At 44.2% G+C, this 71,657-nt stretch overlaps 2 protein-coding genes across 6 annotated transcripts; both read left to right on the forward strand.

Moving 5' to 3' along the window:
- The first annotated feature begins 12,974 nt into the window (after positions 1-12,974).
- LOC129564357 (glycine receptor subunit alpha-4) lies at positions 12,975-36,728 on the forward strand. 2 transcript variants are annotated; one of them, XM_088834209.1, is made up of 10 exons: positions 12,975-13,045; positions 14,210-14,338; positions 17,365-17,495; positions 17,771-17,838; positions 18,489-18,712; positions 18,839-18,921; positions 20,986-21,126; positions 24,105-24,319; positions 29,750-29,899; positions 36,438-36,728. In XM_088834209.1, the coding sequence occupies exons 1-10, from the start codon at positions 12,975-12,977 to the stop codon at positions 36,726-36,728; spliced, it is 1,503 nt and encodes a 500-aa protein (XP_088690335.1). The 2 variants fall into 2 exon arrangements, with proteins under 2 accessions (XP_088690335.1, XP_055294251.2); XM_055438276.2 differs by lacking the exon at positions 14,210-14,338.
- A 17,861-nt stretch (positions 36,729-54,589) lies between these two features.
- MORF4L2 (mortality factor 4 like 2) lies at positions 54,590-66,756 on the forward strand. 4 transcript variants are annotated; one of them, XM_055438278.2, is made up of 5 exons: positions 54,590-54,703; positions 57,446-57,531; positions 58,176-58,244; positions 63,728-63,827; positions 65,209-66,756. In XM_055438278.2, the coding sequence occupies exon 5, from the start codon at positions 65,233-65,235 to the stop codon at positions 66,094-66,096; it is 864 nt and encodes a 287-aa protein (XP_055294253.1). In that variant the 5' UTR covers positions 54,590-54,703; positions 57,446-57,531; positions 58,176-58,244; positions 63,728-63,827; positions 65,209-65,232; the 3' UTR covers positions 66,097-66,756. The 4 variants fall into 4 exon arrangements, with proteins under 4 accessions (XP_055294253.1, XP_055294256.1, XP_055294252.1 ...); XM_055438277.2 differs by lacking the exon at positions 54,590-54,703 and adding an exon at positions 55,887-56,037; XM_055438281.2 differs by lacking the exon at positions 58,176-58,244.
- The last annotated feature ends 4,901 nt before the right edge of the window (positions 66,757-71,657 follow it).

Genomic DNA, 71,657 nt, shown 5'->3' on the forward strand with positions numbered 1-71,657 from the left:
TTTCCAAAAGAAGGAATGACAAGCCAGCAGGTCCCACAGCATATTCAAAGTTTTGGAGATGGAAATACCAAAGTTGCACCGAAAGCTAAGCCCTGGACTTAGAATCTAGAGCAGAAAGAAGCTATCAGCTGCCAGATTCACAGAGTAATAGAAAAGAAGACATATAGCATCACCATGGCAACTAGCCTCCAAAAGCCCCCAGCACCTGCTCCTTTCTATACAAGATTTCCCCAAACAGGAATATTTCTTACTTACTTGTTTTTCTTTTCAATAAAGATGTTAATTTTATTTCCCCTCATTTGTGCTTAATGTTCCAGTAGCAAGTTAGCTTCTCCCTGGCTCTCCAGCCCCTCCCTGTCTCTCCCAAACCTTTTCTTCTCCTCTCTCACCAGCTTCTCTTCCCCTCCTGTCTATCTTCTCTGATTTATTCTGTCTGTCCTCACAGCTTCCTGTCCCCCCACCTCCAAGGAATATTTCTAACCTAAGCCCTCATCCAGAATATTTTATCAGCTGCAGTTCTAACTTCCTAGCAAGCACTAGTCTTTGCTCTGGGTGAGGGCTAGATGGTACTCCCTCCAAAGTCCACCTACTCTGTTCTGGTTCCCCCAGCTGAAGGGGCACAGTGCAGTAAAACCACTTCAGCCCACACAACAAATGAGGGAACAAAAGGTCTCCAGGGCCGAGAATAATAATAGCTTACCTACTGCTGCCTATGTGTCTGGCTCTTGGCTAGAGTCTTTTGTCACATTTAATCTTCATGGCAACCCTGATGGCACAGGTTTTGTTTATTACCTCACTTAGCAGATGAGGAAACAGAGGTTCAGACTGGTTAAGTCACTTGTAGAGGGTCACACAGCTAGTAAGTGATAGAGCTAGGATTTAAACCTGGTCAGTCAGGTGACGCTACTGGTAAAGAACTTGCTTGCCAGCGCAGGAGACATAAGAGACTAGGGTCAGATCCCTGGGTTGGGAAGATCCCCTGGAGGAGGACATAGCAACCCACTCCAGTATTCTTGCCTGGAGAATCCCCATGGACAGAGGAGCCTGGCAGGCTACAGTCCATAGAGTCTCACAGAGTCGGACACAACTGAAGAGGCTTAGCATGCACGCAGTCTAATGCCAAAAAGCTGCTCTTTTCACAATGACCTTCAGAAACTGTTTGGGGAAGAAAATTCTGTCCTGATTCACTGATTGGGAATGGGAATCCAGGTATTCCCTCTAATCAGCATTGTTTGGAGGGAGTGGTCAATAAAAAGGTCCTGGGTAACAGTACCTGCTCCCTTGGATCTGCTTGGATCCAAGGGAGCAGTGTGGCAGAAAGTGAAATGGAGCAGAACCCTATGGTCCTTGACACCCATACCCACCGTGACCTCTGCCAGCCTTTTGTCTGTGGAAAACTTCTGTCAAAGAATAAGCTTAATCACAGAGGTGAGAAGTGTGGAAACAAAGGAAAACAGTCAAAGGAGACTAAATAATAGTTATATAGTCATTAAGCAGAGTGAAGGATATAGTTCTTTCTCAAGGGCTATAGATAATATTCTGAGCCACATCCTGTGAGCTGTCTTACAGATACTGAAACCCCAGGTAGAGAAGTGAAATACATGATGACCAGACTGTAGCCAGGACACGAGCTGCCACAATTCTGAGAACAGGTCTCAAAGAAATGGGAACAAATGGACCCTGGAACTGAAAATGAACTGTACCCAAGACAGTCAAGGTGATGCTGGTCAGACTGTTGCTGCTAAGTCGCATCAGTCGTGTCCGACTCTGTGCAACCCCATGGACTACAGCCTACCAGGCTCCTCTGTCCATGGGATTTTCCAGGCAAGAGTACTGGGGTGGGGTGCCATTGCCTTCTCCGGCTGGTCAGACTACTGATGACCAATTTGAAGATGACTGTCAGAGCTGTGCTGTTTCTGCATGCAGCACCCTGGGGAGGGGTGTTGGCCTTTGGACAAATGTCCACCACCCTCCCCCCACCCAGTTGTGGAATGGCCAGCATCTGAAATAAAGCAAACTTTCCTTTCCACCAGCCTGTCCTGTTTATTGGCCTTTGAGCGACGAGCAGCCAGATCCCATACACTCTTTTGGTAACAAAAGGACAACAGGGAGTTGAGGAACACTTTTTTCATTCATCCAAACATTTAGCTAACATTTCCCATGAACCAGGCTCTACTCAGCCTATCTATAGGCCTCTGTATTGTTGTGGAAAGACTGTCTGGTGCTAGGAGCTCTGTGGATGAGGCCTGGCTCTCCACTTGTCATCTCTGAACCTGTTTCTGGGAATAATAATACTTGTGAGTTAACAAAAATTATGGCTCTGGAAGTGTCTGACATGAGAGCAGTCAACCTTGTAGAGGTAAAATCACTTCTACATGGGAAAGTTCCACTGAAACAAAGGGGGATGGTACTGAATTCTCCCACAGATGGGATGGGTCCAGGGATGCTGGATATGTGCTGTCACTTCTGTAGTGTTCAACTCTGTGTGACTTCATGTACTCTAACCCTCCAGGCTCCTCTGTCCATGGGATTCTCCAGGCAAGAATACTGGAGTGTGTTGCCATGCCATCATCCAGGGGATCTTCCAATCCAGGGATCGAACCCACATCTCTTATGTCTCCTGCATTGGCAGATGGGTTCTTTACCACCAGCACCACCTAGGAAGCCCAAAAGAAGATTCTGGGACCCCTACCAACTCTCTTAGGAGTGGGCACTCTCAAAGCAAGGATCCCCAAGGCTGCCCATGGTATCACCTATTTGCATCTTGGAGTGCACAGCTTCCCCTTTCCAGATCCTGTGGTCGAAGAAGAGACCCAAGCCTTTGTAGAACACAGCATTTCGATCTGACACCAGTCTTCTACAATGATGAGGTCTCTGTATAAAGATGCTGCTGAGGCAACATTATTTTTATCATTATCATTATTACAGTGGGACCTTGTGTGCCCAGGCTTGCAAGGGAAGCTGACCCTATAGAACAGGGATTAAAGAAATGCTTTGGGTAAGGGGGGGGGCAGGATGCCAAGAAATTCTAAGGAAATCCATTCATTTCGTTTCACTCTCTTTCTCTCGCCTCTTTTTTTCTCTCATTTCTTACCTCAGTTCTGTATTTGTTTTGTTTTGTTTTTTTGGAAGAGAATGAGTTACTGAGTAAACAGTGGAAGAAGCAGCTCGGGTGTGCATAATTTAGCTGACTTGTGGCTTAATTAAAGGGACTCCCTTGGCCCTGCTGCTGAGCTTTTACAGCAGAGTAGCAACTCAGGAAGACATCTTGCCTTGACCTGTGCTTGGTCAGGACGACCCGTGGCTACGAGGTACAGGGAAGAGGGTAGGTGTACACACGTGTGCCTTGTGGAGAGGGCCAGGGGAAAACATCAGAAAGCACAGAGCACAAAGCAGAGAAATGGTCTGGGCTTCCAGTAGAAGGCAAGAATGTGATGGGGAGCAGCAACTCTCGGGAGCCAGAGTTTCTGAGCTCGACTCCAAGCTCTAAACCAAATAGCTGGCTGGGCCAAGCTTCTGCACAAAGATGATAGAGGTAACTTTAGAGTCAACTAGGGGATTCCCAGGTGGCGCTAGTGGTAAAGAACCTGCCTGCCAATGCAGGAGACAAGAGAGGCATGAATTTAACCCCCGGGTCAGTAAGATCCCCTGGAGGAGGGCATGGCAACCCATTCCAATATTCTTGCCTGGAGAATGCCAAGGACAGAGGAGCCTGGTGGGCTACAGTCCATGGGGTCACAAAGAGTCTGACATGACTGAGCAACTGAATACACATACACACAATGTTAATTGGAGCCATGATTCATCTGGTGGATAAAAGTCTCCCCTTACTAGGGTGGAGGCAACTTCACCACTAATCACAGCAAAGTTTGATTTGGACAGAAGTATTGACTGTGGACTGTACTAAGGGTGTGGATGTTCTAAGGATCTAGTTTGCTCTCACTTCACTAGAGCAGACAGTTGGGGGAAAGCATGACTGACTTTGACTCTTGGCTTTGTGGCCAACTTGTTTGACCTTTGGGGGGAAAAAAAGGCCTATTCCACAGCCAAGCTCACCAGAATTTAGGCTGGAGAAAGTGCAATTTCTTCCTTCAAAAGGCTCCAGAGTGGCGTTTGATTCACAGGAAGGCAGGATGCTGTCCTTTCTCCACTCTGCACTCACCCCCTGAAAACAGGGGATCTGCATGGCAGAACCAAGAACCATGATGAATCAATGATTCTTTACTTCCTATTCCCCCTTTCTTAAAATGAAGAGGCCTACCCTAATCAGTGGACTTCAGTTGATCTCTGCAAGACACTCTGAACTCGCAGGTAAGTAGAGATCTGAGTAAGTACAGAGCAGTGGATAGGCCAGAGTCTGAATATAGAATTGGACATGAGACAGACTTCGAAACATTTCCTGGATGCTAACTGTAAAAAGAAGCCTAGTTTCATCTCTTGCTTTTGTCTATCTTATTGGTTGGCTTGAGTTTCACCAACTTGTAAACCTAATATCTTTATGTTTGAAAACTGGATGTGGGATGAGAGTAGACATGAACTGTGTTGTGGGTCTTTATTTTCCCACCTGTAGCATGGATCTAGGAAGAAGCAACCATAGCATATCAAACTGAAACAAAGAGTTAAAGACAGTGAAATGTCTCTAATAATAGTTATGAATCTCACCAACTTGTAACAAAAAAATCTTCTCTGCCTCTGACAAGTTGGAAGCACTTTGAATGCCAGAAATTGCTCTACAGAGTAACTAGAATCCCTTTACAGTCTCCATGGAGATCAGAGAATCCTCTCAGAGTAAGGGGATGAGGAGGGCCCTTTGGCATCATTAGAGTCTATGGTGGACTCAGTTTCGCCACAGGCACTGGCCTTCTTAGCACTGATTAACAGCTTCTCCAGGATTTGTTCTACGATGTGAGGAGTATCTTGTTAATTTCACTTTATCTGATAATATTCTGACTGCTTGCTTGAGCTTGGATGAAATCTAAGCCATCAAAAGGGAGCCACTTCAAATTCTCTCCCTCTGGTAGCTCAGAATGAGATGAGCTTCCTTGCCCGGGCTTCCAGTTTCCTCCTAGATGCTCCTCTGAAGAGTGAAAATATTTGTCCCTACTCAGTGGGCTTTCTAAACAGTCCTCGTGTACTCTATTCAACCATTTCAGAGACCTGGTTCTGTGGAAAATAAGTTGGTCTCCCAAATGTTTTTGCTTAAGGTGATGAAACTGAGCAGACTTCCCTGGCTCCGTGCCACTGCTTGCCTGAAAATGTCAAGACCTCAGCATCCTATTTGTCTCTCCTGAAACCAGACCATAATTGAGGCTGGTTGTACTGGGTTTGCAGTTGTGAAACAGCACCTGCCTTTGACTCAGCAGTGGGCACACCACTGTGGAAAGTGAGGGGATTATAGAACACGTGGGATGGTAGAAAGGCAATGTGAAGGTTACAGAAAGAAACTGACAATGGGCAGGAAAAAGAAGTCAGAGTTCTCAAAGCCACACTCTCTCAGTGTTGGAAGATGATGTTGCTGACTATGCAGGAGAGGGTGACAGCAAAAGCTGGTATGTGTGCCCTGCTGAGGTTTGTTGTCTGATTAGCAGCTCGGGTGACTCTTTGCAAGCGCCTGTCATTGATTAGGATCTGTCACTTTGGGCCATATGCTGCATAACTTTCACAAAAATTAATTAACCCATTCCATAAACAGAAAATTGGTTCAATTTGGCACCTTACCAAGGGATTCCAATTTTTCTGTGTAAGGGACTGTGGTGAAAATAGCTTCATTAGTGCAGTATATGAAGAAACCACAGTCACAAATCAAAGAACAAGATCCACTTGCACTTAGGAAGAAAAGGACTACTCACCACACCCCAACTTCATCACACTCCACGGTCACACTTTTGGATGATAATTGCTGGCAGCAAGGCATCATCTTCAGACTATCAAGAAGTGCTGTGTGTGTGCATACATAGCCGTGTGTATATTCAGATGATGAAGACTACAAGACTGTGCAATTAAACTAGTGTATCTTTTCTAATGTAAAATTCTAGTTTTTGTCATATAAAATTGGCTAATCTAACTATAACTTTGTGCTTAGTATCATTAATGCAAATTCTGCATATTTCTATGTACAGTCAGCAGTTAAATTCTTCCTTACTCCAGTGTGCAGTATCCTATTGCAGCAGACATTGAATTTATTCAAGGGAAAATAAAAAAAAAAAGACCGGAGGACAGACAGAAAGACAAACTGAAAGAAAGACAGAAAGAAAAAACAAAGACAGAAGAGAGAGAGAGGAAGAGAGCAGAGATAGAGAGACAGAGAATGAAGCCTGAGTAATTGAAGACAACTTAGAGAAGCATAACAGCAACAGTGCTAAGAGTGCCCTTAATCCCCCTAAATATCCTAGCGAGGAAGGTGCTTATTAGCAGTCACAGACAAATATGTTTGCACCACCAGAGTTACTCAAACTGACCCAGACATGTATATTCTGTTTAGGGTTAGATTATTGGAGGAAAAGCTTCTTGGGAGAGTGACTAGCAGGTGATGATCTGTTGTGATGTGACTAGCAGACAGATTCTGGAATACATGGAAATGAAACTCATTCCTGTCTGCTGAAAAGTCATCTCTCTTTTTTTTTCATTTTATTTATTTTTAATTGAAGGATAATTGCTTTACAATATTGTGTTGGTTTCTGCCACACATTAACAGGAGTCAGTCAGTCTCTCTTTGTAAAATTGAAGTATAGTTGATTGATATCATGTTAGTTTCAGGTATACAGTACAGTGATTCATATGTATTGTACATATGGAGGCTTCCCCGGTGACTCAGCGGTAAAAAATCCACCTGCAATGCAGAAACCACAAGAGACACGGGGTTGATCCCTGGGTCAGGAAGATTCCCTGGAGGAGGGCATGGCAACCCACTCTAGTACTCTTGCCTGGAGAATTCCATGGACAGAGAAGCCTGGCAGGCTACAGTCCATGGGATCACACAGGGTCGGACACGACTGAAGCAACTTGGCACACACGCACACACATATATATGCAGATGTATAGATACATTCCTTCTTAGATTCTTTCCCCTTATAGATTACTACAAAATATTGGGTATAGTTCCCTATGCTATACAGTATGTCCTTGTCGGTTTTCTATTTTCTTTGGTTATCTATTTTATACATAGTATTGTATACATGTTAATCCCAAACTCTTAATTTACCTAATTTACTCCTCCTTCTACCCCATTTCCCTTGTAGTAACCATAAATTTGTTTTCTATGTCTGTTTTTGTTTTGTAAATAAGTAAATAAACATCTCTTTTTTTTTTTTCTAGGTCATATAATAAATGCTCAGCTAAAATGCTTCAAGAGGTTCTCAAGCCCTAGGTAGGGCACTGCTGATGACCCATGCACAGAACCTTCTTCGGGAGGCAATTACATCATTACCCTACTAGAACATAAGCTACACAGGGGCATGGACCTCATCGCCTTTGTTCACTGTTGTATCTACAACACCTAGTATCTGGCATTTGATGCACGCTCAATAAATATTGAAGTGCATGCATGATTTGTGGGATACAATCCATACCATGCAGTAAATGTTTATTCATCTTTCCAAGTTCTGTGGCTTTTATGTTATATAAGGGCTTCACCCTTTACACATCATGGATGATCACAATCCCCAAATGAGTGAAATAAGATTTTCATGAACACAATCACCAGCAAATAACCAATTTACTTTTGAAAAGAGGTGTGACATGGTCCTATTATCCTTGAAAAAGAATGTTCAAGAGCCAAGAGACAAGGAGAGTCAATGCAAGCTCTGGGCAAACCTTAATGCAACTCTCCTGCATGCCTAGTGAATTGCTCTCAAGTGGCCAGTGGGATGAATAATAATGCTGAGAGTCCAGCAGGGGAAAATGGTGCCTATCGGGATGCTAGTCAATACACTGTCCCTGCCCGGAGCCCCATTTCTCTGTTGTTCCTTAGACGCTGAACAGAGAGCTAGTGACAGAGTTAAGACCATTGTTCACTATGCTATCCTGGTGCTGATTCCTCTTGTCTCTTAGGAATGAGAGGAGCTCAGTCACGCCCTCCACAGGTTCCCCCAAGTTCAGATACCCCAGGCTTTGTCTGCAAAGCCTGTGCCAGAAATATAAAAGAAGGAAAGCTAATCTTGTAAATACTGAACTTAAACCGTTCACTCTCCAAAGTCTTAGGAGAAGAGCACTGAACATGTCTAATACATCTGTTCTTTTGTTCTTTCTTCTTCCTTCCTCCAGCTGAATTGAGGCCTGTGAAACTCCTATCACCATTACTCACACACACTATGCCTATCTCCTTGAGTCTGAAGGGTGTGAAGGTTTCCTGCCTCGACTGGCAGTGCTCCCTCAGCACCCAAAGTTGAGCCCCCACTTTTGAGTAAAGGCCACTTTCTACTTCAGTAAGTGGGATAGGTGGTGGGATGGGCAAGTTGGATCCAGCAAGGGGTGTCAAATGACTCTCCAACTCTGTTACACCCTTTGATGTGGAAAATGACCCTGAAAAGAAAAACTCATACACAGCAATAAGATGCAATCTTGCTCCTTGGAGAACCAAACGAAATGCCCCGGTCCTTGTCAGCAGATTTTTAAAAAGACGTCTGACTTTTATTTCACATATGCCCCCAACTTCTTACCCTAATACTTCTTAAAAGTAGCTAATGCTTTGAGAGTTTCCTCAGACTGGGGGCACAGTCTAACTGTTGAAGTACCCCACAGGCCACTTTCTACTTCAGGAACTGGGATAGGTTGTGGTATGGGCAAGTTGGGTCCAGGAAGGGATGCCAAATGACTCAAACTCTGCCCCCAAAATTAAGCCCTAGAAGTCACTGAATTCATCAAATGATACCCATCCCCACACAGACACGCAGTTCCTCAGACTGAGATTTCAGAAGCCTGCTTGTCAAGAGGGCACAATTGTAAATTTCCTTGCATCAGGCTGAAACGTGACAGACTTTTTCCCAGAATTAAACATTTATTAAAAACATGTGCTTAATTCATTTTTAGCAGCTCAGTAGTTTTTCAAGATGAAACAAATATCTTTCATTCTGAAAAACATTTTTTTTATTGTAACTTCTACCCCATCTCCAGGCTGCAATCCAGCCAGTTCTCATGGCCAATGGGGCTGCCAATTGCAAAGCAGGAAAAGAGGGCAATACATTCTGGAACCTGCAGATTCATGTACACCATAGTTCAATAATAACAAGAGAGGAAGTTTAGTGGGCAAGGCTGGACACAACTTTGTGCCCCTCTCACATTAGAAAATGCTGAGGCCATCTTCAGAAATTGTGGCTTCCTATTAGTAGAGGGAACTCTTGGATGGGCGGGCTTTCCAGGTTGCACAGTGGTAAAGAATCCACCTGCTGATGCAAGAGACACAAGAGATGCGGGTTCAATCCCTGGGTTGGGAAGATCCCATAGATTCTTGCCCAGAGAATCCCATGGACAGAGGAGGCTGGCGGGCTATAGACCATGAGGTTGCAAAGAGTCAGACACAACTGAGCACACATACACACACTCTTGGATGGGCATCTCCCCTGCTTCTTGTCACCTCCTAGGAGTAGCTTATCCAGTTCTTTGCCACCCTGGCCTCCCTTCTTCTCCCAAAGAGTCAGCTTTCAGCACCCTCGGAAAGCCATGTCCCTTCAATATGCCAGCCAGACCCTTGGTCATGGCTGTAAGCTCTCATGAGAAAGAGTCTTTCCTCCCCAGAAGCTGACCTCACTGTGTTCTCAGCATTCAGGGATCCCACGGGACACACAGGGGCAGAGACCCAAGACAATGGACCAGTGGACCAGTCCCCAGGGGCCTGTGCCTTCCATTAGCCAAGAATCCCAGATGACTGAGAGTGAGGCCACAGGACTAAGGGGCAAGAGAAGGAAAACTGCTTTCTCATTTCCCTTTATTACTATTACCTCATGCCAGCCCTCTCTCTGTGTGTCAGGCTTATCACTCTCATTTGACAGAGAAAGAGACAGAGGCATCAGCTTGGGGAAGTGCTTCTGGGTGCCTGGGATGCCTCTTCACAAAGGTTCTCCAGTGGCCTGGGATGTGTCTTGCTCTGGACTGGGCCCTGGGGACTGGGTGAATCACGTGGCTCTGCCCTCAGGAAGCTCATGGGGTGTACAGTGGGGAAAGAGTCAAGTAAGCGGGTGGCTGTAACCGAGTGTGATGGATGCCATGAATGGAAAGGCGAGGGTCCTGTGGGAACACATTGGAGGGTCTCCTAACCCAGACCCAGGGGGCGACAGGAGCAGGCCACGAAGTCTTCCTTGAGAGGGTGACAGCAAAACTTGCTGCTGGTGCTGCTAAGTCGCTTCAGTCATGTCCGACTCTGTGCAATCCCCCAGATGGCAGTCCACCAGGCTCCCCCGTCCCTGGGATTCTCCAGGCAGGAACACTGGAATGGGCTGCCATTTCCTTCTCCAATGCATGAAAGTGAAAAGGGAAAGTGAAGTCGCTCAGTCATGCCTGACTCTTAGCGACCCCACGGACTGCAGCCTACCAGGCTCCTCCATCCATGGGATTTTCCAGGCAAGAGTACTGGAGTGGGGTGCCATTGCCTTCTCCAGACAGCAAAACTTGGTCCAGAAGAATAAGAGTGGAGGGAAGAGGGCTCTGGCAGACGAACAATTTGTTGAACAACCTGAATGCTGGAGAGACAGGGGATTCTTGGTGCAGCATGCCAGGAGGAGCAGAGGGACCAGGTCATGCCACTCCCTGAACTTCAGCTTGAGAGCCATAGGGAACAGTTGAGGCAGGGGAAATGACATGATCAAGCTTGTCAGAGGGAGTGAGTTAAACAAAGAATCAAGTGCTTCTGCTTCCCGTTCCCCCTTAGCATCCTAGCCTAGAGCTCAGCCCTGAGAGGAGCTTGCTGTAAGGCTTGGTTCCCGGCCAAGGACTGGGGGTTGTGATGCCTAGAGAAAACAAGGCGGGAGGGTAAGCAAGTGAAAGAGCCACTAAAGATGTTTTTAGGAAAATTAATACTTTGTATTTTGTATTTACTGGCCATATAGGCAAGATTGGAGGCTTATAATGTTTCCAGTCCCAATTCCAAAAGCGCAGCTCCCCCATCAACATTTCAGAGTGTAATCTTTAAAATCCTCTTCTTTCCTTTTCATTGGTAGTTTAAAAATTCCTTTTCTTTAATAATAACACAGGCACAAAGGAGATGCAGCACAAGTTCTACTCATTGTGGCCTTGTCTTTAATGATGGATCCCGTAGAAGAGCTCACAGTCTCCACACATCCCTCTCTGGTGGGGTTCAGGTATCGACCCTAAGAAAGTGCCACCCACTCCCCCCCACCCCCCGCCCAGCACACCCTCAAGAACTCAGAAGAGCTGTCGTGAGAGTTTCCACTGAAGAAAACATGAAAACATTGAGCTTCTCATGGCCACAGCTTAAAAGGAGAGAGTGAGAATATTGAGATAATGGGAAGCTGAGATAGGAAACAAACAGGGATGGACAGAAAGCAGAAAGCGAGGGTGAAAGAGGGGGAGACAGACCGGGAAGGTCAGACACGGAAAGGAAACAGGGAGGGAGATGGAGCAAGCATAGACGGAGGAAAGCTTCAGAAAGAGAGGGAGGAGCAAAGTAGAGAAAAGTGAGAGAGGAAGGGGTAGTGGGTGAGGCACTCAGAGAAGTCCTAGACCAGAGTGGTTCAGGTGGTGCGGAGCAAGTTTGGGGAAGGGTTGACAGGAAAAGAGCTGTTCAAGCAGCTGTACTCTGTAAGCAAATGAGAAGCAAGGAGGGGTAGGTGGTCCACCCTCCCCAGCTCTCTCCTCCATCCTAAGCTTTGGGGTTGCCAGGTCATTACTCTTGGTCCCCTTGACTCTTCCAAAGCTTACAAAGCTTGCTGTGTGCCCGGCTTGCCCTGCCCCAGCTTCTGCCCGATTCCTCCTCACAGCCTAGCCAGTCTGGGGAAAGGGGGGTTCCAGAGAGCTTCAGAGAGCCCCCAAGCTCAGCAGAGAAGAGATGACCTGAGGGAGGGAAGCAGGCAGGAAAGAGGATGTGCAACGGTAAGGATGAAGGAGATGGAGCAAGTAGGCAGACAGACAGACTGACTGACAGGCAGGCAGACGTAGGAAGAAGACTCCCAAGTTCCTGTGCATCATTCATCCCCTGCCTCCATCCAGGGAGTTGAGAAAAAGCTGCCCCTGCCCTCCCCCTCCTCCTTCTTGCCTCCTCTCAGCCCTGAACTGTCACCTGGAAAACACCCAGTGGCTCTGCCTAAACCCTCTCAGGTCGTTTCTCCCCCTTACAAAAATCATTAAGACTTTAGAGTTTGCCCTCCGCTTGGCTCCAGGCTAAAAGGGAAACTGCTGGGGAGGTGTGGGAAGCAAGGCAGCTTGCAGGCACTCCTCCAACCAGAGAGTTAGAAGCTGGACAGAGCACCTCCGGCCCCTCTCCAGGCTGCAACGGCAGCCCAAGCTCCTCCCCGGCACACGGCACACAACACACACGGACTCGCTCCGAAGCCGACTCCAGCTGCTGGAGACTGTGCCTTTAAATTGCTGCTTTCTGGAGGGTGCATCTCAGGGGGAGGTGGGAGGGAGGGAAACATCTTCACACAGTCTCCCTCCCCTCTCTCCTCCAAGACTCTCCGGGGTTTAGAGAGTGATTGCTTCCCAAAAAGAATCTCCTTCAGCAGCCCGGCAGGCAGGCAGACTGAGGCCCTCCGCAGCCCCAGGCGAGCTCGAGCACGATCCTGTGGGGTTATCTGTGTCAGGATCACTTCCAGGGGAATAGTTCTGGCCCCCTGACTGAGAGGGACGGGTAAAGAAGAGATAAGAAGGGAAAGAGCAAGCCACTCCTAGCCCGGCCCCCCTCAGGTTCCCTGCCAGAGCGGCCTGAGCAGGAAGAAGGATCTGTACTTTCCGCGTTCCTGCCCGGGGTATCCCCTCTCACCTTGGCAGCCAGGCTGAGAAAAGGACTTCGGGGTCCCCACAGGATGACAACTCTCGTTCCAGCAACCCTCTCTTTCCTTCTCCTCTGGACCCTGCCAGGGCAGGTCCTCCTCAGGTGAGCTGAGCCGGGGTGAGAAGGAGATGCATGCAAACAGGGGCTGGGGAGGGGGCAGCTGGGGCGCCGGCAGAGTTTCCTTGAAGTTTGCCGAAATCCCATGGATAGGATGGCTCCAGAGGCAGACTCACCCACCTCCATTGAGATCCCAGGAGCCTTTCATGAAGGATATCAAAGCCCCTTTGACAGAGGTGATGGGAAGGCTTCTGCATGGGTGAGAGCTTCCTGGGTCAGGGTAGGGGCTAGGGAGTGAGCCCCTGAACAGAAGCCATCTGTCCTGCCCTCCAACCCTATCTCCCTCCCAATTTGACCACACGCTCCTCAGATCCTTAAAAATGACACCAACCTCTGCCAGCTGCTCACCCAAAAGGTTACAACAAGCCAGGATTTTCCCCAAACCACATTAGGATGAAGCTGGGCTGATCAAAGCTGGGCCCTCTGCACTCTCCCTATCCTGCCCAGGGAACACCTGGCTGCTCCCTGGAGTGGTACTATGTGGCCATCATTTCCTGGGCTTTGGGGCAAGACAAGCTTTGGGCTCCTTATAAATGGCCTCCGACCCATTCCCGCTTTCTCATTAGCTGGTGCAGTGGCGGGGGGCAGTCTAGGTGGACAGGGGAAGCTAGGTGGACAGGGGATGCTGGAGCAAAGATGGCTGTGCCCTGGGCTGAACTGGTCAGAAGAATGCCTCCCAAGGTGGAGGTGGGTGAGTGCCACCGCAATATCATTCTCCTCTTCATTCAGGGAGCACCCCAGGACTGCTTGCCTCTGAGGAGCCTCCTTCTCATGTGCTGGCAGACACATGAGTGGGCAGGCAGGCAGGGATGCAGTCGCATTGGCAGGGAGGGAATAAACTTCTTCAGAGTGAAAAGGAGCCCAAAGTAGAATGGCAATGGCTGGAGCTGATAATGAGGATGCAGGCAGAAGGGGGCACCCGGCTGGCATTTGCTGGCCCTGGTGGAGGGGAAATTACACCAAGGCCCAGGGTTTGGTGGCAGCAAAGCCCTGTTGGTGATTAGAGCAAGGTGAGCCCTTAGGAAGCCTTGAGTCCAAGTCCTTCATTGAACTTATGGAAACTGAAGCCTAGAGAGGCCAGGTGACCTGGCCAAGGTCACTCAGGCACCCAATAACAGAATTGGAGTTCTCCCCCCTGCCCCATTCCAGGGCCTTCCATGAGAAAGAGTTCCAGCTCTGGAACCTCCTGAGTCCTTCCGGTATTTGGAACTTTCCAGGAATGAATGGGAGAAAGGAGAGTCTACACACCGTGACTCTGCTTTCAGGTCCACAAATGAGGTAGCCCTGGAAAAGATGGGCTGCCATGGGGGTTGGGGCCCAAGACAGCGGAGTTCACAGCCAGTCCCAGGGTCCTGGGGCTGGGGCCAGTGGGAGAGATGACATGAGAGTGGAGCTGAGGACGGTGGCAAGGGTCTGGCTGCTCCACACTCAGGTCCACGTGGCCTCCCTGGGGGTGGGGGGCAGACAGCAGGCGGCCAGCAGCAGCACCTGGCCAGTGTGGACGTCCCATGGTGAAGCCATGGATGACTTCTGCTTGCACCAGCGCCTCCTTGGATTTTCAGAGAATGCTTAAGCCACCTGCTCTGGCAACCCCTGCTCAGGGCCAAGGTGGCCTCTGTTCCCAGGGTAAGAGCTTCCTCTTGCTCTTGGGATTCGAGAAGACAGGACTCTGGGGGTCAGAGTGAGGCTGCCACTGACCTTCCCCAACTCTGGTTCCTTGGCAGCCTGCCTGGGGCTGCTTGTGTCTCAGTACTGTAGTAGATAGACTTAGTTGTTTTTTTAAATTAATTTATTTATTTTAATTGGAGGATAATTACAATATTGTGATAGTTTTTGCCATACATCAACATGAATCAACCATAGGTATACATGTGTCCCCTCCCTCCTAAACATCCTCTCACTTCCCTCTCCACCCCACACCTTCAGGTTGTCACAGAACACCAGCTTTGGGTTCCGTGTCATATATCAAACTCCCACTGCTTATCTATTTTACATATGGTAATGTATATGTTTCAGTACCATTCCCTCAAATCATCCCACTCTCTCCTTCTCCCACTGAGTCCAAAAGTATGTTCTTTACCTCTGTGGATAGGCTTAGTTTTGCAGTCAAGAGCTCTGGGTGGGAATCTTGGCTTTACCATTTAGAAACTGTATGATCATGAACAAATTGCTCCATCTTGCACTCCTCACCTATAAAAAGAGGATAATAATGGTACTTATTGAGAAGACTGATGTGAGAACTCTACTAGATAAAGCGTTTAGCATGGTGCCTTAGCTATGTTTATTACTGTATCAGTCACTGGCAGGTACATAGATTTACTGGGAAAGAGGAGCCCACTGGCTCGAAGGAGACTCAGACCCAGGACAGCAGTCATCTCACCTCCCAGCACAGGGGAGCTGGCTCTAGGGATGATGGCAGGATGGAGCAGGAGGCACAGGGCCCAGCCAGGAGTCTAGCTTCAGCTCCACTCCTGCCCTCAAGCCCTTGCTGAACTCCTGGTCCCTGGTCTAGCTATTGGCTGGTAAGCAGACAAACAGGCGTATGGGAGAAACTTTGCTCCCCTTAAAGGAAAACCTGTCGGGGGAGAAGAGGGCTGGCCTCTAGGCTAGGCCAAAGCACACTGGCCCCTTCCTTGAAATGAAGCTCTTAGGGAGATCAGATGGGAGTTGACTTTCGCAGCATGGCTTCTTTACTGGGAGTCTCTCCCTTGCTCCTAGAGCCCTGCTTTTTTCTGCCTATGTTATTGCAAAGGCAAGTTCATCTGCCTGCAGCTGCCCAGACCGAGGTCCAGCTCAGGATGTAGATTCTTGCTGGAGCAGAAGCCAAACTGCCCTCTCCAGAAGCTGGGCCCTAGCCCTTGAGAGATCAGCATGAAGGCCAAACAACGGAAACCAACTCTTAGGGATGTCAGTTGCCCTTGAGCCCTTCCCATCCTTGGCTAGGCCAGATGTACAAAGTGTTGCCGCAGCTACATTAATTCTGTCACTCATGTTTGAGTGTGTTCAAGACACCATCAGAAGAGAACACTGGATGAGGCCTCAGCTGTGAGACTTTGGGCAAGTCATTCTTCTTTTGGTTAGTTGGTTGATTGATCTATCTATCCATCTATCTATTATTTATTTATTAGATTCCATGTTTATATGTGAGATCATACAGCATTTGTCTTCATCTGACTTATTTGACTTAGCATAATGCCTTCCAAGTCTGTCCATGTTGTTGTAAATGGCAGAATTTTCCTTCTTTTTTATGACTGAGTAATATTCCACTGTGTGTATATATGTATATATCACATTTTCTTTATTCATTCATCTGTTGATGGACACTTGGGTGCTTTCCATGTCTTAGACATTGCAAAGAATGCTGCTATGAACACAGGAGAGGTACAAATATCTCTTTAACACAGTAATCTTGTTTCCTTAGGGATAAATACCCGGAGGTAGAATTGCTGGATCATATGGTAGTTCTACTTTTAATATTTTGAGGAAACGCCATACTGTTTTTCCACAGTGGCTGCACTGACTTACAGTCCCACAGATCACTCCTTCTTTGGAAGGAGTTTTCTCACATGTAAAATGGAAATAACAGTTTTTGCCCCCATCACATGAGCATTGTGAGAGCAAAAAGGTCTAATATATGTGAAAGCAATGGTCTAGGACTAACTAGTGAGCTGCTGTGTTGGCTTATGACTGTTTCTGTTCTTCTCATTTGCAAGTGGACATGAAGAAACCCATCTCCTAATCTCCTCACTGATATGGAGACCAGCCAAAGTGGGGTGGGAATGGGGAAGTGAAGGATCTGTAATAAAGGTAGAATATAACTGATCTCCAGCTTCTTAGGTGGTGCTGGTGGTAAATAACCCGCCTGCCAATACAGGAGACATAAGAGACGTGGGTTCAACCCCTGGGTCAGGAAGATCCCCTAGAGGAGGGCAGGACAATCCATTCCATTATTCTTTCCTGGAGAGAGACAGAGGAGCCTGGCAGACTACAGTCTGTGTATGCTCAGTCATGTCCGATTCTTTGCAACCCCATGGACCATACATAGCCCACCAGTCTCCTCTGTTCATGGGATTCTCCAGGCAAGAATACTAGAATGGGTTGCCATGCCCTCCTCCAGGGGATCTTCCTGACCCAGGAATCGAACCCACGTCTTCTGCATTACAAGTGGATTCTTTTATCGCTGAGCCACCGGGGAAGCCCCAGGCTACAGTCCATGTGGTCACAAAGAGTTGGACATGATGGAAGCAACTTAGCACGCATGCACACACAACTGATCTCAGTGATTAACTCTCTCTCCTGTCCAGGGTGGCCTTGGCAAAAGAGGAAGTCAAACCTGGGACCAAGGGGTCCCAGCCCATGTCCCCCTCTGATTTCCTGGACAAGCTTATGGGGCGAACATCTGGGTATGATGCCAGGATTCGGCCTAATTTTAAAGGTAAAAAGTATTCATCCTACAAACCCTCCCCCTCCCCACTCACTTTGGGGACACTGAGCCACCCCCATTGCCTGCTTTAGAGCCAGAAGGCTGGGGAACAGGTCTAGCACTCACAGCTCAGAAGGAGCATCCCCACCCCATCACCCTGGGTCTGTGTGCCAGGCACTGCCTTCTCCCAGCAGTGCCTTGACCTCCAGCTCAGAGAGGCAGTCTTGGAATCTTCTCCCAGATTTCTGGAATGCTCTATCAATATGGCTGTGCTTTGCTACCCTTAGGCCCACCTGTGAATGTGACCTGCAATATCTTCATCAACAGTTTTGGCTCCGTCACCGAGACTACCATGGTAAAGCATCTCCGTGCCCCCCACTTCCTCTCTAGTGTGAATGGGAGAAGCCCACCAGATAGCAAGCCAGTCTTTCCTCTGCCATCCTCTCACTGTTTCAGGGTCATGGTTAAAGCCATGTGATGTCCAAAGGTGGTCACTAGGAGTTTATCTTTCCCCAGCCCAGGGTTTTTGTGGCTAAAGGGAGACTAGCCTAAGCAGCAGATGGTCGAGTTTGGAAGATAGCTTGATGACTAGCACAGGCTTTTAATCAGAAAAACCTGCATTCAGTCTCAGACTCTACCATCTAATAGTCGTATGACTTTAGGCAGATTTACTTAAACCTCTCTTTGTCTCTGTTTCCTCATCTGTAAAATGGGAATCATAACAGCACTCTCCTCTCAGGGTTGAAGTGAGATTTAAATAAGATGATGCATATGAAAAAAGCACTTAGCAAAGACTCAGGCACACAGTAAGAGCTTAATAAATGTCTTTTTCCTTCCCATCTTTGCCATATCAGCCCAAGGCAGGCTCCTTCTCCAGTGGAAAATGCCCACTGCCCCTGAGATGTGTTCCCAGCATTTTCCTCCTCTTGGCCCTTCTGTCCGGGTAGGCTTGCTAGTCCCTACAATAACACTGTCTCTGATGGGCTCATCTCTGTCCCCTCCCAGGACTACCGGGTGAATGTCTTCTTGCGACAGCAGTGGAACGACCCACGCCTGGCCTACCAAGAATATCCCGATGATTCGCTGGACCTCGATCCCTCCATGCTGGACTCAATCTGGAAGCCAGACCTGTTCTTTGCCAATGAGAAAGGGGCCAATTTCCACGAGGTGACCACAGACAACAAGTTGCTGCGCATCTTCAAGAACGGAAACGTTCTCTACAGCATCAGGTGCAGCTGGTAGATGGCCAGGAAAACTCGGGGCAAGAGGCAGAGGCTGAGGGGTGGGGTAAAGGTCCCTGTGCTGTGCTGAGCCCCACTCAGCCAGCCTGGCTTCTTTCTTCCTGTCCCTGCCAGGCTGACTCTCATTTTGTCCTGCCCAATGGACCTCAAGAACTTCCCCATGGACATCCAGACCTGCACGATGCAGTTGGAGAGCTGTAAGTGTCCCTAGAAAGTCACAGAGCGATGCCTGAGATACCAACTTGTCAACCCCATGCCGTGATATTCCAGACAGGAGAGGGACAGCCCAGAGTGGGGACGGACTTCCCCAAGCATACACAGTCAGCTCTTGGCCAGGGTAAGACTAGAAGCCAGAGCTCCTGAACACCCAGTCTAATGTGCTTTTCCATTCCCTCGCTATTTGCAGGTCTGGCTGCCCTACAGGGCCGGGGGATGGGAAGGTGCCAACCTTATATACCATTGTGCTTGGGCTGGATTCAGAGGCCCATTTGAGGAGTACCTCCTGTGTCCAGAGATATGTTCCCTCTCACAGTACCTGCAGTAATTCTACCTTTACTTCCTTTGAGTTAACATATTCAAGATGCCTATACAAATCCAGAGTTGGCAGGGATGGGGCAGTCTTTGAACCCTGATTCTTTGTGAACATAGGCAATTATTTTTTATTGAATTATAGTTGATTTGGACTTCCCTGGTAGCTCAGCTGGTAAAGAGTCCTCCTGCAATGCAGGAGACTCCGATTCAGCTCCTGGGTTGGGAAGATCCCCTGGAGAAGGGATAGGCTACCGACTCCAGTATTCTTGGGCTTCCCTGGTGGCTCAGACAATAAAGAATCCACCTGCCATGCAGGAGAACTGAGTTTGATCCCTGGGTTGGGGAAGATCCCCTGGCAGAGAACATGGCAACCCATTCCAGTATACTTGCCTGGAGAATGGACAGAGGAGCCTGGTGGGCTACAGTCCATGGGGTTGCAGAGAGTCGGACACAACTGAGCAACTAAGCACAGCACAGCACATAGTTGATTTACAATGTTTTGTTAGTTTCAGGTGTACAGCAAAGTGATTCCATTATATATGTATTATTTTCCAGATTCTTTTCCATGATAGGTTATTAAAAGTTATTGAATATATTTCCCTGTGCTATCCAGTAGGCCCTTGTCGTTTATCTATTTTACATATAGCAGTGTGTGCAGATTACTTTTGTAGAGAGGTGAGAGAGGACAGTTCTAGGCATAGGACAGTGCCCAGGGTACCAAGGTCAGCCAAGGGCTGCCAAGGGCATAGGGTGACAGCCTGCAGGGGCTGTCCCAAGTGCAGAGAAGCTAAGGATGACAAGGCTGGACATCGCCCATGTCCATTTCTTTGTCATCTCCTGGGCAAGTGAGACTGCGAGATCAGGAGTTATGCATTTGATCCTCAGAAAAGTCTTGTCAGTCTGTTTCTAACATATAATAATAGTGATGGATAGAATTTGTCCTTTGTGGTCTGCTTTTTAGAGTTCATAAACCACCTTCACATCCAAGTCCTCGTTACCTCCTCTGAATTGTAAGTGGAACATTTTAGAGAAGGGGAAGTGACTTGCCTAAAGTCACAAAGCTACTCTGGGCCAAGGCCCTATACTGGACATCTGTGAGCCTTGGTGTTTCTGCTCCCATTTCCACCCAACATGTGGATATAGTCATCTATGTGGCAAGAGCCTTCACAAAATTCTAGCTCTCTGTGAGCAACTTGGCACTTTTGATGTTAGCTCTCAGTTTGCCCCAGTTCAGGGCCCTGGATAGGAGTCTGTGGTGTGCACATTGGCCCATGCATGGCTGGCAGGGTATAAATAGCTCTCTCCTCCCTGGAGTGAGGTGGCAGAAGCCCCAGCTCCAGGGCTGGCTCAGCTCAAGGTATGTGGTCAGTACACATGCTTACTCCCCTGGGTTTGAGATGGGGCAGGAGGTTCCCAGCTGGGTTCCTTGACATCTTTCCAAGCCTTTTGATGTGCTTTCTAGGTCTGTCAGAATAATTTCTCTTTGGGACTTTCTAATGCTTGAGAACTAGGTAGGAGAGGAATCTGAAATCTTTCTGATTTACCCACTTAGGCTAGGCACATGAAGCATCTTCATGTCTTCAGGACACTTTTTCTTTCCCAGATGAGCATGAAACTCCTAAAACCCAGGCCTTATTCCTCATCTGTTCTTTCCTGCCAGTTCTAACCCTCTCCCTACCCCCAACCAACACTCACACTCTGCAGCCCTCTGCCATCTCTTTCACTTTCAGTTGGCTACACCATGAATGACCTCATGTTTGAGTGGCTGGAAGATGCTCCTGCTGTCCAAGTGGCCGAGGGGTTGACTCTGCCTCAGTTTATCTTGCGGGATGAGAAGGATCTAGGTTATTGTACCAAGCACTACAACACAGGTAAAAAACCTAGGATCTTACTGGCTGTGGGCTGCACGAAGGGCCTCCAGATGGGAGGGAAAGGGGCAAGGCAGCTGGCCTCTATTGAAGGTCCAATCTGTGTCTGATGGCATGCTAAGTTTCTCATATCTCTCATCTCATTATGGTAGCGGTGATCAGCCCCATTTCTCAGAAAGAAAAAACTGAGGTTCTAAGAAATTGAATCAGTTATCCAAGTCCCACAGTTAGAAAATGACTGATTTCAAATTCAAAGCCCATGTTCCACCACCAAAGCCCATATTCTTGTCCCTGTCACATGCTGCAGAACAAATGGACCTGCATCAGTGAGTGGCAGGAGTGTTCCACCTGTTCTGGAGCCAACTTTATATGGAAAGTGATGAATTTCTACATCTGGGAGTATTCAATGACTACATTGAACCAGGAGAGAACAGAATTCAGGGAACCAGCTGGCTTACTGTCCACACCCCCTGCCACTGTCTCCAGTGCCCAGGTCTCATGAACTGACTTGGTTTCCCAGGTGTGAACACTGGGTCGGGAAATGAAGCGTGGCTGCTTTTCCAGCTTGAGCACCTTCCTTTTGCAGCTTCCCTAATCGCTGCAGGTTCCTCATTTTCACTGACCATTTGGCTGTTGTGAAGAGCTATGATGCTGAGATAAGGGCCACAAGCTGAAGAAGGGAGATCCTGGGTTCCTCCAATGGTGTGCTGATATGCTTTGGGTGCAAGCCTATGAATATGTGTTTGTGTATGTGGGGGTGCAGGTAGTTGGGGAGAGGAATGAGCCATTGAACTTAGAAAATGCTGGTGGGAGTGGAAATTGGTATAAACTTTTTCAGGTAAAAAGAAACAATTTGTATATAGACTGATGGTTTTCAAACTTTGGTGTGCATCATATTTCCCTAGGGAGCCTGTTAAAATATTGATTCCTGGGTTCTACCTCTCAGAGATTCTGATTACATGTGCTTGGAGTGATGCCCAGAAATCTGCATTTGAACATGAATCCTGAGGATTCTGATGTAGGTGGTCCGGGGGCACACTAAGAAACTTTAGTCTGGAACCTAAATTTTTTCCCTACCTGTTGATCCAGGAATTCCACTCCTTGGAATTTATTTTAAGGAAATATTCCAAAAAATCATATTGACTTTAGACCCCAAGAGGGCTCCTGGCTCACTGTTTGTACTAGCAAAAACTCAGAACTGCTCTTAATATCTACCGATAGGGCAGTTAAATAAATTACATATCACATCTGCTTGCTGGGATATTATCCAGAGGTTTAAAAGGATGTCTGCAAGGCGCTTATATCAACATTGGAAAATACAAGTGGGAAAGGTTAAGATTCAAAGTTGTATACACAGAATGATTCTATTGTGGTAAAAGAAACAAACCAGAAGCATTTGTTTAAAAATCCTGGAAGGAAATAGCACCAAGTATTTCTGAAGCAGTGTGATAAGAGCAAGAACTTTGAAATCAGATAGAGCTGAGTTTGAATTCTGGCCACACTATTTACTAGTTGTGAACCCTCAAGAAACATAACTTAATCTCTTTGAGTTTCAGTATCCCTACCTGTAAAATGGGAAATAATAATTTTACCTGCCCCAAAGAGTTGCTATGGGGTTTAAATGAGATAAACTATATAAAGTCAGGGCACTTAGTAGGGGCTTGATAAATGTCAGTTTATGAATATTATTATTCCCACCGTACCTCTCACATTTTTTCTGTGCTAAACAAGTGTTAATTTTGTCATGGAAAACAAAACCGCTATCATCAAAAAGAAAAAAAAAAGGAAAGAAAATATGGATACCAAAAATACTTCATGGCTAGAAGCCTGGGGTGGGATGAAGTGAGGAGGACTCAGGCAACAGTGGGAGATCACAGCATCGCACACGTGACAAAGTCTTAGTCAGTCACTGATGAAATCACTAACTGTGAGGAATCAGACAGGCCTGCTAAGAGCAAGACTGCTGCTGCTGCTAAGTCACTTCAGTCGTGTCCGACTCTGTGTGACCCCATAGACGGCAGGCCACCAGGCTCCCCCGTCCCTGGGATTCTCCAGGCAACAACACTGGAGTGGGTTGCTATTTAGGCCACAATAAAAGAACAATCTACGCATCCTCTGCTTTTTGCCTTGGTTATCCCAAGCATCTACTGCCAGGGGAAGCTCTGAGCTAGTGTTTTCTTAGCCTTGGGGTGTGGGAAGCAGGGTAAAGTGAAGGTGACTGGCAGAGGAGGAGAGCATTGGTACATGTGCCTGGGGCCAACACACTTTTTGTTGGTGGAATAGAACACTGCTGCCCGATGCTGTCTGGGAACTCGCTGCCCATCATCCAGAGCTGGTCTCTGTTGGACATTGTTTCCAGATATTTGCTATCCAGCTCTTCTTACTTGCTTAAGACACAGGCAGTGTTTGTCTCAGTGAATCATTGCTGGATAGCTTCAGGGGCCCCAGCACACACCAGCAAGGATGCTGAGATTGGAGTGGAGTCTAGGTTCATTGCTTTGTTAATCATGAGAATAGTACCAGCTGCCTAAGTGTTCAACACCTCAAATGCATCATCTAACTTAATTCCTACAATTGCCCAGTGATGGAATGGATACTGTTGTTATTCTAGTTTATAGACAAGGAAACTGAAACTTTAAAAGCTTCTGTGTTTCACCTGAGATCACACAGGAGTAAAACCCATACAGCCTGGCTTTGGAGTCCTCCCACTCTTAATCCTCTTTAAGTACTGTCATGGGGAAGGCCTTCTGCTGGCAACTAAAGTGCTTGGAGCAAGAGGTCAAGTCCCTGTTGGCTACTCTGAGAGCTTCATCAAAACATACATCTGGTACTCCCTGGTACCATTTTGAAAGGCTCAATTATTGACCCAGCTTAGGTGCCCAGAGGCTGGCCCACAGATATAGGGCTGCCCTACTCCTGCCTCTCAGTTTCAGCTGCTGGCTGGGAACCTGCGGCCTGACACCTCACCTCTTTCCTTGCAGGGAAATTCACCTGCATCGAGGTAAAGTTTCACCTGGAACGACAGATGGGCTACTATCTGATTCAGATGTATATTCCCAGCCTACTCATCGTCATCCTGTCCTGGGTCTCCTTCTGGATCAACATGGATGCTGCCCCTGCCCGAGTGGGCCTAGGCATCACCACTGTGCTCACCATGACAACTCAGAGCTCTGGCTCCCGGGCCTCTTTGCCTAAGGTGAAGAGACATGCCAGGGACCCTTGCTTGCCACAGAGCTCCCCATTTCCCATTCATTCTCCCATTCCCTCCCACTGACTATTTTCTTTGGATTTAAAGTAAAGAAGAGCCATCAAGCAAGAGCAGGTGTCCTGCATTCTCTTCCCCTGGAACACACTGCTAATAACATTGCAAGCAGTGTGGAAACTGGGGTTGCAGATGCTGTCTGGCTTGGGAATGAGTAGACAGTGCTGACTTTGACTTTCATCAGGAAATACTAGCTTGTCCAAGATCAAAAGACCCTCAGCAAGTAGAAAGCCCCATTGCCTCATGGCACAGATGAGGGTATTACAGCCTAGAGAGATAGAAAGACTTTCTCAAGGTCATGCTTCACAAGGAACAATCAAAGAAATACAAGGATTTTAAACTGACATCTGTTTCTTGCTATGTCAGAAATCAGATACCATCACGAAGAGCTCTAGAGACGGTGTCCCTTCTTTGGGGGTGAGAAAACTTTGAAGGAGCAAATAGCAATTAAAGTCAGTGGACTCAGATTTTCTAGGGCCAGGTGATATTTTGATTACACAGAGAGATTTGTGCTGATGGGACTGGACCCAGGTTTTCCCTGCCTCGTTTCTTCATGTACAGAATTTAGAGGTCATCACCTCAATGTCCTTAAAGTCAGCAAGGCTCTGAGACTATCAGGGAGCAAGCTAATTCATTCAGTAAATATTTATTGAGCACATGCTGTGTACCAGGCACTGTACTATGCTATGGAGAAATAATGGAAAGCAAAAACAACACAGTTTTTATGACTCTTATAGTGAATATATTCCCTCTTGCTCTGTTTTGTTGGAAACTAGGCCCTGTGACCTCATGTCTCCCAGTGTTTATTCCTAAGAAGACTTTTACTGGGGACTTAAACAGGGGGTGATCTGGACACTCAGACTGAATTTACAAATTTCCTATATACTGGGGTGGTGGGGCAATAGTTGTTAAGAGTAGGAGATTAGAGACAGGTAGTTTTGTTTTGTTTTGTTTTGTTTGAGACAGGTAGATTTTATTGAAGTCCCATCCTCATCATTTACTAATGGTGATCTCAGGTAAATTCCTTCTCAGTCTCCTCACCTGTAACATGGGAATATTACCTCCTCCATAGGGTTACTGCAAGAAATATATAAGATAATGTATTAACACAGACAATAGTGTTTGGCATATAATAACCGCTCAATAAATGTTAGCTATTGTTATGATTATTAGGGGTCTAGGTGGAAGGGACTGGGTAGTGGACCTAGGCCTAAAGCAGCTGGTAGTGCTCTCAATTATTTTTGAATCACCAGGAAACCTTTGAGATGATCCTAAGTTCGTCTAGGGACAGACAGTGACAAAGCTGAGATTAGGATCGTGTCACAGTGAAAGTTGTCAGAGATAATTTCCTATACAAGCATACCTCATTTTATTGCACTTCATTTTATTGTGCTTTGCAGATCTGCTTTTTCTCCCACAAATTGAAGGTTTGTGGCAACCCTGAGTTGTCAGATGATGGTTAGCATCTTTTTAGCAATAAAGTATTTTTAAATTAAAGTATACATATAGTCTTTTTAGACATAACGCTATTGCATACTTACTAGACTACAGTGTATTGTAAATGTAACTTTTACATGCACTAGGAAACCAAAAGATTTGTGCAATTTGCTTTATTTTAGTGATCTGGAATCAAACCCACAACATCTCTAGGTAGGCCTGTAAGTGTGTTTTCTAAATGGCAAGGATATTGAAGAGGCTCTGAGAGGCAGACTGGGCTTAGGTGAAGACTACAGGGCCAGATGAGGCTGTGGTAGTGGCCTTGCATGAAGACCAGAGGAAGAAAAGTAGTTCAGACCTAAGAACCCTGCCCTAGTTTATTGCCGCTGCCATACAAGGAGATTCTCCTCTAACTCAGGGAGTTGCTTCAGTTTATGCCTTATTCTTGCTGAGAGAACTCCTTTCTGCTGTCCCCTCCTGTGAGCAAATACCATCCATCTGCTCCCAGGAATCATTCTGTTTTCTCATATAGAAAGAATGGACTTTATTGGAGGATTGTTTGGTTTGGGGGGGGGGTTGTGGTATTTGGTACCTTCTTATCAGATTTTGATGACCTGAAGTATAGTTGATTTACAATGTTGTGCCAATCTCCACTGTACAGCAAAGTGACTAGGTTATACATATATAGACATTCTTTTTTATATTCTTTTCCATTATGGTTTATCGCAGGATACTAAATATAGTTCCCTGTGCTATACAGTAGGATCTTGTTGTTTATCCATGCTATATATACCCGTTTGTATCCACTAATCCCAAACTCCCAGTCCTTCCCTACCCCACCACCTCCCTTTTGGCAATCAGAAGTCTGTTCTCTGTTGATGACCTTTTCTTGGCCTCATTGGCCAATAGCAAAATATGCAGGCATAGACCCTGAATTAAAAAGTTTCATTGGCCAGCCCCACAGAGCAAGGGACTAAGTCAGAGAGCTTCTGTGCACTCTTGAGTTTGTGCAACATTAGATTTCATGGGAGCCCCAAGGAAAAATATTTGGCCAGATCAGGGGCTTTTGAAAGCAACAGCAATCTCACCCCCAATACTATTCTAGTGTCCAGGATGAGAGCAGCTGAGGCTCTCTTTGTAAGGGAACTCAACTGGGATGGCCATTTCCCATGCTACTGGAAGCCGCTCCTTCTTTGCCTTTATGAGAGCTAGGGCTCCCAAAGGCACCCATCGTCTCTTTGCCAGGCTCTTGATTTATACAACTTCCAGTTGGTTCAGTGTATAATGGAATGGTTTAATGGAAGTTTCTACTAGAGACTGACAGATTAGACCTAAAGTTACAGCAGGGAGGAGGAACCCAGTTCTTTCAAAATCCTGTCATCTAAATGGCCCACAGCTCTTGGGGCAGGTAGTAACAAAGAAGGCTAAGAGGGCAAACAGAACCAGCAGAGACAAATACACCATCCACCTATCATTAATTCAAAAGATACTTACTACATGCCAGGCTCTTAGCTAGGCACTGGAGATAGAACAGCGAACACGATAGAAATAGTCCTTGCCACTGAAGAGCTTACAATCTAGTGAAGGAAAGAGCCAGGTATATTTGATGGATGCTCAGGTGTAGGTAACCTGAGCACATCCAGTAGGAGCAATCAATCCAGACTGGGATGATTAGGGAAGACTTCTCAGAGGATATGGTATCTAAAGTGGACATTTAAGTAAAAATCATCAAGGCGAAGGAGAAATACACAGAAAGAGATGATCCCCTTGGGAGACAACTGAAATTGATCAGCATGGCAGGGTCATAGATTGCAAGGGACAAGGTAAAGCTGAAGAAGTAGGCAGGGGCTAGGTGTCATGCCGAGGGAAGCACTGCCTATATCAGAAGGATAGTGGAGAACCACTGAAGGGTTGTAAGCAGAGGAGTGATATGATCAAACTTACATTTTGAAAACAAAATTCTGGCTGTTGTTTGAAAAACAGATTGTAAGTGGCCAGCGGAGATGCAGAGAGATTGTTTAGGAAGCTGTTGCAATCCTTCAGATGAGCCAGGATAGTGAGTGGATGCTTTCCAGAGATATTTAAGGTGCATTGTTGACACTTATTGTTAACAAGACTTTCTTCTTGCTTCTTAAGGTGTCCTTTTCTTTTGATGATCCAAAGTCCTTCGTGGACCTCCCCTGTCATTACCTCGTTGTGGATTTTCACAGCACTTACTTAACATCCCTGGGGGCATAGTGGGACTGGGAGATGGTAAATGAAATAGGAGGCCCTCTTTGTAGGTGGCAAAGTGGAAACACCAAGGGATGCTTAATCAGGGTTGCCTAGCAACCCACCACTATCATCTCAATAGAATTGCCCTAAAAGAAATAGAGAAGAGTTTCTCCATCTTAGCACTATCATCATTTTGGTGGAGATTATTTTTCTTTGCTGTGTGAGTTGGCGGGGGGAGGGGTGGTGTCCTGTGCACTGTAGGATATTAGCAGCATCCCTGGCCTCTAGAAGCCAGTTGCCAGCACCACCCTAAAATTGTGTGACCAAAAATGTCTCCAGACATTTCTAAATGCCCCTTTTCGGGGGGGGGGGGCAGGGAAATGGGTGTGGGGGTCAGCCCTGATTAAGAGCTACTGAGATGGAAGATTTCTCTTGGGAGACCTGCTCCTTACCTGGAGTGTGCAGCATCCTCAATGTCCAACATAGCAGAGGCTGGTGAAAGAAGTTGCCTGTCATAAATCCTACTCCTGCTGGGGAACCCCATAAGGTGAGCTTAGCCGCTCAAAACTTTGTAAGGAGGTGATCTGATTGAGGAAGTGGAAGGACTTCATAAACCTGAGTTCTGCCCTCCCCTCTGGTCCCACCCAGCCACAACCCTGTTTCAAGTGAAGTGAGCATTTAATCTTCACAAAGGAAATGGGAGAGAAAAGTACAGTTATCTCTCAAGTGCCCTTGGGGGATTGCTTCCAGGATTCCTTGCAGATACCCAAATCAGCAGATGCTCAAGTTCCTTACATTTGACCCTCTGTATCCTCAAATGCAGAACCCATGAATACAGAGGGCTGATGGTACTTGAAAGCTACCAAGGCAGGTAGTAGAGGAGACCACTAGGGACTGGATAGGCAGAAGCCAGCATTCTTGAAATGACAGAAACATCCATAGCAGGGGGTGGATGGTACACCCCATTGGGATCCCTACCCTGTTCTGCTCTTCATTGTGAGAGATGAGGCCCCTGCTCTCCACTCATTTCAAATCCTCACCAGGGTCTCTTGCAAAGAATGGCAGGGGAAAATCATAGGGTCAAAGGAAGAACAGACATGGCAGAAGGAAAGGAAGGAACTCATAGTCTGGTATTGAGACTGCAACATAGGTAATTCGCAGCATTGCTGAATTGATGCCCAGAATCCCTAAGCCCTAGTGCCGTCTTCTCGCTGGGTAATCTTGGCTAAAACTTTTCCTTTCTAGGCCTCGAATGTCCTCATATATCTCACTTGGGAATAACACACCCTGCCCAATTACCACTACAGCTGTGTTATCCTAGGAGAGAACAGAAAGCAAAGAAATCCAGCATTCATGTTCACTGCTTTTTATTCAAAGAAAATAATCAGAAGAGGATAAGAATGAAAAGGATAATAAGAAGCAGAAGCAGAAGTTCAAAAAGGAAAAAGAAAGGAAGGAAAAGAAGTATAGGGAGGAAAAGTAGATGGAAGTGGGAGGGTGAAGAGGGCAGGGGGTGAAGCATGATGGGTAGTCTGATCTTTTTGACATAGTCCTTTGGATAATGGGACATATCAATGAAAGCTTCTTTAAACACAAGAAGAAATTCAGGATAAAGCTGCAGAATAGCAGGCAGTTGATGCAGGCTGGTAATCCACTGAAGAGGCCATGAAAGAACTCGAGGAAGGTTGACTTTTCCATTGATGGATGTTGCAGGTGTCCTATGTGAAAGCAATCGACATCTGGATGGCCGTGTGCCTGCTCTTTGTGTTCGCTGCCCTGCTGGAGTACGCTGCTGTCAATTTTGTCTCTCGTCAGCATAAGGAATTCATTCGACTTCGAAGAAGGCAGAGGCGCCACCGCATGGTGAGCATAACTAGGGAGGAGCCCACTTCCTTTCTCCTTTGGACTCCTTCCTTCCTACTACTCCTCCCAAAAACCAAGACTCAATCTAGACTGCAAGGACTAGTCAGGCAGTCAGGAACCCTGGATTCTAGTCCCAGACTGGTCACAAATAAGCTAAGTACTTTAACCTTTTTGATTCCATTTCTTTATCTGTCCAATGGAACATTCATTCCTGTAGGGCAGTCTAGCAGAGTAAATTAAGGGCATGGGCAGATTCCTCTGCATAGTAAGCACTGCAAATATATTAGCCAATATTAGAACCTTATCCACTGACTTACCACGAGATTGCTTTGAGAATCAGTAGTGGTTGCTCCTGACTCTCCTCCCACCCAGGAGGAAGGTACCCCAGGTTGTCGTATACTGCTTGGTGATTAAGAATTCAAGTCAGGCATTGGTGCCTTTCTGCTGCTGCTAAATCACTTCAGTCGTGTCCGACTCTGTGCGACCCCATAGACGGCAGCCCACCAGGCTCTCCCGTCCCTGGGATTCTCCAGGCAAGAACACTGGAGTGGGTCGCCATTGCCTTCTCTAGGGGAGCATTATAAAAGGGTCCCCATAACTAAGCTGGAATTGAAACACCACCACTTACATCTTCTGGCTCTTTCATTTCTTCGCCTTGGTCTCCACTGGGTGCATCAGATTTGTTAGGCATGAGTTGTTATTTTCTCTCATTCTTGTTTGTGATCACCTGGGGAAGCAGAGTAGGGATCTTGTTCTCATGACAACAGAGGCAGTGCATCCTCCCCCCGCTCCCCCGCCATCCCGTTGCCCAGACAATAGGTGCTAGGTACACTGTCATGACAACAGAAGTGCCTGGGCCACTGTCACAGAAGGAAGTGCCCAATTATGAGCAAAACTAAAAGCCTTTGCTGAGCTACATAAGGGTCACTTAATCATCAGACACACAGAGTTCTGGCCTATCCTGAGCTCCAACTCCCTGTTTACTGCCTAATCTGGAGGCACTAAAGCACATATGATCTCTGGGTGGGGAAAAGAAAAAACAATGATCTACCTAAGCAAACTGGCTCTAGCTTGTTGGGGCCACTCTAACACTAAGGTTCTTCTCTCTTCCTAACAGCCCCACCTCCCATTTCAGCTGCTCCTGGAGTACCCTTACCATATGTCTGCACTAAAAATATCTCAAAAGCTACCTCCGGGATTTCATGTTCCTTGCTAAGGTCCCTTTCTGCTGAGGGCAGGGTTCTTGTCTCATCTAGTGGTTCGTCGGAATTCATCAATTTTTTCCCCTGGCTTCAGTCCTTGAGTTGCGGCCTGAGAAACACGCCCTCTAGTGGAGTGATCCACAACTGCACCTCCTTGATTAGGACCAATCAAGAGTCCTAAAAGCCTTTCCTATCCTAGGCAGAGGCTCAGGGAAAAACACATGGACTTGGCAGAAGGGCAAGAAAAGTAGATGCACCCTTTTGTAAGTTAACTGCTCCCACCTCTTTAGCTGTGTCAAACCTGCCCACAGGTACCCAAATCTTATCTTTATAGGGGTTTTAACCTTGGTGCCTTCTCCATGCTTACCTTAGAAAAGAACAGTCTGCCAACCCGTTCCAGACTTCTTTTCCCAGATAAATTGCCTCTACAGGTGTCCTGGTAACAGAAGACTGCTGCGGTTGCTGTAGAGCTACTCCAGGGTGACACCTGTCCCACCTCCTTCCCTGCACTTCTCCAACCTCCAACTGCCCACAGCCTATCCCCTCCTGATCATATACAGGGTGATCCTGACTCATAATGAAGCCTGTCATAATCAGTGCTCAGTTATTACATAGTTATAACAGAAGCCTGGGCCCTGCTTAGGCACCTGAATCCTGCCTCAAAGTGGCCCAGGCTTTTGATTAATGCAGATAAAACCTGAAAACCATTAACTGTATCATTAGTTCTGTCCCTTTTTGAGTTTCCTACAGTCATTGCTCGGAGAAAGCAATGGCAAGCCACTCCAGTACTCTTGCCTGGAAAATCCCATGGATGGAGGAGCCTGGTAGGCTGTAGTCCATGGGGTCGCTATGGGTCGGACACGACTGAGCGACTTTACTTTCACTTTTCACTTTCACGCATTGGAGAAGGAAATGGCAACCCACTCCAGTGTTCTTGCCGGGAGAATCCCAGGGACAGGGGAGCCTGGTGGGCTTCCGTCTATGGGGTCACACAGACTGAAGTGATTTAGCAGCAGCAGCAACAGTCATTGCTATCCCAGAAGAAATGGATCTGAATCCTGGAGGTCACTGAGCAGGCTGAAAAAGTTGATACAGGGTTGATCCATTTCTAGAACCTCTCTCTGGACCCTGCTATTCCAGCTAGAGAAGCGATTTTCAGTCTGAGAGGAGCCCTCTTAAGGGAGAGAGAGACTCCATATGATTTTCAAGGATCCCTTAGCCAAGAGCAAGTTAGGAGTATTCCAGAAGTCAGCCAGCTGTTCACCAAGCTCCAGACTTCATCATGTTCTTCTCAAATTCCAAATCTCAACCATCCATCTGCAGTTTGTAGTGGTCTCCTTCCATGTCACAGTCTAAGATAGCTTATATTTTTTTCCTAGACATTTCTGCTTTGTCTTCCTAGCTAGTCTAGAAGCCTCACACAGAAAGATCTGTTTCTCATTTTTTATAACCTCACCAGGCCCTGGCACTAGGTTCTGGACACAGCAGCCACTGAATCCTGTCCACCAATCTTTGCAGACTTATTGGCAAGGGGCTCTCTTTCCAGATGGACAGAAGAAAAAGCCTTACCATTATCAACAGAATAACTTGAGAAATGAAAGAAATTTAAAATACTGCCCAATCCTCTCAGGAACTTGGTCCCAGAACACTGCTTGCCTCTTTCCATCTCCAAGGACCCTTCCCCATTCTCCAATCTCCTCTCTTCACTTCAATATACATCACTCAATATCGATCCATCCTTCCCATCTTCATACCCCATCTCCCACACTGTGCATTCACATCCCCGCTTGATTTTGGAATATCTTTCCTCTTTAGTTCCCCAGCCCTCCTCCCCTATAGATATCTGCCACAAAAATGCTCCATTTCAACAGCCATGGAAGCCACAAGTACGCTGAGTGTGCTCAGTCATGTCCGACTCTTTGCGACCCTGTGGACTGTAGCCTGCCAGGCTCTTCTGTCTGTGGGATTCCCCAGGCAAGAATATTGGAGTGGGTTGTCGTTTCCTTCTCCAGGGGGATCTTTCTGACCCAGGGATCCAAACATGTCTCTTGTATCTCCTGCCCTGGGAGTCAGATTCTTTACCACTAGTACCACCTGGGAAGCATGAAAGCCACAAAGTGGAGTTTAACTCTCCACTGTCCCTCCCCAACACACACACACACACCCACACACACACATGTGCGCACATGCACACACCTCTGAATTTGGCCTAAATAAGCAGTACCCAAATTCAGGACCCACACCCTGGAATTTTAGTTCTCTCATCTTTGCTACCCCAACTACAAGTGGTACAATATGTTAAAAAAAATTTTTTTTAAAGAGCCCAGGGTGACTTATACTATTGGCCATTTTTTTCCTCTCCTGTGGGAAATAGCTTTTTCCAGCCTGAAAAGTAGTTTCAAATAATTCTCTTTAGGTTTACTGTGATTGGAGAAAAGGGAAAATAATTAGATCTATAAAAAAAGAAATAGCAAAAGTTGGATTTAACTTTCTCTTTCAGAGGTTTTTGCAAACAAATACATTCCATGCTTGTATCCTCTAGCTGGAGACCTACAGGGATTAGGATGAGCAATGGGGAACAGGGAGTCTGAGAGACTCTGAACTGGAAAGCAAAAGAAAACTTCATTTTATTTACTCCCTCATTTTTCACTTCAGTTCAGTCACTCAATTCTCTTTGTGATCCCATGGACACCAGGCTTCCCTGTCCATCACCAACTCCTGGAGCTTACTCAAACTCATGTCCATCAAGTCAGTGATGCCATCCAACCATCTCATCCTCTGTTGTCCCCTTCTCCTCCTGCCTTCAACCTTTCCCAGCATCAGGGTCTTTCCCAAGGAGTCAGTTCGTTGCATCAGGTGACCAAAGTATTGGAGTTTCAGCTTCAGCATCAGTCCTTCCAATGAATATTCAGGACTGATTTCCTTTAGGATTGACTGGTTTGATCTCCTTGCTGCCCAAGGGACATTTTTCACTTACTTGGGAGATATTTTGTTTACCTCTGGTCCTTCATCCGTAAAATGGATCCAGCACAACCCATCATGAAGAAACAGTGTGAAAATGAACTACAGAATACAGGCGAGGTGAGCCAAGGCCTATGGTGATAGGTTGTATAAAGAACTTAGACGAAAGAGCTGAGGTGTCCCCATCACAACAACTCAGGGTCAAAGTACCACCACAAGAACTGCCTCTAGCCTACACATGTACAGGGCTTCCCTGATGGCTCAGGGGTAAAGAATCCACCTGCTATGCAGTAGTCACAGGAGACGCGGGTTCAAGCCCTGGGAGGAGAAGATGCCCTGGAGAAGGGAATGGTTACCCACTCCAGTATTCTTGCTTAGAGAATCCCAGGGACAGAGGAGCCTGGTGGGCTACAGTTCAAAGGGTTGCAAAGAGTCAGGAATGACAGAACTGACTTAGCATGCACACACACATATACAACTCTCTTCACAGAGGCTGGCAAAATCAAGGATTGGGTAGCAAGGCTCTCTGGTGGGCAGACTTACAGAGACCTTTCCCCATGCCAAAGATGCCATTCTTTCTGAGGGGCCTCAGGCCATTGTGCAGGGGTGGGGCAAGAAGCAATCATTTTTTCTGCCAGGCACTCTATAGCTAAGATTCTCTTCTGAGTAGACTCTTCAGTTTGAGATCCTGAGAGGATGCTGGCTTCATGAGAACAAAGCCATTCCCTGTCCTATATTCCGCATGTGGCTCATCAGTCCATTCATTCATTCAACTAATATCTACTGGGTGCCTATCAGATGCCAGCACTGTGCTAGGCACTGGGGACACAGCAGTGAGCCAGACTGATGTCCTTTGCCACATACGAGCCTGCAGCAGGTAGAGAAAGAGATAGGATCTGTTGACAAATCTCTGACCTGAGCTTGTCCACCTCTGATGCCCAGTGACAGGCTCAGCCTTCTAGTGCTATCATAATCAGGGATTAATGGGACCAACCACACCAACATCTCATTGATGAAGCCACTTTTAAATGGTTACTATAATTATAGAAGTCCCATGATAAAGACCCTATGATGTCCTTCTAACTGCATAGCATGTGTAAAATCTACTTTATCTACATTTTCTGTTTATCTGTCACATCCATTCAATATATGCATGTGCCTTATTCTGTTTAGTACTGAAGGTCCTAAGTATCAGGAAGACCTCAGTTCTGGACAAACTGAGAAGATAGTTGGTGCCAACACACAAGAGGTTATTTCTTACATAGCTGAAGCATTTACTGCTATAAACATCGATACTTTAAAAATTATAACCATCTTTGAATGAAGTATTCCTAGGTTGTAGTATATACTTACCTGTCCTATATCTAATTTCCAGGTTGTGAACCACCACGTGTGATGGCAGTGTGTCCTTTAGAAGGAGACAAAATGGGGCAGGTTGGGGTTGTATAGAAACCAACAATAAATAGGCTCTGAGTTAGGCCCTGAAAGACTCTTATATGAGTAAAGTTCTACTGATCACTCGGGGGCTTTGTTTCTCTCTCTCTCTTCTTTTTCCTCTTTTTCTCCCTCTCCATCTCTCTCTAGGTCTCCATCCACCTATCTTTCTGGCCTTGCCTCCTGATTCCCAGCTGTGTTGTAGCTACTTAAGGTTGTCAGTTGTCATTTTTATTGGACAAATGAACTTTGTGTAGTCTGTTACATTACTTAATGCTTAGATAAAAGTTACCTCTTCAGTGTTAATGTGTTCATCAGAATTCATGTACTGCACATGAATGGAATGTGTATTGGGTAATAAATGTTACCCTAGAAGCACACACATCTGCAAGAGCTAATCAGCTTTACCCTAATTGGGATAACCCACTACGTTATTTAAAACTTTTGGAATTTTTCAGAGATAAACATTTTTTTAAATATACTATGTACAAGGAGAAATAATTCTGCAGCTTTTGGAAGTCATTAAAGTCAAGTTTCCAAGTCTAACTATCTCAGCTGTGCTTTCTAAAGGTTTCATTGTTTCTGTTTATTCTGTTTATTACCAGTCAGAGATAACTTGACATTGAGATGTGCCTCTAACAGTGAGTTGGCACTTTCCTGGGTTTTAGATGGCTCTAAATGATGTTATGCATTTTAAAAAGGCAGCTCAAGGTTTATCTGCAAATGGAATCATAAACATATACCATACGTACCACGTATAGCTGCTTAGCATACATCTATCTCGTGAGTAGTTTTGTGATCATAAAAAGCATGCAATGAGCCTGTGTACCCACCTAACCTGTCTGCACAGCATCGCCTCAGATACTTGTGTGGTGTGGTCTCTATTCTTCTACTTTAGAACTGTGACCTCAAATTCTGCCTTTTCTTTCATGTAATTCCAGGAGGAAGATATCATCCGTGAAAGTCGCTTTTATTTCCGTGGCTATGGCCTGGGCCACTGCCTGCAGGCAAGGGATGGAGGTCCAATGGAAGGTTCTGGCATTTATAGCCCCCAACCTCCAGCCCCACTTCTAAGGAAAGGAGAAACCATGCAAAAACTCTACGTGGACCAGGCCAAGAGGATTGACACCATTTCCCGAGCTGTCTTCCCTTTCACTTTCCTCATCTTCAACATCTTCTACTGGGTTGTCTATAAAGTGCTACGGTCAGAAGATATCCACCAGGCACTGTGAATAGGAGCGTAAGAATCCAGTTGCTGACTTCCTGCTTTCTCCTTGTGGGCTTTCCCTCTCCAGTAGATTCCATCAAGGGCTTGGACAGCTCCTTCCTGATCTCCCACTCAGAACTTCAACAGCCAATCCCAAAGCTATGTGGAGCTACAATGCATGGTGCCAATGGTGGCTGTACTTAGAACGATGGTTCACCTATCTTCATCCAGATTTTCTCCATACTATCCCATTTCTCATGAAAGTAATGTTTGGCTATGTTCTTGTGGCCAGGATAACCCTGACTGGAGAGTCTCTGTTTTTCAGTTCTCTGGTAGAGGATATTCAGAACACTGCTACTAGATTCTGGCATTTGTCATCTTAACCTGCACCAATCTTTGCCCTGCAACCTCCTACCCAGAGTCTGACCTTTACCATGCCCTCTGTCCCTCCTACCACTGGTCAAATAGGAATCTTTCCCATCCCCAAGTGCTGCCCTATGTGACTTAGTCAGGTTTCCTTGACCCTGGGAGGAAGGCAAGAGGACAGATTCCCCACTACTCAGCGAGGCTGGAACAGTCATCAGCTACACTGAGGCAGGGTGTTGCTATACAACCCAACAGAGAGGTCTGCAAGTTTCCTTGGAACCTCAACACTGTTAAAATGGGGTCAGGAATCTTGAACTCTCAGAAAGACCACCTTTCCAGATCTACCCAAATTTCCCGATCTCAGAAATATTTGTTGTATTCCCTAACTAGCTAGCATCATGGCAGGGTGTTCGTTTGACTGCTGTGGAGTGTAAAAAGAGAAAGATGCTTAGTCTTTAAGAAAGTTACTTGATGATGCTATAAAGTTTCAAGAAAAGTGAGCCTAAGGCGGTAGGGCCTGGGAGCATTAGAGTACAGAAACTATTCTGAGAGAGTCTTCGGTTGCCTGCACTTTTGTTTCTTCTTTTCTCTAAAGTCTCTTTATTTCCCAGGACCTCTCATTTCCAACTTGCTCCTTCACCTCCTTTCAGTGAGCAAATAATAATGCCATGCAACCTTGCCCAGGATAAAGCGGCCTACGAGGCTCCTGGGAAGGAACTAAGTATATAGAGGATCCCTATCCTGGACAAACGACTTGGCCAAGCTCAGGATGGAGTTGTCGAAGTTAGAAAACCATAATTTGGACGTATTTCTTAATCCTTCTCATTTCCCTTCTCTTTCCACAGTGAGGAGGTGGAGCTGTCAGTTTAAGCTACCCAAAAATATCAGAATAGAAAGAGTGTGGAAGGGCTCATCTCAGGCCTGACACTGGGACACAGGGAAGCATGGGCCTGGTACTCTGAGTCCTTTGAAATGATTCAACTGGGAAGAACTGTAAAAGGGAAGATTAAAGTGCAGGGCTAAACAGCTGGAAGACAGAAGTGATCAAACAATCTCTTAAACATCTTGTCTTTTCCTCTGAATCTAGAATAATTAACTATGTAAGTTTAGTCTCTCTCTGTCTCTGTCTCTCCCCTGTCCATATCTTCCTCCCTCCCCTTCGCTCTCCTTTTCTCCCTTCCTCAGAAACAGGTGTTCAAAATTGAAAGTCAATAAATCCAATAACCAAAGCAGATCCTACAGACAGACCAAGAGCTCAGTTTTCTTTCCCCCTTTTCCCTATTGAGCTTGTCTGCCCTTTGCTCTTCGTGGAGATACTCCTCTTGTCTCTTGGCTTTGTAGCGAGCATTCTGGGCTGACCAGGGTAGCTGGACCAGAAATTAATCTTATTGAAAATATTAATTATGGTGGCCAAGGCAATACCAAACTAAAGGACGGGCTTAAGAAAGAAGATTCAATTGAGGGGGCAGAGAATCCCTGTTTTCCCATTTCTGCCCAGGTAGTGCCAATCAATGAGAGGCCACAAGCAATACCCCTTTGAAAGGAGCAGAGAGTATCTCTTTGATACTCTCCATGGTCAGGCTGGGGTGTCAGGCTACTGCAGCCCGAAGGCGGGGGTAGTGGGGGGTGGACTATGGAGATGAGCCTATTGCACAGAGCTCTACTTGTTATAGATCTTGTCCAGATGGGCCAACTGCACAAATCTGCCCTGTTGGAAGTCTCAAGAACAATGCCCTGGAGACAGCTATAGCACTGAGCAATAGAGCCTGCCCAACTGGGACTCAGCTCAGGGCATCAGCTGGTGCTGGGAGCCAAAGAAGCCAAAGTACCAACCAACATAATAGCCCAAAGGAGTTCACAAAGCTGCTCAGAGGCAATGCCAGGTGGAAGGTACTGTCCCTCCCCAGCGGAGCTGGCAAGTGGAGAAGGGAGACACAGGGTGTCAGAATCAGGTGCAAATGGCTTTCATTTTCCTCACCCTTCCCACACAAATATGGGGGCAAGGGGAGTGCTGGGTCTCACTGGGTCTGACAGCAATCCATTCAATCGTAGATTTTTTGAACTTTGACCCTTCATACAGTGAATTGGCAGGAGACAATAATGAGACTCATTTGGAGGTCACTTCTATCTACCCTCATTCTTACAATACTCACTGTTAGAGATCCACGCTACTTTCTGCTTGGATCATGTATGAAATAAATTTTAGTTTTAAAACACCATATTTTCTAAAGGCGAACAAACTTCCTACATAAATAAAGTGTTTGTGTTTTCATTAATTCATTGTTAATATTTAATGTCAGTTAAATATTTTATGACTTCCCTAGTGGCTCAGACAGTAAAGCGTCCACCTACAATGCGGGAGACCCAGGTTTAATCCCTGGGTCAGGAAGATCTCCTAGAGAAGGGAATGGCAACCCACTCCAGTATTCTTGTCCCCCCAAAAAAAGATTTTTCCAGAAAAGGGCTTTATTTTTCCTGTTGTTATTAAGGTTATCAGCACCTTCATCTTCTCTTCAGTTTGGTCTGCTCTTTGAAAAGCCAGTGGTCTGTCTTCCTCTTTCCCCTCAATCCACTAGCAAGCGGGACCTCTTGCTATTCCAAATTTCACAGTCATATATATTTTAAATTTTTTTTATGTAGAAGAAAGGTTGCTGTTGTTGTTTCAGTTGCTAAGTAGTGTCCAACTCTTTGCAACCCCATAGACTGTAGCCCGCCACGCTCCTCTGTCCATGGAATTTCCCAGACAAGAATATTGAAGTGGGTTGCCATTTCCTTCTCCAGGGGGATCTTCCCGATCCAGGGATTGAATTCGCATCTCCTGCTTGGCAGGCGGATTTTTTTTTTTTTTTTTACCACTGAGCCACGTGGGAAGCCCAGGAAGAAAGGTAATGAATAAAATGTATTCCTTTCACTTTTTCTCATAAGCCTTTCCCCCCACCTGTCACCAAAGAATTGACACACTTCTAGATGAAATGTTGACTCTTAACATTATTTTCCCTTTTCACTGAGCCATGCAAATATCCCAACTTTGACCAGAACATATTGCCTCCTGGGAATCTTTATATGTGTCCCCACTTGCCTCCCTCCATTCTCAGTTCACTATCATCAATGTTGTAATTATTATTAATATCTTGTCATTTGGGGCTGTCAAAATCTTAAATTCAAATTCACTGTGTTGGGATTACAGATCTTCCTAGGTTGCTTTGCTGATGAATAATCAGGCAAACATAGAAACCACCAAGGGATTTGGAACCCAGATAGTATTATCCCTCACTCAATGGAAGACATGTAGAATAAGCTCTGTGAGGACATGTTATACAACCATTTAACCCGCACAGACTTGGGTACATAGGAAGATTCAGTATGTATATGTAGAACAAAAACATGGCTCCTCATGTGGTCTATTATATACTACATTTCTATCGATTTGCTTTCCATTAACCTATTGATTATAGAAAAACACACTTGGAAGGGAACTTATAAAATCAGATAAAGTTTACACACACACACGTGCATGCACACACACATACTCAAACTGGTCCTTTGGTATAACAGAACCTAAGTACAGAAGACATCAAAACCTGGTAAATGGCATTACTGAAGAAAGAATGATAATGATCTGATTAAACATTACTAACATGCCAAATAAGAAGACTAGCTATGTATCAAGCTATGTTTCAAAAACCAAGCACCAAATGAAAACTCTGTCAGTGATTAGCGAGTATAGGAGCAGGGATTCTGGCAGTACATCCATCTGCCTCTCCCCATTCAGTATGCTGTTTCTACTGGAGAGCCAGTTATCCTTGAAGGGATAGCAATTAGCCTCTTCTTCCCAGCCTCACACTCACTTCATTATACATCTAGGATAGATGTACATCTAGGATAGAGTTTGCAATCTACAAACTTGGACTGGTGGCATCAGAACAGCTCATCAAATCTTAGGCTAGGAGAAGAAAGGCCATCTGAACCAAAGGCTTTCTTGTTCACAGAGCATTCTCTTCCCGGAAGAACAAAGTACAGCTCCTATCATAAAATCACCTGAAAAAGTCACTTGAGAACTCAGCTATTGCTGCCCCACCTGAGTAGCTCTGCCTTTCTCAGTCTCTCCTTTCACCATGAGGCTTTCTGCAGATGCCCTGGTTGCATCATACTGTGTGGTGCATTACCAAGGAAGTACATGCTCTCGCTAACAGCTCCCTGGAATAAGGGCAATTTTTACTATTAAGTTCAGGGAACATTTTGCCTTACAGAGCTGGATCTAGAAAAATGTACACATAGTCTCTATTTTCATAGCTTCCATTCATGACAGTGTAGTGATTAAGAGCATGGTTTTGGTACCAGACAGAGCCGGGGCTTGAATTACAACTCACTAGATATGAGTTCTTGGGACAAATGACTTCATCTCCCTTGGCATCCCTCATAGCTCTGTAAAGCATCTGCCTGCAATGCAGGAGACCCGGGTTCAGTCCCTGGGTCGCAAAGATCCCCTGGAGAAGGAAATGGCAACCCATTCCAGCATTCTTGCCTGGAGAATCCCAAGGACAGAGGAGCCTGGCAGGCTACAGTCCATGGGGTCACAAGAGTCAGACATGACTTAGCGACTAAACCACCACCCTAGGAATCAGTTTCCTCTCTAAGGAGTCATTTGAAGGCTCTGAAAGATCCAGCACACAACAACTATGTGGCCTTGAGAAAATCATTGAATCTTTCTCTGATTCAAATATTCAGATCTGTTCAATGAAAGTGATAACAGTACCTACCTCATAGGTTGTTGTGGCAATTAAATGTGTTAATGTAGGTAAAGTGCGCTTAACTCAGTACTTCGCACATAGTAACTGCTCAATGAAGATTAGCTATTATATGACCTGACCAGTCATAGTCTGGTCACATCATAGTTCATCAAATTTTCAGTACAGGGACCCGGTTGGAACTTCAGATTGCCATTTTTGCATATCTCATCTTGTTGAGTCCACACTCACAAAAACGATCAACTGAAAATCACTTCTCTTATATTTTCAGTCTCTCCACTGTTACTGGGTTCTTCCTGCTGGCATATACAATGCTTATAAAACATGTAACCATGCAAATGGCTGGATCTCTCTGAACTTTAGGTTTTTCAGAGAGAGAGAGAGGAGGAGGGGAGGAGGAGGAAGATGGAAGGGAGAGAGGGAGAGGGCAGAGAGGGAATGTCTCTCTCATTCAAAATTAAAAAGAAAAATAAAAACTACCCTCCATTTGACCCTGAAGTTGTCTCTAGCTATTAATTTATTGCCTTCCTTCCATTCATCATCAAGTTTACTAAAGGGATGTCATTATCAGATGTTTGCACACATCACAACTACCATTACTCCTCAACACACTGCAATCTAGTCTCTGCCTTCTCCACCCTCAATCTACCTCAGGTTCCTCACACCACCTCCCTATTTGCCATCTCAAGTCAACACTTCGCTATCCTAATCTTTCATAACTTCCTGTGACATCTGACAGAGCTGTCACACCTTCTTTGAAACTTTCTTCTCCCTTGGCTTTCATTTTCCTTTCTTCTCTTGGCCCTCCAGTAATTGCTTCTCGCTGTTCTCATTCGCCAGTGTTTCATCTTTGGCTTTCACCTCCTCCTCACTGCACACCTACTGCTTGGCTGTTCTCCACTATTTCCAAGCTCTGATAACTTATATGCTGATGGTTCTCAAATTTCTACCTTCTGTTCCAAATCTCCACAGCTTTAGTCCTATTTTCCAGTTTTCTGTTGAACATTCTGAGCTGGGTGCCCATAAGAACCTCAAACTCAGTAAGTCAAGAGCCAAGCAATTAACAATCTCCTTCAAATTTCCTCCTCCATTCTTCCCAGTCTTTGTGAGTGGCACTCACCTACCCAGTCACCTAAGCCAGAAACTTGGGAGTGAGCCTTGACAACTTCTTCCACAACCCTCAGATCAAATCAATCAAGTACTGCTCAGTCCTCCTTGCAAATATTTCTGAAATCTGTCCCTCTTTCTCCAACCTCCCTGGTCTCATTTTGGCTCAGTTTTTTATTCCATTATGATTTCCTATCCTTTTCACACTAGTGTCCATTTGACCTTTCTAAACCAGAAATCTTTGAGAAACACTTTCTTGCTCTTTATTCTTCAATAGCTCCCTATTATCTTCACAAAAGAGACCACATTCCTTAAATTGACCTCCAAGAGATTTTCTGCTATGGCCCCTGCCAGTGCCTCCAGCCTCTTTCCACATTACTCTCCTTGCTCCCCTAAATGCATGCTGCATTTGAACAAGCTGATTCACCCACAGATCCCTGAACCCAATAACTCATCCTATCTAATGCTCTGTGCCTTTGTATATGCTGTTCCCTAGCCTTTAAATGGCACCCCACTCCAGTACTCTTGCCTGGAAAATCCCATGGATGGAGGAGCCTGGTGGGCTGCAGTCCATGGGGTCGCTAAGAGTCGGACACAACTGAGCGACTTCACTTTCACTTTTCATTTTTATGCATTGGAGAAGGAAATGGCAGCCCACTCCAGTGTTCTTGCCTGGAGAATCCCAGGGACGGGGGAGCCTGGTTGGCTGCCGTCTATGGGGTCACACAGAGTCGGACATGACTGAAGTGACGCAGCAGCAGCAGCAGCCTTTAAATGCCCTCCTCTGATCTCTTCCATCTGAGGTATCCCTACTCATCTGCCAAGACTAACAAGATATCATATTTTCTGTGAAACCTTCTCAAACCCATGTTACCCCAACACCCAGACAGATTTGGGTTCTCCATTAATGCATTGTATATAGCTCTATGTGTACTTGGAAGATTACATAGTGGGTTTTTTTTTTTTTTGGTCTGTTTCCCTCACAATTATATGAGTTTGAAGTCAAGGGTTACAATGTATTTCTCAATTAATAATACCAAGCTCACAGCATGAAAGGAAGGTGTTTGCTAGATAATTTTTGAAGTAGTGAGAACTTAAATTTTTTAAATTTTTAAAAATGTTTAAAATTTTCAATCACTCAATTGCAATGTTAGTTTCCACCAACTGTACTTACTTTGCAGGGGTTGTGTCAAGAGCGACTATACGATCAAGGTAAAAAGCATCCTTGCAATCTTTTCCTTTGCGAAGCATAGTGGCATGTCATCCTTAAAGCAAAGCTTTTAGGTAAAATAATTATGCATTCATGCAAGAGATGAGGCAATGAAGCTCAGAGAGGCCAAGTGACTTGCCAAAGTCTGTTAATGAGTTAGTAACAGGGCCAAAACCCTATTTCTCAGTTTTCCTATTGCTCAGTTTAATGTCTTATTTACTGGGCAAGGAATTTTTAAAGTCAGCTTCAAGGAGTCCTAGAACAGGCAGTCACCTTCCCCAATCCCCTCACATACACACAATATGCACATTTCAATGAGAGTAACTTTACTTTCAGCTGAAAATTTATTACACCATAATACTCACTTGGGATAGGAGTGGTTGGTGGGGGGGAGAGTTTATTGTTGCTTTTAAATTTTTGAAAACAACCTGCTGCTGCTGCTGCTAAGTCACTTCAGTCGTGTCCGACTCTGTGTGACCCCATAGACAGAAGCCCACCAGGCTCCCCCATCCCTGGGATTCTCCAGGCAAGGACACTGGAGTGGGTTGCCATTTCCTTCTCCAATGTGTGAAAGTGAAAAGTGAAAGTGAAGTCGCTCAGTCGTGTCCGACCCTTGGCGACCCCATGGACTGCAGCCTACCAGGCTCCTCCATCCATGGGATTTTCTAGGCAATAGTACTGGAGCGGCTTGCAAAAGACAGCCTTGACTATCAAGAGGGCAAGAACGCTTGGGACCTTTGGTCACAGCAACACATTTGCTATCTTGACTGCATTTACTGCTATTCCCACACAGAGAAACAATTGGCTCTTTTAGAGAACTAATCTCTCATGGGATTTCCCATAAGGCAACTGGGTTAACGGATCACAGTGTCTTAAAATTCTAGATCCTGGCATAAGAGAGCTAGTAGGGCCTTCCAGGACCATTTTGTCTTCGTCTGCTCACCAGACATCAGACTACACTGAAGGTCTAACAGGGCAAAGTCCAGGCTGTAAGTGTAACTCCTCCCCTGCTTTCTTTTGAAATTAGTTTGAAGCTATTAAGGAAAAAAATGGAATAGAAAAGGAGGGTTCAAAATGTGTCATAATTTATTAGCTTTACAGACTCACTTCTGAAACTGCTCTGACAAGTTGACTACAGGAAATTCAAGGCCAAAGAGTATCTGTAGCTGAGGAAACTCCCTGTGAGACCATTCAATCCCCAACCTCTGCCATGTTCATCTGTTTAGATGTCCAAAGTCCCAACAGAAAGAGAATAGCACAAATCTTGCCAACAGTTAGGATAGTACAGGTGTAAATGGTGCTGCCACGATCCAAATTCTACAAACTCAGGATGTCCTTGTCTTTGTGAACTTATCTGTGAAGCCCTTAGTCTTATACTTCTACCCTTTCCCTAATGGAAACATAACCTGTTATCACCATTTGATTAGCCTAAGCTTCAGGTCGGTCCTTTAAGGAAGGACATAATGTGATTTCTCGCTAATACATCATTATCCTTCTTTGAAATATACTCCACTGATTTTGGAGTTAACCTTTCTTGCCCCATCTCTTAGAATTTCAAATTCCAGGTATATGAACCCACTTCACACAAGGCCACCTAACAGAGTAGAACCATGAGCTATGGAAATTAATCTCATTCATGTCTATCTTCTACTTAAGTATTTCTCTCTCCCTAATATGCCAGTGGTAGATTCATTTTCAGAGTAAAGGATTCAAGGGGGAGAGAAAGGGTAAAAAATTATGACTATATCTTCCAAGCTTCACTGGTACCATGTTTGATGTTATCCTTCAACCAAGAGAAAACTAGTTAGGACTGTAGCTACAAAACAGTAGCTTTGCTTCCCTTTCTTGCCTGGAGAATCCCAGGGATGGGGGAGCCTGATGGGCTTCCATCTATGGGGTCGCACAGAGTCGGACACGACTGAAGTGACTTAGCAGCACTCTCCCTTGGAGTGGGGCCAGGGGCAGGGGTGCACTGTCTCTCTGACATCCCCATCTGCTATCTTCCTAACCACCTGGGAACCAAATCTAAGATAAAAGACATCATCCCCTGGCATTAACATCTACTCCTGGATGAAGGTGGGGGCTTTATGATGGTCTTTGGAAGGTTTCTTGGAGCCACATGTTTGTTTCAACTCCCTTCAGGGGGCAGGCCAGCTTAATTTTTATTGGGAAAACTAATTGCCTTTCCTGTGATTCCACTCTGTTTCACCCAAGAGGTGTACCTTGGAGGCCCATTTGCCTTATGAGGCTCAGCCTCATAAAGTTCAAGAATGGCTACTGCCCGAGTGCCCTTCCAGACATTCTTCACTCTGCTACTTAACCTCCTCCTTTAAGAATGAAAATCTAGTGTGGATTGACATCCATTCTTTGTGTCTCACTGAGTCCCCAGTTTTACAGAGGACCAACCCCTGAGATTCAGGTCCTCTGTAGGCTCTTAGTGCCCTAAAAAAATATCCCAAATTGACCTCAAGTAAGGCAAAGTGCTTCACTAGAAATTTGAAGCTATCAACTAAGTGATCAGTATGAAGGATTCACTCAACTGGAACCTCATTAAGGTAGGAATATGATCTTCATCTGTAGCTAAGGACACAGTATTTGCAACAATGGAGATGGGTGATAAACACCAGCCCAATGAACAAGCGCACATGTGAAAGAAAGTGCATTTGGCCCTACTGCCAAATCTCTCCGGTTGGAAGGACCAGTAAGTTTTCTTGTGTTTTGGAGGAGAGAGTGGTGTGGGGGAGCAGGTAAGGAGGGAATATGAGTCCACAAGATAATCAGGAGTCTGGAGTTCAGGGTAAGCTGGGGTTGGAGTTCTCTGTGTATTGTTTATTTGAACTATTTTTTTTTCAAAAGTCAGTGTTGGACTTCCCTGGCGGTCCAGTGGTTAAGACTCTGAGCTCCCAACATAGAGGGCACAGATTCGATCCCTGGTCAGATCCTGCATGCCACAGGGTATGGCCTTAAAACAAATTCAGTGTTATCTAATGATTCTTCATCCTATAATCAAAAACATTCCATAGATATGAAATAATCTCTTCAGTTGGCTTTCACCTACCTATATTGCCTCACACCCCTTGGATTCATTCATCAACTTTTGTGGAGCACCCACTACAATATGCCAGGCGCTGTACTAACTACAAGGGCAAACACAGTGAAGAAGAAACATGGCCCCTGCCCTCAGGGGGCTTATATTGTGGTGGAGGAGACAAACTTGTACTAAGTTAGTGGAGAAGAATAAAATGGAGAAAGTGTGGAAGTATTATGGAAATATAAAAGAGGGAGAACTGACCTGACTGTGGTAGAAGCTGGGGGAAGGGGTGTCATGGAATGCTTCCCTGAGATGGAGACACTTAAGATATGACCTGAGGGGAAAGTGAGAGGGAGGGACGCAAGAAGGACATAAAGGGAGGCCAGAGAGAACAAAGGGAGTTTTTAAAAGGGAAGCAATGTAACAGATTGGCACTTTGCAAAGAACATTCTGAGTTGCAGTGTGGGGAACAAATTGCAGGCAGGAGAAGTAGGACACTACCTGAAGATGGCGGCAACTTATAAAGAGGGAAGTAGTAGGTCCTAGGAGAGCATAAAAAAAAAATCTCACTTCACTTGGTCCTAGAGTTTAAGCGACATTTCAAGTGAGACTTGAAGGCTGGGGTAGGCATGAGGTGCTGGAGGGGTTGAAGAGTTGAAGAGAGTCTCTGGCACTGTGTAAGCTTCTGCTTTAGCCAAAGCAGTTCTCACAATTGCTAATGCTTTGGTCTCAACCTGGAATGCCGAGTGCCAGTTCCTTCTAGTCAAATCCTGTATATCTTTCCAGGCCCTCTCAAATCCCACCTTCTCTGCTCACACCCAGATATGGCTTCTCTTGCTTCTAAACCCCTATGCCATGTTTGTCACTTGGCGTTTAAAGATCCACTATTTAGTATTGTTACTTAACTTTACACATATCGGCAAACTCCTTGTAAGCTCCTGAAACTTATGAATAGTCTTCCATGACTTTGGCATCACCCAGGGTACCTAGCACAGTGATGAGCACATAAGGTACTCAATGAATGAATGAATGAGGCACTAGAGCCCCTACAGGGCTCCTTTAGTAATTCTCTATTATCTGTGAAGCTGATAAGGAAAAGGTCTTCTTTCCCTACAAGATTTCTGCTACTTGCCTCCAAAGACCTAAGATTCGAGATCGACAGCTCCTTCCCACTGGTCACTGCTTCTCACTCCCCTTCCAACACTGCCCCCTCTCCCACCACCACCACCTTCTATTGTTTCTTCTGTCTTCTGGTTGTCAGCCAGGATGAGAAAATGGCCTAGCTGTCCTCAGAGACTTACGCCAGCCTGGACTGCTCTGTGGTGCCATGAAGGGCTAGGACTTTTGTTTACAGCTGGGACCATGGCGAGGTGGTGAGCACAGCTGACAGCCCCACGCTGGAGCAAACATCAATCTTCCTCTGTCCTCTTAGCCAAGTTTCACAGACCAGCTCTATTGAAAACTGGCGGCACCCGCCTGGGTCTCACTGACATCCCACCCACCACTCTGGCCTGGGAGCAGCTGGGTGAATCTCAGCTTTGTACCTTTTAGGCACTGCCCTTGCTCTCTTCTCTGGCCCCAGCCTCTAATCATATTACCTCAAATTCAGGGCCTTGAAAGAACATGTACTCCCAGGCCCCCACACTCCAAACAATGTCCCACCCCTCCAGCCAAATACTCTGACTCCCACCAGTGTACCAACACCCTCATTGGCTCAGTCAGAGTTGAAACACAACAACAGCAAAAAGAACCAAACCACCCAGTTTTCAGTGTGTACGTTTATGGAGTCTGCCAAGTTTCCAAGTTGAGCAGACAAGGTTCCAGGCCCTTGGACATTCACATGCGTGTGTGATCTTTGCCTGAAGACAGCTTTCCCGCTTGTTTTAAAACCTGCAAATCAGATAGGGTCTGGGGCCTTTACAGAATATCCTTTGAAAGCCTAAGTAAGGTCCTCTTTGCACCAAATTCTGTTCCTTGGCCTCCTCCTTCCCTAGCACCTTTGCCCTCTCCAGCACTCACCTGGGGAGAGAATGAAGCCCTATCTCTTGACCCCAGGTTCCCTTTGCCTGTGTTTCTCTGCCTACTGGCTAACAGTTTTGACCAATTACCTGAGGCCCGTTTCCTGGTTTTCACCCTCTCCCCATTTCCAAAGGTCCACGGGAGATGATTCACTCCTCTCACTTGCAGTGGCTCATTACAGCAACATGTCTTTAGGGATCTGGCAGAGAGGGACTTCAGGCCAGAGGAGACTCCCCTTCTAGGAGACCTTCTCAGGATTTCCAGCAGAGAGGTCTTTTCAATCTAAAATAACCCCCTCCCCATTGGTGTCTTCCTACTAAAGTTTGTCATCCAATTATTACCTCAGATGTGTCTGACTCTTTGCAACCCCGTGAACTGTAAGCCCACCAGGCTCCTCTGTCCATGGGATTTCCCAGGCAAGAATACTGGAGTGGGTTGCCATTCCCTTCTCCAAGGGATCTTCCTGACCCAGGGATTGAATCAACATCTCCTGCATTGCGGGCATATTCTTTACCACTGCACTGTTGGAGAAGCCTATTATCCAAGCCCTTTGTTAACAGAAAAGAATCCCACGTGTATTCTCCTTCCCAGGGCTGACAGAGCACTTTTTAATTTTTTCTTTTTCTTTTAAACTATTTTATTGTAGAAACCTTCCCAAAAAACACCCAAAAGTAGTCTTTAAAATGACAGCTGAAATTTTCAAAAGGTATAGCTTTTATTACTCCCACTAAAATGAGGACTGTGGGTGCAGGTTATAAGCATGAACATAGTTATATTTGAAAAAGGACTCAAAGCATCCTCTTGAGGCAATGCTTAGATCATAGGACTCAGTGTACATTGGTGGAAATCAGTCCTCATCTATGTGTGGTTCACAAAAGCACACATTTTGGTGAATCACATGCTAAACTGTTGACTCAGGAAGGGGAAACCAAGAGATTATGGTGCAAGTGTGGCATCTGAAGGTCACTCAAGGACAACATTGATAAGATGCATGTTCTGTCATTTATAGTAACCTCTTTCTGCCACATTGATGGATTAGTTGAAGCAGAGGGGTTGTTGATTATGGAAGAGGAGAGGTATTAGAAGAGAATAGATAACCCCAAAAAGGATAAAACTTTCCCATGACTAGCTCCATCATTCACCCTGTCATGGGCTAGCAAACTAGACTGATCCAGACTAATTTGCTGAACTGGTTTTCTGAAATCCCTACGGAATGAGGTAGGTATAAATAGAAAAAACATTGTTATTAAATAAACACCATTTTGCTTAGCCTTGAAATATTGTTTTTTTTTTTTTACTTTTAATCATTCTTAAACAAACAAAAAAAACCACCCACTAAACCCCATGTGCTTAGCCGCTCAATTGTGTCCAACCTCTTGCAACCCCATGGACTGTAGCCTACCAGGCTCCTCTGTCCATGGGAATCCTCCAGGGAAGAATACTGGAGTTGATTGTCATGCCCTCCTCCAAGGGATCTTCCCAACCCAGGGCTTGAACCCAGATCTTCCACATTGCAGGTGAATTCTTTACCATCTGAGCCACCAGAACCCAGTAAGTTAGTCAGAACCAAATGAAAAAATACCAAATTAACCTTAGAATGGAGCAATTTCATCTAATACCCATAAGCCATGGGAAGATACTGGTGTCCCTCTTTATATTCCAGAAGAGACTGACCACTACCTTCCAGGCCTAGGAAGAGAACTAGGCTCTTCCAGACCTAGGTTAAGAGATTAGCCAAAGGGTAAGACAAGCAAGGCCAACTGATACCTTTGGGCAGGGCAGGTCCCACCCTGCACAAGGGTACCCAACTGAGAGGGAGCAAATGGAGGCTGAAATTCATTCTTCAACTGCCCTAGTGGCCTCCAACAACCCTGAGAAAGAAAAGCATTTTTCAAATTGTTCCTCTAGTGCGGCTACTTCTCTGCAAGTTGTCTGCCCCCAGGTGGCGCATGTTTCTAATTAGCACAAAGGCATCATATGAGCAAATAGTAGCCTTAAAAATTAACTTAGAGATCTTAGAGCCATCAGGTGTTGTGAAGGCTGCAACCATAAATAACCTTTGTCTGGCCTTGGGCCTTGAAACCAAACATTGACTGAAGCTATCTTTCCCTTCCTGTTAACGCAGACTGTGAAGACAGTAATTCAGCTGTAAAATGAAAAGGAAGAAAAGTAACTTGCATTTGCTGAAAATCTGAAACTCTATGAAGAGTCAGGAATCTGCTGAAGCTTCATCCCACTAGTAAGTGGAAGGGGCAGGAGACAATTCACCTTTGAGTGGGTACCATGACATAATAGGAAAAAACATGGGTTTTGGAGTCACGAGAGAGAACTCTGAATCTTTGCCCTGCTGTTAACTAGTTGGCAACTTGAAGTGAATATTTAACTTCTCTGGGCTTCAGTGAGGAGTCACAAAGATAATAGATGTAAAGAGCTGAGCATAGTGCTGCCTGGCACATATAAGGCATTCAGCTCCTAAGTCTTTTCTGCTACCACCCTGACTCTAAAGTTAATTCACACTATTCACACCATTGGCCTTTAGGACCTCATTCAATAGAGCATAAGGACGAGTCTGTGCTGTGCTGCTGTGCTCAGTCATGTCTGACTCTTTGTGACCCTGGGAGCTGTAGTCCACTAGGCTCTTCCGTCCATGGGATTTCCCAGGCAAGAATACATGGAGTGGGTTGCCATTTCCTCTGCCAAGGTATCTTCAAAACTCAGGGATCGAACCAACATCTCCTGAAATATCAGGCAGATTCTTTACCACTGAGCCACCTGGGAAGCCCCCAAGAATGGGTCTACCAGACAGAATATTGAAGTGAGAGTCAGGAGACATCGGTCCCAATGCCAGACACATCCCTTGATGTACACTGGGTAAGTTACTCCCCTCTCCTGATCCCATCAATAAAACAAGAGAACACGTCTAGCTCTGATGCTGAAAGGCAAGAGCAGAGGAAATTACTTTTCTTGAGCACCTGCCATGATATACGCACCAAGTTAGGCCCTTTTGCATACCTTATATACATATGCTAAATCAGCACTGTCCCATAAAAATTTCTGATGTTGGGAATGTTCTGTATCTGACAATATCTAATTTGGTACTAACACTATCCATAAGTATCTACTGAGCCCTTGAAATGTGGATAGTGCAGCTGAGGAACTAAATTTTTTATTTTACTTAAATTTAACTAATTCAGATATAAATACCCATATATTTAGACAGTGGTTACTGTATTAGATACTGCAGCTCTAAGATAATGAAGCAGGAATATTTGTTCCCATTTACTGTATATTGAAACTGGGGCTTATAAAAATTTAAGAATTTGCTGAAAGTAACATAAATAGGAAACAAACCAGATTCAAAACCAAGCAGTAGAAAGTTTAGCAGCTTAGTATTGTCAGATACACCAGGAATTACCCAGGCTCCACTACTCACAAGTTATATAACCAAAGAGAAATAATTGTAGTCTCTAGAACTCACTTTGCTCATCTATAAAATAGGGATAATCATCACCTAATTTATAGGCTTATTGTTGAAATTAATAGGTTAGAGCTATATAGAGTGTGGCTTTCAGCACCTGTGTTTCCTCACCACCCTTTTACCTCAGCCCCACATAGAAGAGGTTTAGACATAAACTAAAAAAGATAACTGTAAGGTAGAGGGGGCATTTGGGAAAAATAAAAGCAAGATAGGAAACACTTATGAGCTTTCATATATTATCTTTTTAGAATGGAGTTGAGGGAAGGTATGAAATCATCAAACTACTTCCACTTATTTGGTTTGCTTCCCTGCCCTATTCTTGATACTCCAGTCAATGTTAGCTAAGGCAGGGAACAAGGTATATATAATGTATTTTGAGGCCCAGAAAGACAAGATAATGCAGTTGAACAACACAGTACTGTCAAGGGCATGGGCTCAAAGGGCAGGTAAAGTTCAATCCTGGTTCCCAAACTTTTGTATGCACAAAATAATAGACACCACTTCACAACAGTCTTTCATCTGTGAAACAGGACAGGTAACATGCAGTGTGTCTCAATAAAAAACATATACGTTTATTATTTTGCTTTACATTCTGTAGCACCCTCTAGTGGAGTGTACAAAAATAAGCATTATATTTCTGCTCTCCAAAGCACACTTCTAAGTGTGCACTGGAATCACCAGAACAGTTTGTTATAACACATACAACCAAACCCTACCAACTACTAGAATTTCTGATTAATTAGTTTGGAGGTGAGAATCTAAATTTCTGACAATTCCCCAAAAGGTGATGCTATTGGTGTGTCTGGAAAACACTTTGAGAACCTCTGCTCTAAATCTGCCCCTCCCCAATGTGTGCACATGAGTGCCCAGAAACACACATATGCACACACGCACAAACGTACAGAATCTATAACTGAAATAAGTATAACTTGTATTGTTTGATTTTATTAGTATGTCTCTAACAAGGATTTTGTGAAGAATTAAAGAATATCATGTGATATATGACACAACATCTAAAATATAGAAAGCATGCAAAAAAACTGAGGATCACAGAACATAAATCCCAGGTTCTCAGAACTAGTAAGTGGTGGAATTGGGTTTAAAATTAGGCCTCTAGGGATGGGATGGGGAGGGAGGTGGGAGGGGGGTTCAAGATGAGGAACACATGTACACCCGGGGCGGATTCATGTCAATGTATGGCAAAACCAACTAATATTGTAAAGTAATTAGCCTCCAATAAAAAAAAAATTCTTCCTGAAAAATAAAATAAAATAGCTTTCCACTGCAAAAAATAAAAATAAAATTATCAGAAAAATTTGGACAAAAAAAATAAAATTAGGCCTCTAAACTCCAAAAACATAATAAAGTTTAACAGTACTACTACAGAAGACAGGGTGAAAACACACATATCTAATCATAATTTCAAAAGTTAAAAGAAGATCAGTTTTCAATTCCAGGGTCCAAGTCCAGTAAAGACAAATGTCTGTACTGACTAGACAAACCACCTGTGTTTTCCCTGCAGCAGGGCAGGGGTCGGGGTGAGGCGGTAAAGCGGGGCAGGTGGCAGCACTTGAAAAGATCCTAACCCCACAGAAAGGGTTAGAATCTTCGTATCTTCCTCGGCATCAGTGCTTGGGGTCATTCATCAATTCTAACTGTCTGACCCCCAAAAAACGCAAGAAGAAAGAGATGGGAGGGGGGAATTTTTTTCTTAAGGAGGAAAGAAGTAAAGAAAGGAGGTAAAACATTTGAATAGAGCCCTACCTGGTAGGGCTATTAAGAAGTTAATTTGATTTTTCTCGAGAAATGAAAGATACATATGACCTTTATAGATTGGAAAGTTCAGCAAATCAGAAAAAAAAAAAAAAAGATGGGGGAATCCCATAATTCCAGGGACCAAACAGCCAATCCTTTGCTGGAATTTGGCGGCATCTAGTGGCAAACTCAAAAGGTATAAACCTCACACGGAGAACTTTCTGGAAAATTAAAGTGAGTGCATACTGGCGTTAAGAGAACTCTGCCTGGAAATCAGAACAAGCAGGTAAGAGAGCCTCAGCCCCCACAGAAATTCCGAGTCCCTAGTGGAGGGGAAGTCTGTTGTGTACAGATACTCTCAGCAAAAAATTGTTTGTGCCAGAACTGGACGTAACTTGGGGGTGGGGGAGGGACGGGGGAAGGAGCGGGGGTTGGGGGAAGAAGGCTATTAGGGAACAGCAAAGCTGCTTTTTGGAACTGCTAATAAGCGAATGGGGGATTTGGTTGTTAACCGCTGCTGGGCTACAGCTTAGAACGGGATTTTTGATTCGGAGATAGACGTGGGAAGAAAGTGTATTTTTAGGGTTTAAAATTAAATCGATAGGGGAGACCGAAGTATTTCTAGAGAAAACCCTTTATCTCAGTGATGGTCGCCATGACTTAACTGCTTAATTTTCCTTTTCATAAGAATAATTTTCAAACATAAATAAAGCAGAAAAATGATCCGTAGAGAACGCGCGCGCGCACGCGTGCACACACGCGCACGCAACCGCCCCAGAACACACACCAGCCCAGACGCTAGAGGCGCGCGCCTGCGCACAACAGCCACCTCCAGCGCCACGAGGCCTGGCGTTTGCGCACACGCCAACGCCAAGGCCACGCGGACTCGCTTGCGCACAGGAGCTCTGACGCCGCGCGCCCGCAGTACCCCCCCACCCCCAACTCGCACACACATCAAAACCCCCAGTCGACCTTGATTTATTTTTTTCCTCCAGGAGTTGTGCAAGAGGTTCGGGGGCGTGGCCGTAGATTTGACCTAGCGCTTCCCCACTCGCGGGAACCTTAGCTCATTTCCGCCCGTCCTGTTTCCGCAGGCCACGTAGACACTTCCTTTCCCAGTGGGGTGGGGGGGGGAGGGAACCCACAATGCCTCCCTGCAGGAAAAAAATAAAAAAAGAAAGAAACCTCTAGACAGGGGAACTCTGGGTCGTGAAAGTGGGCCACGTGAACACTCTGCCCTATAGACTTATGACCCAACCGCTGTCGCGCTTTTGGAGGGCGGGCTGAAAACCTAAGAGGGCGAACGTCATTGGTCAGAGCCTTCACTAAAGGAGAAAGGTGATTGGTTTCCTTCAAGCCTTAACGGTGAAGAAGCACCCGCCTTTACTGCGGCGGAGTGTCGTTGCTGACGTGGTGAGCTTCATCCAATCATTTGGTTATAGAACATTCTAAAACTTAGATGAGACGATTGTGATTGGCTATAGGGCATAAGCCCGCCTCCAGGATGACGTGTCTGCGTATGGATATCAGTTGCCAGAGAAACCTGGCTTTACTATGGCGGTTGGAGAGTCGGCAGTGAGCACACGTCGTCTGTCGGAAAGAACTGGATCCTCGTTTCAGGTTTCGGGGTGGGGGTGGGGAGAAAGGGTTGAGGATTTCCTCTTATCGTAGCGTATACAGACAAGATTAATCAATGGCTTTACAATCGGGCAGAATTAGATTCGAATTCCTACTCGCCAACGCCCAGCTTGGGCTGACTGTTCTCTTTCTGTGTCTCGGTTTCCATGTTTGTAAAATGGTGATAATAATAGTATCTGCCTCAGAGACTTGTGCCTCATAGCCGTGTGCTGTATATTAGAGCGTAAAATATACGACTGCTAGGTAATGTAATACGTATAATAACTTAATACGCAGCGTGGCTTCGGAAGATATTAGCTATTACTGTGGAGAGAAAAACCCGCGTAATAGACTGAGGAAAACGTAAAATTATGTGAAGTCGTTCCTTACAGTGCTATTCTTATCACCTCCTTCTGTAAAAGAAATTCGAGATACAAAAGAGACGTATCAGTCTTTACCAATGAAATAATTTATTTGGCAGTTACCTCAAAATAGCGGGGATTGGAATTTTCCGTATTGAAAAGTTAAAAAAAAAAAAGCGGGGGTGGGGAGAAACGGAGAACGAGGAATGAGAGCTAGCTGGAGATGAACCACATGCGATGAGTAGGCCTTGTTTGAATCCTGATTCGGGGACACCAACTATAAAAAAAATTCTTAAAGATGCATCAGGAAATTTTTTAAAAACGGATTAGATATTTGATTTTCCTTAAGGAATTAATGACGATGTTTTAGACGTTACAATGATATTGTGGTTATGTTTTCAAATTGCCTGTAGCTTATAGAAATAATATACGAAAATACGAATTAAACAATAAAAGCATTCAGACTGGCTTCAAAATACCTTGACGTCTAGGATTTGCTTCAGAATTAGCTCAGCCGTAAGGGGAAGTGGCGAGGGGCATAGATAAAACAAAATTGGCACTAAATTAATCGTTTAAGCTGAGTGATGAGCGTATGGGATTCTTTGTATTGTTCTGTCTTCCTTGGTATATGTTTGAATTTTTCCATAATAAAATACAGAGAGTCAGCTATTCAGTGCTCTTGAGAAAAACAAGGGGGGGGGCGGCGAGCAGTGGGTGGGGTTACAGATAAAACAAGATGGCCTTCAGTTGGTAATTGTTGAAGCTGGATGATAGATTCGCAAAGGTTTATATTATTCCCCTACATTTTTATCCATTTGAAATTATCCTTAGTAAAACTTAGAAAAAAGCAAAAACAAATTATCGGAAATCATGGTAAATGTACAATAAGGTAAATTTGAAAATGTAGCCACGAGAAGGGGAAAAAACTTGTACGTTTTTTATCAGCTTTGGTGTCCTTTGTGTATGATAAAATGCATTGAAGGAAAACAAAACGTTCATCTCATATATTTGTTTTATGTCCTTTGCTGTCCCCTTGTTTGACCTTCTAGACTACCATCAGAAAATCTAAGTTTGCTGTGTAGTGAGGATCAGGTCTGATCCTGATTGCAGAACAATCCTCATTACAGAATCTTGGGTAAGTGCCTCCCTTCTCCTGGCCTCAGTTCTCAAACAAGATAATTCCACATAACCTTCCTAACTGTCTAGGAATATTTTGAGGATTAATAAGGGCCTGTCGAGGAAAGCACCTACATTCTAAGAATGGAAGGATGGAGCTAAGTCCATCTGTGCTTTCAGTGTAGAAAGTGCCTAAACATCAGTGGGCCCTGTAATTCCTTGGTAAAGGATACTCTCTAATTGATCCCCTATAGTTAGAGCCATGCATCTACAAATTTTTTTTAAGTTTATGGCATTCCATATGCAGCATAATTTAGTGGTCAAGAGCAAATACTGATTTCCTGAATTTAAATCCTGGTTCTGCCACTTACTGTAGGATCCTGGGCAGAATACTTACTCACTTTGTCTCTAAAGTTCCTCATCTGTAAAATAAAGGTAATAATGGTTCCTACTTCATTGGATTATTGAGGAAATTCCATGTAAATTGTTTGGCACATATAAGTAGTTGATTTAATTCATCATTATGACTAATAGTCTCTCTGGTACATCCTGTTTTACACACTTGTGCATATGCACATATGCACATACATGCTAATAAAAGCAATAGATACCTTTTTGGAGTTGTTAATAATAATACTGTTGGTTTCTCTCCTGATTTTCCAGAAGCAGCGGTTACTACTAGAACTGAATTCTGAAATTATAACTTCTGACTTACCCTAACACTCTAGAAAGGTATTGAGTATGTTGATTATACTTATTTATAAGGGAGTTTCTAGGAACTGTAATTTTAACTAACAAATCAAAAGCATATTCAGTCTGCTAACAGGTTTTATATTATTCCTCTTTTGTCTCAGACTCAAAAAATAAAATGTTAAACATAAAGAAATGTTCCAAGATCCAGAATTGATATAAATGTAACTGACATGGTGTATATGCATTTAAAGATTTATTCCAACAAACCACTGGATTTGTTCACATTCATTTCTGACACAGTCATACACAAAAATGTCAGTAAATGGAGTCTGTATTCCTGAATAGACCATCATTTGTGTGAGGAGATGAAAGAAGGTTTTTCAGTCTCTTGACAGCTTTATTTTTCCATGGAGTCACTATATTTTCCTTTCTACTTTTTTTTTTCTTTCTGAAAGCTAAGTTGCAGAGGAGGGCACACTGCCCTGGTGGGAAAGATGCAATAGATTGGAAGGGGGAGGGCCCAGAACCCCTTTATGGGAGGCTATTTGGAGAATGATTAAAGGTGAAAAAGGGAGAGGTGGACTGTTAGGTCAGTAGCAGCCCAGAGAAGGCAAGGGTCAAGGTAACCTGAAGGAGCCTCAAGGAGGAAAAGGACCTTGACCTGGGCCTCCAAGGATGGACAGAATCTATAAGGGGAGAAGGAAACCAGTTCAAATGGTATACAAACAAAGTATATGATATACAATGCTTAAGTCCAGCTGTATGTTAGAATCATGAATAAGAATAGATCGGAAAATTAATAAGGATTTTAAATATGCATATTTTAGTGTAAATCTTTAGTCACTTAATTGATATGTGAATCAGTCTCATAATATAAAAAGCTGAAATATTACAGAGTAGGCCCAGGTTTCCTTTTCTCACGCCCCCATTTCTCTTACTCTCCCCAGAGTTAACCACTATATTATCAGTTCTATTTCCTTCTAGATCTCTAAATTATGTACCTGTTTAAAATGTATATGGATATATATATAAAAATATTCTTTGGTGTTTTCTTTTACATAAATATGATATCATAGATATTGTTTTACAACTTGCCTTGGCTGTCTTCATGTCCATTATAGAGTTGTTTGATTCCATTCACAGTGGCATTCCTTTAACTAGTATGATAGTCCATATAAAGGGTAAACCATGTTTTGTTTCGCCAAATCACTATTGATAGTCCTCCAGGTTGACTCCAGTGGTTTTCTGTTTCATTTATACTGCACCAAACATCCTTGGAACCCCTTTACAAGTGTTAATTCCAGGGCAATACTTATGTCTTTAAATTATGATTATTAAACCAGTGTTGATACTGGTGGGAGAAGAGACATCATTATGACAGACTAGATGACCTAGAAACAGTGATACCTTTAAAAATGGAACAATCAAAATTCATTGGAAACTAAGTACCTTTAAAGACCCATATGATTTAGAATGTTATAAATCAATTCAAATCAGTGGGAAAAGGATAGGCTCTATTAATTAGAAAAAATTAGGCATAATATTTGGAAGAAATTATAAAATACTGAGAGATAATACAGGAAGTCATTTAGAATATTGATTTGGGAGCATTTTCTCCAGGCATGACTTGCCAAAGTTCACAAAGGGAGAAGTTGACACATTTGTGTTTTTATACACAGACAGTGACCCACTTAGAAGAATAATGACGGTTTGGAAAAAATATTTCTAACATAAAAAAAAACCTAGTGTTTAATTATTAGAAGTCAATAAAATGCAAAACAGCATAATAGAAACGGGGACAAAATATATAAAAAACGGATACGTACAAATATCTGAACATATGCTCAATATCACACAAATTCAAATAAAAATATCTTCCTACATATTAGATTCCCCGCCCTCTTTTTTTTCCAAAAAGATGCTTATCCAGTGTTGCTGAAGTTGTGGGTGAATAAACAACATTTTTGCTGGGAGAGTACAAATTAAAACATTTCACAAATTAAATTTACCTCTTAAGTCATCAGAGTTGTAAATAAGCAAATCCTTTGAGCAGTTGAGAATGCCCTTCTGAATACTTACCTAATATGCTAATTTATCTGTACACTGATACCTGTTAACAACATTTCTGTAATAATGAAGTGTTGGAAACGGCCTAAATGTTCATTTATATGGGACTGGTTAAATTATACTATGTGGAGATTGTAGAATGATGTGGGGTGTTAAAAGAATGAGCTAAGTATGTGGCCATAGATGCCTGTAATAAAGGGAGAAAACGTGAGGGGCAGTATGTGTCTCACCTTTGTCAAGACAAAGTAAATCCATGACACATAATCACAATAAGTACATAACAGACACATGGTTAGTTTTAAAAGTAGGTTTCTGTGTGAATGTGTACATACAAAGATTTGAAGATATATTCTGAGATCGGGGAGGGGAGGTGGTAAGAGGATGCCCATATCTTTATATATTTTGGTATTTATAATTATGTAATAGTTTCATGATTATGTAAAGGAACTATTACTCAAATGCTACCATGAAATTAATTACTTGGGAATATAGATTTTCAGTTCACAACTTAAATAGTTTTTGGGTGGGTTGAGAAATTAATATATTAAAAAACCCATTAAAATGTCATCGATTTTTAAGCTTAATGGAAAAACCACATATTTCATCATAAACATCTTTAAAATCTCATCAGGCACTGGGGGAAATATTTGCCCAGATATGACAATTGATAAGCAGCTATAAAAACTCTTCTAAGAACCGACTCAAAAGAGGACATGTAAAATACAACTGGCCAGGAAACATTTTTTTTTTAAATAAAGATGGCTAATAAAAGAAATCCAAGCACCTATTTTCCTTATCAGGTTACAGTGCAGACCAGAGTTGTGAGTTTGAAAATTGGTACAACTTGTGAGGGAAGTAATTTGGCAGCATATTACCTTTTAACCTACTAAATCCACATCTGGGGGTAAAACTTTTAATTACAGCATAAATTGAGGAGGAGGATCACTTTGCAGAAAGGGTGGTTAAGTAAAGTATGCCTGTTTGGTTTCATCTCATACAGCTCTCAAGATGTATGCATATTCCAACCTTACTAACATGGGGAAATGATCTGTCAAAATAGTAAGGTTTTAAATATCTAAGGTTTGATACCAAGTTGAGGTTACCTTCAAGTATTTACACAGAAATGGAAGATAGAAAACTAAGGCAAACATGAACGTGTTTTCTCTGGCATACCCTAGAACTGACATGTAGGGAACAAATGGGAAAATATTTGATGACCATCATTCTTAATTTGTGCTTCCATTTTTCCCATGTGTTGAATCACTGATTCACTAATACATACCCAGAAGGGACCTAAGTGCTGCTGCAGAAAGTGAGAGATATGTATTACACAAAGCTTAATGGCAAGTGGAGATTAGTGATGTAGTTCCATAAGCAGAGCAGGTGAAACATTTAAGTAAATACTAAGTCGTGGAGTACTGACAGTTCATATGGTATCAGAGATGGGGCTAGAGTAGTTAGGAAATTCAGTGGGTCTTTTCCTGGTAGGTAGAAGGGAGGAAGCATGATGCAAGTAACAAGTAGGTACACCAAGCCAGTAAACAAAATTAAACTCAGAAACTGGCAGATTCAGTTTTAAAACAGCTCAAAGCAATGTGTAGTGCTAATGTTTTTAATGAGAAATATCCACAGCACGTATGTCACCAAGTGATGGAGTGCTGTAAACTTCTAGCAAGGGAGGTGCAAAGTGCAGTGACTCTAATAATAAGTTTGTATTACAAGTAGGAGACAGACAAAAGGATGTTTTATCCTCCCTTTGATATCTGGCTTCTGACTCCAGGTAGTAATAGTTGCTTGATCTGTGGGATACTCAGATGAAAATAAAGGTACTGAGACCATTCTAAGAAAGGCTGCTTCCTTGGCTTTATTCAGTCTGAGTACAAACCTGGGTATTTTCCTGACCAATGTCAGACATTTCATTCAACTTTGGACTTGATGTGAATAATAGAATTTGTAAAGAATGATGAAACTCACCCACTTAATGAAAACCATGTAGAAATCCTTATGGTTTTCTTTGCATAAATAAATGTAACCAATGCCAAGAATATATACAGGAGGTTCAGCAGGCATTCTTAGCTTCCTCAGTAAGGAATTGCTGATGACCAGTGTGACGTCCAAAAGACTTCTCTGCAGCCTTGCTCCACTTCTGTGTGTTTTACAGTCTGCTTGGCACTGGACCATCTTGCTTTTTTTAGTTGGTATTTTAACTGTCCCCTTGTTTGTGGAAGCTCTGCCCATTATTCCTCAGGTAGGTTTTCTGGATATCACCTCTATTACTTAACTAAACTCTGATATCCTCACATACTGTGTTCCCTCTGTCCCAGTTATAGTAAAATATTTGTAATCTTAGCTTATGATGTAATACCATAAAACACTAACCACATCTGATCCTTAACAGGATGTGTCTGTATATCCCTCTCAGCCAGAAGGTTCTGATTCCTACAGGGTCAGTGTCTGTATTCACAAATTTTGATGCTGAGGAGCACCTTTGCTCGGATTTCTGCTGAGAGCTTTGTGTTCTGTCAGAGGAAATCATATGCTTAGTGATAGCACCCAGGCCTCTTGCCAATAACTGACTTGCCTGATTCAGGGCTCTAGTTTTCTAGTATTACTTACTTCATTTCCCCTTCAGGGATTCCCTGACACCTGCTCACATAATCTCAGGGGGGCTAGCAGTTGGCAAAAGGGCTTTTTCTATGGGTTAAAATTGTGGTTACTAGAGAAACCTGGTTTCAGGCTTGTCCACCATCATATCTCATTCCCAGAGGGTACCCTGGTTTTAATGGCCTGGTATTTATTCATCTAGATACTTTCTGATGTACTTTTATACACATCAGTTTAAAACAGGGAAGTTGGACCTCACTGTTCATAAGAACTGTCTAAAACATGCTTATTTCTCCACTTGGGCTATCTCTGGGATCCTGTTGTACATATTACATTACACAACTTGTCTGTTTACCTAATAGTGTATAATTGAACATCATCCCATGTCAGTACATGAATCTGCTTAATTCATTTGCATGTTCTTCCATGGTGTGCATACGTCATACTTTCTATTGTCATTTCCCTATTGAAGAATGTTTAGGTGTTTCCAGTTCTTCAGTATTACAAACACCACTGCAACGAACATCCTTGTATCCTTATTCACATATGCAGATACTCCTGTAAGGTACTGTGTTGGCTGTTCAGCCACATCGTATTTATGAAATTCTTACCTAGGGGTAATTCGCCACACTCCATAGATGAAAGAGGCCAAGAAAGCTTAACATATCTTGCCCAGAGCCTCACAACCCATAAATGACAGCCTAACTGAAGTAGAAATATGTCTTAACAGCAGAACCCATGTGTTTTCTCTGATATCACAATTGTAAACCACATGTTTTAAAGTTAGATTATATTTTCTTTTTCCTGGGTTTCACAAAAGGTCATTGTTGATGCCTGCTTTCCCTTTCTAGGTTGTGTCTCTCACCTCATCTCCACGACCATCCCAGAAGATCTATAAGATTCCATCTGGGAAAACACTAAGAGTTCTTGGCAGGGAAAGAAGAGGATTGCGTAAGTCAAAGGACTTGTTTAATCGGTCATTCCGTAAGAATCATAGAACACTGTTGTTTTCATCTTTATCTCACTAACCCTCTCTGCTGCATTTTACAGTGTAAATCATCTTTTTCTTTGAAATTCTCAACTTTTTTGGATTCCAAAATAACTGTCTTAATTCTCCTATGGCTGCTCTGACCATTTTTGCTTGTGGGGTTTTTTTTGGGGGGGAGTGTTTGGTAGTCTTTCTCTCTGCTCATCCCTTAAGTATATTTCTTTCTTAGGTTTGTCCAGAATTCTAGACTTGTTCGGTTCTTCCTCTATCCTCCATGAACGATTTCTATTCCTATCTATATGATGATTACACTCAGGTCTCCATTTCTGCTTCTGACCTCTCACCTAAGTTAAAGTTACATGTTTAACTGCATACCTCACACTTACTAGGTCTATGCCAAACTTCTTTCCTCTCCAGTCTGTTTCCTCTTCTAGATGCAGTCTTATTTGGCGATAATACTATGACCTAATCACCCATTCTCAAAACCCTGGCAGTCATCACTGACTTTATCCCTCACCAATTTATCACCTCCAACAAGCTATCGCTGAAAGTAGCATTAGGTACCATTTCTTATTTTCTCCAAAAATATCCTGTGTTTATATAACTATCACTGTACTAATCTTGTTGTTTCATAATTGTCACTTTAGATATTCGAATCCCTAATACCTAGCATAATATCTGTTCTAAAGTACATAAGCAGTAATATATGAAGACTAACTTGAATGAATTAATTAACTTGTTTGCTATTTTATTACTAATTCCAAACTAACCATTAAAAAATAGTGCTTTACTAATTCATTAATTACCCAGACCTAAAATTGTAGGGCCACCTTTGACTCCTGTCTCGCCTTCATTTACCAAGTTCTATATTCACTTTCTCTTGACTGTCATCAGCCTAGTTCAGGCCTGCCTGGACTTAACACAAAAACCTTTGCTGGTACGCATTTTGCTTCCAGGCAGCTAAATTAATCTTTCTTGTTTCTTTTGTCTTGTCATTTTTCCTGTTCAGAAATCCTGAATTTCACCTCCACTGCTTTTTGTAGTTTAATTCAATCTTTCTCTGAAATTATATTCCTGTCTTTTGAGTGACATCAAAAAACTAATTTATGGGCAGGTCTAATGAGTGACTGGGTAGGCTGAGAGTAGTGGGTGGGGGTAGTGAGGATCAGAGAGCGAGCAAAGAGGTAGTAAGTCACTAGCAATTAATTGGTTGGCCCTGAAATAGGATTTGAAATCCAGATTCCAAGAGAGTAGTGTGTGTTGTACTTTAATAGGCCTTTGGAAGCACACTGTGTTCAAGGTCTCCATAGGAAACAACCAAATAAAATGTTTTATATATTACAGTGGTTGGAATAAAAACAGGGTTGAATGAGTTCCAGAAAGCAGGGTTCTCAAGCCCGTGGACACCAATCTGCCGAAGAAGACAATTTCAAAAAACCAACTAGAAGCAATATGCAAAGAAGTAAGATGAGAGGGTCCTCTGGAAAGAAGACAGCTGGTCCCCAGCAGAAGAATCTGGAAGCAGCACCCCCAGGCAGATGGGGGGGTCGCTCTGCTGAGAACCCCCCATCAGTGTCGGTGAGGAAGACCAGAAAGAACAAACAGAAGACCCCTGGGAACGGAGATGGTGGCAGCACCAGCGAAGCACCCCAACCACCTCGGAAGAAAAGGGCCAGGGCAGACCCCACAGTTGAAAGTGAGGATGCTTTTAAGAATAGAATGGAAGTTAAGGTGAAGATTCCAGAAGAATTAAAACCATGGCTTGTTGAGGACTGGGACTTAGTCACCAGGCAGAAGCAACTATTCCAACTCCCAGCCAAGAAAAACGTGGATGCTATTTTGGAAGAATATGCCAACTGCAAAAGATCGCAAGGCAATGTTGACAACAAGGAGTATGCAGTTAATGAGGTGGTGGGAGGGATAAAAGAGTATTTCAATGTGATGTTGGGCACCCAGCTGCTCTACAAATTTGAGAGGCCCCAGTATGCCGAAATTCTCTTGGCTCACCCTGATGCGCCAATGTCCCAGGTTTATGGGGCACCACATCTCCTGAGATTATTTGTAAGAATTGGGGCAATGTTGGCATACACGCCCCTTGATGAGAAGAGCCTTGCATTATTGTTGGGCTATTTGCATGATTTCCTGAAATACCTGGCAAAAAATGCTGCGTCTTTGTTCACTGCCAGCGATTATAAAGTGGCTTCTGCTGAGTACCACCGCAAAGCCCTGTGAGGGTCTACTGACCACTCACTGTTACGTCTGGTATCTGTAAACGCTCTTTTTTTTTCTTAGTCTTTTTCTTGTATAATTGATACTCTTTAAAATCGTTAATGCATAACAGGGCTTATGTTTCAGTTTTCTGTTTTCTCCTAAACAGAAAATAAAAGGAGTGTAAGCTCCTTTTCTCATTTCAAAGTTGCTACCAGTGTATGCAGTAATTAGACAAAGAAGAAACATTCAGTAGAACATTTTATTGCCTAGTTGACAACATTGCTTGAATGCTGGTGGTTCTATCCCTTTGACACTACACAATTTTCTAATATGTGTTAATGCTACGTGAAAAATGCCCTGATTCCTAGTGCCAAAGTTTCAACTTAATGTATATTCCCGAAAAACCCATGCCTTTGTGCTTTTTTTTTTTATGGTGCTTGAAGTAAAACAGCCCATCCTCTGCAAGTCCATCTATGTTGTTCCTTAGGCATTCATTCTATCTTTGCTCAAGTTGTTGAAGGATGGTGGTTTGTTTCATGGTTTTTGTATTTGAGTCTAATGCACGTTCTAACATGATAGAGGCAATGCATTATTGTGTAGCCATGATTTTCCGGAGAGGTTGATATTTTAGGAATCGTATTTCAGATCTTAAATAAAATTTGTTTCTAAATTTCAAAGCAAGCAATTTGCAGTGTGTCTTTAATGTTGCTGAGCCTGAGAAGTTAGCAGGCTCAGGAAAGATCTAGGTGGTACTAAGGGAGACAGTTCCAACTCCTAGTGAAAGAATTCCTTTTATTGTTGGGTATAGCAGCTGGGAGTGCACCCTGCCAGGTCAGCTCCCCTTTTCTCCCCTCTGTGTGGCTGCTCAGGGTGGGATTGCTTTCTACTGATGCTTATAAGAGCCACTTTTGTTCCTGAGGCCCCTTGTCTCTATGAGTTGGGCTGGTATAATAGGATATTTAATGGATACTGCAACACTCCTTCGGAGAAGGCAATGGCAAGCCACTCCAGTACTCTTGCTTGGAAAATCCCATGGATGGAGGAGCCTGGTAGGCTGTAGTCCATGGGGTCACTAAGGGTCGGACACAACTGAGCGACTTCACTTTCACTTTTCACTTTCACACATTGGAGAAGGAAATGGTAACCCACTCCAGTGTTCTTGCCTGGAGAATCCCAGGGACAGGGGAGCCTGGTGGGCTTCCGTCTGTGGGGTCACACAGAGTTGGACACGACTGAAGTGACTTAGCAGCAGCAGCAGCAACACTCCTTTAAAGTTAGGCAGAGCTTTGCTGTTTCCCACCAGAGGAAGCATGGGCAGCCACCTCCAGTATTAGACATACTTGTAGATTTGGGGCCAAGGATGGCAGCTTTCCCAGCTCCAGCATTGATGCCATGTTCCCAATGCTTTAATAGTTCCTTGGACATAAGATTGGGAATCCTAGAGTTAGGGAGTCTATGGAGAAGAGTTGGACAGTGTTGGGCACCTGTGACAATAAATCCATCTTCTGTGAAAATCCGCTAGTCAAACCAAGTTTTGCTTCACAACACTGTTACTACTTTAGTGAAAAAAGTATTCTATGGTTACCACAGAAACTTTGGGAAATACACTAAGAACAAACAGAACAAGAATCACATATAATCCTGGGTCTGTCACAGTCTGAAGAGGAAATAAATAGGACCTAAAATGGATGATTTGAGTTCAACAGAATTTTCCCCAAGTTGTCAGTCGAGGAGTCACCCACAGACTGGGTAACTTAAAAATTCTCACCTCTTCTTAAAAGGAGGCCAGGCATGTTAGACTAGGGCTCACCCTAATGATCTCATTTTAACTTCAGTTGCTCAGTCGTGTCTGACTCTTCCGTGACCCCATGAATCACAGCACGCCAGGCCTCCCTGTCCATCACCAACTCCTGGAGTTCACTCAAACTCATGTCCATCGAGTCGGTGATGCCATCCAGCCATCTCATTCTCTGTCGTCCCCTTCTCCTCCTGCCCCCAATCCCTCCCAGCATCAGAGTCTTTTTCCAGTGAGTCAGCTCTTCGTATGAGGTGGCCAAAGTATTAGAGCTTCAGCTTTAGCATCAGTCCTTCCAATGAACACCCAGGACTGATCTCCTTTAGAACTACCTCTAAAAAGACTCTGTCTCCAAACAGCCACATTATGAGATACTGTGTGGGGGTTGGGTCCAAAGTGGTGGTGGTAGGAATTTAACATGAGTTTGGAGGTAACTCAATTCAGTCTGTAACATGGTGTTATTACCTCTAGCCAAGAGTAGGAGAGGAGAGAACAGGGTGAGGAGAGGGAGGAGGGAATGGGGAAGACTGGAATAAGAGCTGGGGAGGAGTGGGAGTTGGGGTGAGAGGAAGGAGCAGGGGGAGGGGAAGGAGGAATTACTGGAATGGAATGGAATATTCAAGATGCAGTTAGCTCACAGAAACCTTGAGGAAGACAGAATCCAGGAAGGACTGGGGTGAAGTACCTGACCTCATTCTTCCCTCCGTTTTATCTACTGGGTATTTCCCTTTGGCCACATTGGAAATCAAGGGGCAAAGATGACATTTGATATATATATATTGGTAAGATTGGGGGATACAGCAGGGAAGAAAAATAGATTGGTGGGGGAAGGCAGATGAGATTTCTAGCACATACACCTGAAACTAACCATCATTCATACTTTGCTATATATTCTTAGAATTATGTTCTCTTTGGGACCTAGGGCCTTAGCCAACTAGAGTTCTTAACAAGGACTTTTATCGATTGAACGAGAAGCCTAGTACACAAGTAAACACATCATCTCTGTAGTGTAAGAATAGTTGCTTAGTTTATTATTTATAATATTGTTTAGTTGCTCAGTTGTGTTCTACTCTGACCCCATGGACTATAGCCCACCAGGCTCCTCTGTCCATGTGATTTTCCAGGCAAGGATACTGGAGTGGGTAGCCATTTCCTTAGTTCGCATCCTTGACCGTGTTAGAAATATCACATTGCCTCTAAATGAACATAAATATGACCCTGAGATCCAACCATAACATGTTGGTGGGATATCCACTAAAGTTATTATTGGGGATTCCCCATCTCTATTGGTTGTACAAATATCCTATGGTCTTATCTAGCACCAAAGCCTGAGGAGATCCCCACTGACATCAGATGTCTCTCCACACTAGTTAGGGATAAGATGCACCTTTACCGAATTGGCCCGGTATCTTCAGATCCTTTGTCCCTGCTGCTTCCATCAACCCTTTGGGTAGGGGGATCTTTGGTAAGACTAGGTTCCCAGCTTCCCTGAGCCCACGAGTCTTCCTTGGGGCCTGATATGGGAAAATACTCATGTCTCTGCTACTGGAAGGACCTACAAATCCTGACCTCTTTTCTCTTGCTGCCTTCAGATGGCCTCCATTCCCACCTAGTGAAACCTAGCTTGATTTTGTCAGGATATAATCCTTTTCAAAATATAAAACCAATTGGCTTCAAGTACCTTCTGTCTCCAGCTCTGCCACAAACCTCACTCTCATGGATCTCTGCAGAAAATGAGAGGAGAGAAAAATACAAGAACACAATACACATGTTAATATCTCAATGACATAATTCAATATTTCCCATTTCATAGGTGGTTTCTTTTTATTTTAGCTGATTTCTTCATTTTTAAAAAAGAAAACATTAGGAATATTCAGGAGAGGCCTAAAGTACTTTATTAGGATGTAAACCAGGCTATTCTATTGACTAAAAAAATAGGCAATTACAATAAGTATACCCAAATGATCCAAATCTGTTGATTTAGCAAGTTTCTCATCTTAAACTACACAGGTGATGTAGTTTCATCTAGCCATCTAGATGACTAAATGGCTTCCCTTCTGAAACTGAAGGGTCGTTTTAAGAATGTATTTACCCCATCAGATTCAATGCCTAGCTAACATGTTTCCATAATAAATGTTATTATAATTGTCATTTGTAATTTTCATCAATATGATTAACAACAAAACTAAGTTTTCCATTCAGGAGAATGTATATGGATTCCACAATGTCAGCAGGTTGTAAAATAACCTCATGACACCGGTTAAACACTTAGAAAGTAAAATCAGTAGCCATTAAATATAAGCCTTGTCTTGCCTAAGAAAATTTTCTGGTACAGAATAAATGTTCAAAAATGACAATTCTCTCACCTGTTTCCCTTCCCAAAAGAAAAGGGTGATAATACATTTTTAGGATCTGTGGTTCTCAACCTGAGGTCCTCAGAGTCTTAAGGGTTTTTAAAGATACCATTAAGAATTGAGGAACCCTTTTCTTTCCTCTTATTTTTTTCATAATTCATTATGAGGTAACACCTAGCTGAGCTTTTTCTAGAATCAAATGAGATTTTAAAATATGAACTGTCAACTATTGTAATAATGTTAACATTATATATCTATATAAAGACATTTCAAAATGTGAAAGTCTGTATAAAGAAGAACAGAAGTTGGAGATACTTTGGATTTTGTTAAATAATATAAAGTTAGGGGAATCATCATGCCATTTCACTGGTTCAGGTGTTTGCCTGTACCTTAATTTTAGCTTCTAGGTAAAAGTCACTAAACCATATACACTTAGAGTTCTATAATCTTGAGAGTTCCAGAGCAAAGCTCATTTATAGCTGCAAGACTTGGTAAGATCCTTCCCCTCTTCTACCTTTATCTACCAAAGATGGTAAAATACCTGATATTACTTAATATGTATGAGAGACTAAGTGCTCTGTATAAAAATCATTCATATAACCTCACAACAATCCTAAGAGGAAGTAATGTGATTGTCCTGGTTTTAGAAAAGGGGCACAGAGGCCAAGGACAGCTAAAAGTAACAGACCTGGGACTTGAACCCAGTGAAGTCAGGCTTTTTACTATACTACCCTGCCTCTCTGAAAAACAGTACAGCTATTGAGAAATGTGAAACATGAGCTTTCATCTGTAAAAATACTCTGAGCCTGTGTATCAGTGCTGGCCCTCCTGGAAGCAAGTGCCAAGATAGGATTAGACAAGATTAGAGATTTACTGGGGAAACACCTATGAAAAATAGAAGAGGAAGGAGCCAGATGACATAGGAAAAGCCTTCAGACTGTGATGCACAGCTCACATCTGTGGAAAGAAGAAAGGGAAGGAAGGCAGATTAGGCAGGAAGAGTCTCAGACTGTGGTGCAATAATAAGAGAGTCTGTACCAGGCCAGTGAGAAGGACAAGCAAAGTTAAGGGAGTCCTTCCACAAGCAGAAACTGCCTGGCTCTGGCTGCCCAAATGTGCTCAGAGTATGAGAACAATCTGGAGCAAATGTGGCCTTAGCATAAATGTCAGGGGAGATCTAAAGGTTCTTTTGAGGAAATATTTGAGCTATGTGATTCCCTGGCCACCAAAGACCTGGTGACTTTTTCCTGGCAGTCATCCACATACCTTCTGGCGCCTGAGTGTTTTGCAAGAACCCTGAACCTGATCCCTCTATGCTTCCTCAGCAGAGGGGCTCCCACTCCCAGGTATTGTGGGCATCCTGCTTAGCACACAGCTCTCTCCAGGGTCCTGGACCCTCAATGCTTTGTGCTCTGGAGTTGGCAGGCTGGTTG

Source organism: Moschus berezovskii, chromosome X, assembly GCF_049115385.1.
Source record: "Moschus berezovskii isolate FMDL1 chromosome X, NW_MosBer_1.0, whole genome shotgun sequence".
NCBI lineage: Eukaryota > Metazoa > Chordata > Mammalia > Artiodactyla > Moschidae > Moschus > Moschus berezovskii.

Bases quoted from the DNA above. Each gene is read 5' to 3' on its own strand.
- LOC129564357 (XM_088834209.1), top strand. From the start codon at position 12,975: ATGACAACTCTCGTTCCAGCAACCCTCTCTTTCCTTCTCCTCTGGACC. The intron at 17,496-17,770 runs GTAAAAAGTATT...TGCTACCCTTAG, and splicing joins GATTCGGCCTAATTTTAAAG to GCCCACCTGTGAATGTGACC. The intron at 24,320-29,749 runs GTGAAGAGACAT...TGGATGTTGCAG, and splicing joins CCCGGGCCTCTTTGCCTAAG to GTGTCCTATGTGAAAGCAAT.
- MORF4L2 (XM_055438278.2), top strand. From the start codon at position 65,233: ATGAGTTCCAGAAAGCAGGGTTCTCAAGCCCGTGGACACCAATCTGCC.